This window comes from Papio anubis, chromosome 12 (genome assembly GCF_008728515.1).
Source record: "Papio anubis isolate 15944 chromosome 12, Panubis1.0, whole genome shotgun sequence".
In the NCBI taxonomy this organism is placed as follows: Eukaryota; Metazoa; Chordata; class Mammalia; order Primates; family Cercopithecidae; genus Papio; species Papio anubis.
In genome coordinates this window covers 66,103,453-66,175,541 of record NC_044987.1, presented here as the reverse complement: position 1 = coordinate 66,175,541, position 72,089 = coordinate 66,103,453, and the positions used below count along the sequence as shown (strand labels likewise).

General features: G+C 38.7%; 1 protein-coding gene and 2 pseudogenes across 2 annotated transcripts; 1 reads left to right on the top strand and 2 right to left on the bottom strand.

Annotated features, from left to right (window-relative positions):
* Positions 1-34,517: 34,517 nt before the first annotated feature.
* LOC103877688 (olfactory receptor 10A2-like) lies at positions 34,518-36,108 on the bottom strand. Its single transcript, XM_021926145.2, is given in 1 exon segment — positions 34,518-36,108. A coding segment is annotated over 1 exon segment (966 nt). The 5' UTR covers positions 35,862-36,108; the 3' UTR covers positions 34,518-34,895.
* Positions 36,109-36,930: 822 nt separating this feature from the next.
* On the top strand, positions 36,931-38,952 carry LOC103877689 (annotated as a pseudogene).
* Positions 38,953-41,345: 2,393 nt separating this feature from the next.
* On the bottom strand, positions 41,346-42,899 carry LOC101000452 (annotated as a pseudogene). Its single transcript, XR_637498.4, has one exon. The product of XR_637498.4 is annotated as a putative elongation factor 1-alpha-like 3 (transcript).
* Positions 42,900-72,089: the final 29,190 nt, after the last annotated feature.

The window sequence follows — 72,089 nt, the reverse complement described above, 5'->3', positions numbered from 1 at the left end:
TTCTGCAGCCTCCGCTGCTGATACTCAGGCAAACAGGGTCTGGAATGGACCTCAAGCAATCTCCAACAGACCTACTGCTGAGGGTCCTGACTGTTAGAAGGAAAACTAACAAACAGACAGGACACCCACACCAAAATCCCATCAGTACATCACCATCATCAAAGACCAAAGGCAGATAAAACCACAAAGATGGGGAAAACGCAGGGCAGAAAGACTGGAAATTCAAAAAATCAGAGCGCATCTCCCCCTCAAAAGGAACACAGTTCATCACCAGCAACAGATTAAAGTTGGACAGAGAATGACTTTGATGAACTGAGAGAAGAACTCTCAATAAATTCGGTATTCATGGAACGTATCTCAAAATAATCAGAGCTATTTATGACAAACCCACAGCCAATATCATACTGAATGGGCAAAACCTGGAAGCATTCTCTTTGAAAACTGGCACAAGACAGGGATGCCCTCTCTTGCCACTACTATTCAACATAGTGTTGGAAGTTCTCTCTAGGGCAGTCAGGCAAGAGAAAGAAATAAAGGGTATTCAGTTAGGAAAAGAGGAAATCAAATTGTCCCTGTTTGCAGATAACATGATTGTATATTTAGAAAACCCCATCGTCTCAGCCCAAAATCCCCTTAAGCTGATAAGCAACTTCAGCAAGTCTCAGGATACAAAATCAATGTGCAAAAATCACAAGCATTCTTATACACCAGTAACAGACAAACGGAGAACCAAATCATGAATGAACTTCCATTGACAATTGTTTCAAAGAGAATAGAATACCTAGGAATCCAACTTACAAGGGATGTAAAGGACCTCTTCAAAGAGAACTACAAACCACTACTCAGTGAAATAAAAGAGGACACAAACAAATGGAAGAACATACCATGCTCATGGATAGGAAGAATCAATATCGTGAAAATGGCCATACTGCCCAAGGTAATTTATAGATTCAATGCCATCCCCATCAAGCTACCAATGACTTTCTTCACAGAATTGGAAAAAACTGCTTTAAAGTTCATATGGAACCAAAAAAGACCCCGCATTGCCAAGACAATCCTAAGTTAAAAGAACAAAGCTGTAGGCATCAAGCTACCTGACTTCAAACTATACTACAAGGCTACAGTAATGAAAACAGCATGGTACTGGTACCAAAACAGAGATATAGACCAATGGAACAGAACAGAGTCCTCAGAAGTAATACCACACATCTACAGCCATCTGATCTTTGACAAACCTCAGAAAAACAAGAAATGGGGAAAGGATTCTCTATTTAATAAATGGTGCTGGGAAAATTGGCTAGCCATAAATAGAAAGCTGAAACTGGATCCTTTCCTTACTCCTTATACGAAAATTAATTCAAGATGGATTAGAGACTTAAATGTCAGACCTAATGCCATGAAAACCCTAGAAGAAAACCTAGGTAATACCATTCAGGACATAGGCATGGGCAAGGACTTCATGACTAAAACACCAAAAGCAACGGCAACAAAAGCCAAAATTGACAAATGGGATCTAATTAAACTAAAGAGCTTCTGCACAGCAAAAGAAACTACCATCAGAGTGAACAGGCAACCTACAGAATGGGAGAAAATTTTTGCCATCTACTCATCTGACAAAGGGCTAATATCCAGAACCTACAAAGAACTCAAACAAATTTACAAGAAAAAACAAACAACCCCATCAAAAAGTGGGCAAAGGATATGAACAGACATTTCTCAAAATGCCAACAGACACATGAAAAAATGCTCATCATCACTGGCCATCAGATAAATGCAAATCCAAACCACAATGAGATACCATCACCAGTTAGAATGGCAATCATTAAACAGTCAGGAAACAACAGGTGCTGGAGAGGATGTGGAGAAATAGGAACACTTTTACGCTGTTGGTGGGATTGTAAACTAGTTCAACCATTATGGAAAACAGTATGGCGATTCCTCAAGGATCTAGAACTAGAAATACCATATGACCCAGCCATCCCATTACTGGGTATATACCCAAAGGATTATAAATCATGCTGCTATAAAGACACATGCACACGTATGTTTATTGCGGCACTATTCACAATAGCAAAGACTTGGAATCAACCCAAATGTCCATCAGTGACAGACTGGATGAAGAAAATGTGGCATATATACACCATGGAATACTATGCAGCCATAAAAAAGGATGAGTTTGTGTCCTTTGTAGGGACATGGATGCAGCTGGAAACCATCATTCTCAGCAAACTATCGCAAGAACAGAAAACCAAACACCGCATGTTCTCACTCATAGGTGGGAACTGAACAATGAGATCACTTGGATTCGGGAAGGGGAACATCACACACAGGGGCCTATTATGGGGAGGGGGGAGGGGGGAGGGGTGGCACTGGGAGTTATACCTGATGTAAATGACGAGTTGATGGGTGCTGACAAGTTGATGGGTGCAGCACACCAACATGGCACAAGTATACGTATGTAAACCTGCACGTTGTGCACATGTACCCTAGAACTTAATATATAATAATAAAAAAAAAACCCTTATGGAGGATTAAAATCTGAAGCACTTAGCATGTTGTCTGCTATACTGTACATGCTCCATAAATGTTAACCATTATAATTATTGATATAATGCTAGACCTATCTTCCAAAATCTTCTTATCCAACTCATTGCCAAAATTCACTATAGCCCCTACTATTGAATCTCTAAAATAAAATATTCAATAAACGTTGATTATCAGAAGATAATTCTGTATGCTATTCTCTGTTTTAGATACTGAAGATAATATATTAGCAAATAAAACAAGCAAAAATCTCTGCCCTCATAAAACTCGTCTTATCATAGGGAAGACAGTTTATAAACAAATTATGTTAGGCTAGGCATAGAGGCTCACGCTTGTAATCCCAGTACTTTGGGAGGCCGGGGCTGGCGGATCACCTGAGGTCGGAAGTTCAAGACCAGCCTGACCAACACAGAGAAACCCTGTCTCTACTAAAAATACAAAATTAGCTCCGCGTGGTGGTGCGTGCCTGTAATCCCAGCTACTCAGGAGGCTGAGGCAGGAGAATTGCTGGAACACGGTGCGGGGTGGGGGTTGGGGGTGGGGGCGGAAGTTGCAGTGAGCCGCGGAGATCACACACTGCACTCCAACATGGGCAAGAAGAGTGAAATTCCATCTCAAAAATAAATAAATAAATAAATTATGTTAGTAAAAAGTATAATATATAAGAGCAATGGAAAAGAATAAAGTAGTAGAGAAGGAGATAAACATTTAGGGGTGGAAAGTGTCAGAGAAAGCTTCAATGAGAATATGATATTTGAGTAAAGTTCTGAGCAGGTGCAAGAGGTGAATTTAGATTGGTGAAGGAAAGAGGGCGGTAAAGAGAAAAAAATGAGAAAATGCTATTTTAATTTTTTTGCTGATTCACATTCCTTTAAAACAATTCAACCAGAGAATCATTTCTTTTATGAAAACATCCTTGATACCTCATCTACTTTCATAGTAAGAATGAACATTTATGAAGCATCAAATAAGCACCACACATCGTTCCAAGTATTTTGCATGTATTATCTTATTTGATTCTCACAACACCTGAAGATACAGATAGTATTATTATACCCATTTTACAGTCAAGGAACCTGAGACACAGAGAAGCTGAGTAGTTTTTTCAGCAAGTGTTGGCATCCTGGGTTGTCCGAGTCCAAGTCAGGGATTTGGCTGTCAAGTGATACTTGCACTCACTTTTTGAGAATGGGAATAAATCTGAGCCCACAGGTGAGGACAAGCCAGTATCCAGTACAGGATGGTAGTAAGAACAAATAACACAATTTCTAAAGATGGGCAGAAAATTTCAATATATTAGTAACATTGGAGAATTGGAATACCACTTTCATAGTTCTTATTTTAGAATAATCATTATTATATGTATCTGTCTCATATGGTAGATGACATACTCCTTGAAATAGAAATTGTGTTATTCAATTTTTTACCCCAATGCCTAGGAAGGTAGATGCCCAATAAATTGTTATTGAATGAATTAATAGATAATGAAGAAAATGTGGTAAATAATCAGGGAAACATCTACACAGACACAAAGGTAGGTACAGTGAGCCCCATTCATAAGGAATTTAGACAAAGGCACAAAAGAATATAGTATAGCATCATACAATTAACACAGACTTAAACAATGATAAGAGATATAAATGTACTTGTCTGCTTCCTCCACCTCAAACCTCCTCTTTACAGCTACCCATTTCAGTAAATGGCACCACCCCAAAGTACAAGCCAGGAACTGGGATATAATCCTTCAATTTGTCCCCCAAATTTGATTATTTTTACTCCTAAAAACTAATTCAGTGTCACCTTCTCTACCACCACTGCCTTTAGGTTCTGGATTCATTTTCTGGCCTGGAGTATGGTAGGAACCTGCTTCCGGCTCATTCTCTTCAAACCATCCTTGGCTTGTATGTGATCTGTCAGCAACTCTGGTTAAGTCACTTACCTGCTTCATGTCTTTCAATTACTCCATATGGCCCCTGGGATAAAGTAAATCCTTTAACAAGGTGTTTTCCTATGATCTCTGCTTATTTTTCCAGTTTCAAATCCCCAGTGCAGCTGATTTTTCAGTCACACAAAAATACTTTGTGTTCCTTCACACATCATAGTCTCTCAGCACTCCTGTGTTTGTGCATCCAGCACTCTTCTGTTGGAATCCTTCCCCTGAAACTATGTATAACTTCTTTTTTAGGTTTTGGGTTATTCTTACTTGCTTTACTTCAAATTCTTTACCCTTAGTCTCTATATTTTTAATTGATATGTAATAGTTGGACATATTTTGGGAGTACATGTGATATTTTGATACATGTATACAATGCATAATGATCAAATCAGGATAATTGGGATATCCATCACCTCAAGCATCATTTCTTTGTGTTGAGATGGTCATTATGTTAAGTAAAATAAGCCAGGCACAGAAAGATAAATATCACATGTTCTTACTCATATGTAGGAGTTTTAAAAGTATAACCTTCTGCTCTTGTAAGAATTGGCTAAAACATCACTTTTTGAAGTTTCTTGTCCTCCCTTGGCAGAATCAATACTTTTTTTTTTTTCTGTCTCATAACGCTTTGTGTAAAACTCTTAGAGTATTTTTATAATTGTGTACCTGTGCATCTATTTATATTATCTTAATTGTTAACAACATGAGGACAAATCCATTTGTTCATCCTGTATTTTTTGCACCTAACAAAGTGCTTAACTCCAAGTGCTCCGTATTTAATGCAGCCTAAAGTTTAATTATTTTTATAGCACTTTGATGACACTGTTGGATCTCTAACTGAGCCTACAAAGTCAGAACTCTTATGGATTTTTTTTTTATAGGTGGTATATTACTGGGTTTTGTCTTCCAAGGTATATTTCTTTTGTTTAAATATTTTGCTGTGTTCTGAGAAAATTTTTTTTTTGTAGTTTATTTTATTTTTTTATTTTTTATTATTATTATACTTTAAGTTCTAGGGTACATGTGCATAACGTGCAGGTTTGTTACATATGTATACTTGTGCCATGTTGCTGTGCTGCACCCATCAACTCGTCAGCACCCATCAACTCGTCATTTACATCAGGTATAACTCCCAATGCAATCCCCCCTCCCCATGATAGGCCCCGGTGTGTGATGTTCCCCTTCCCGAGTCCAAGTGATCTCATTGTTCAGTTCCCACCTATGAGTGAGAACATGCGGTGTTTGGTTTTCTGTTCTTGCGATAGTTTGCTGAGAATGATGGTTTCCAGCTGCATCCATGTCCCTACAAAGGACACAAACTCATCCCTTTTTATGGCTGCATAGTATTCCATGGTGTATATGTGCCACATTTTCTTCATCCAGTCTGTCACTGATGGACATTTGGGTTGATTCCAAGTCTTTGCTATTGTGAATAGTGCTGCAATAAATATACGTGTTCATGTGTCTTTATAGCAGCATAATTTATAATCCTTTGGGTATATACCCAGTAATGGGATGGCTGGGTCATATGGTACATCTAGTTCTAGATCCTTGAGGAATCGCCATACTGTTTTCCATAATAGTTGAACTAGTTTACAATCCCACCAACAGTGTAAAAGTGTTCCTATTTCTCCACATCCTCTCCAGCACCTGTTGTTTCCTGACTTTTTAATGATCGCCATTCTAACTGGTGTGAGATGGTATCTCATTGTGGTTTTGATTTGCATTTCTCTGATGGCCAGTGATGATGAGCATTTTTTCATGTGTCTGTTGGCTGTATGAATGTCTTCTTTTGAGAAATGTCTGTTCATATCCTTTGCCCACTTTTTGATGGGGCTGTTTGTTTTTTTCTTGTAAATTTGTTTGAGTTCTCTGAGAAAATATTTTAAAAGGTTTATTCTAATATAATAGCTTTACATCTCTCAGTGTGCCTTGGGTATCCACTCCCCTAAAATATTTAATCAAAATGTTTTCCGGGAGAGGGTCAAGACACTGAGACACATCAATTAAACCATATCCTAAAATTGACACCAATTTTTTATTCTATACTTTCTGGGCAAAGCTATCTATTTTTTCTCTCAGTGACCTTAAATCATTTCAGATACCAGTTGGGTTTTTTAAAAACACAGTTATAAGTGCTGTCATCTGTTAATGTGGCAACAGAGAGCTCATGAAAGAATTAGTCAAATATCTTGGTGAAGCACAGCTAAACCATTTTGGCCCTCATTCCTTAATCTGAGATCTAATGTCAGCTTCCTTGTAAAGCCTTTTGGATCATCCTCATTCCCCATATGGGTATAATTAATTGTTCTCTCCTTGTGTTCATCATAACATTTAAAAGTACTCTTATTATAACAATGGTTTTATATATTAATTATTTTTACATATATGTTCTCTCCTGCAAATTATATACTCCTTGGAGACACAAACAAAATCACATCCATCATTATGTCCATATTACATTGCTTGGTACATATTAAGTAATAATAAATATTTATTGAATTATGAATTAACATTTATTTTAATAATAATAGTGAATTGGCCTACCATATGAGTATTTATCTTAAAAAGTTAATGACGTTCTTTGTCATGAAATTATTAGTGAATCCATCATGTATTTAAGTAATTGTCATTTTTTTAAGTTTTTGTAAAAAATCCTTTTAACAATGTTTTGAATTATTGTCTGTTTTAAATTATAAGAGAAATGGAAATAAATGTAGAATTATAAAACTCTGTACAAATTGAATTCTTATTGTCCTTATTATTATCACTGATATTACTATAGTTTCCAAAAAAAAAACAAAACTCTGAACAAAAATTTTTGGTGAAACAGTGCTGGATAGACAGAAAAAAATCCAATGAAGTGTAACCAAGGCCCATTATAGTTGAAACCAGAGAAAAAAGTGCAAAACAGCATAGTCTGAGAATTTCCTGAAGATATACAACCAGATACTAGTTAGCCACTGGCCAACATGTGACTAAAGGCTGGGAAGAAAAAGGTTCTAAGGCTGAAAATTCAGACATTATCAGAGTATTGCTGCATATTCAGTAAATGAAGCTGAGAGAACCCACATATACCTAATAGTAGGTTTGGTTTTTTATTTGTTTATTTGTTTTTTACTTTTAGAGCAGGGATGTCCTCTCCTTTTTTACAAACCAGGTCTTATAGGGAATTGCAATACTTAAATCCATAAGGAAAAGCAAGGGCAGGGGCAGGGCCTCAGGGCTCTACTGCTTGGGTTTTACTTTCTCTTGTCCCCTGAAATGTCCCCCTCAGGCATCTTAAGGGCCCTAGGGCTGCAAGAAATACAATGTGAAAACCCGATTTAGGACTTTTCAAGTGCCTCCTTCTCATACTTGTAATTCTATATTTTCCTTCATTTGCCTTCATCCCTCTTTAACCTTCTCCTTCATATTTTCTCTTTGGATTTATCCTTCCCTCACTTTCTCTTTCATACCCTTCGACTTCTCTTCTGTTTTTAGTTTTTTAGGTTTTTCCTCTAAGTAGGGAAGGGATGGTAGAGGGGAAGTTCCTGGGAAGATGTGAAGTATTCCTATAACTGCACGCATGTAGCTATAGCTGTCAGGCTGTTATCATGCAGTATAATTCAGGTACTGTTTTACTACTGGTCTTGCAAAGCACGGAACCTTTGATAAGTGTGGTTGTGGCTGCAGCCATCAGAGAGAGATGGGAGAGAACCCTAGCGGGAGGGAAAAGCTAGGCGGAAACTTAGTTGAGGTTGCCTGGTCAGCCGCTTCTCTGTCCAGAATGTTTCCTTTCAGGGATAATATCTTAGAGAGTCTGTGTTTTGTTTCAGTATGGAAGAACTGGATAACATAAGAACTTTGTGAAATTACCACATAAATGATGGTCTGAGACCACATAGTTGCAATGGCAAGGACTTTGGAGCCTTAAGTTCAGAGTTAAAATTCTGGCTGTTTATTTATTCATTTATTTATTTTTAACTGAGATGCTGAGCTGCTGACATGACCTTTTCTGAATTATGTTTTTATCAATTGTAAAATGGTAATTGTAATAAATGTCCTACCTACCTGACAGGGTAGTTGTGAGAGTGAAATGAGAGATAATATATACGTAAACATTTTGAACATTCGAAAGCACAATGCATATCTTACCATTATGTTCTATCCTTTCCTAGATTCACTAATTTGTCAAGTCCTATAAAACTCCAGGTTCTTTGCTTGAGGCCCATGCTCTCTTTTCTTGTCTTTGAGAAATGTATCCAAAAAGACACATTTTTTGTGGTGAGCCTCTATACAAGAGGTTTCAAGTCTGTGCCCCACCCTCTTACCCTTTACTCACCTCCTGCCAGTGACATCTGTCTGTATAAATTCCAGAGAAACCCTGGTCTATATCAGTCACTCTAGAACAGCCTTAGGCTATTTCTGAGTGAGTGACTGCAGGGGAGTCCTAAATTATGGCTTTGTCTGTGTAAGTCGTTGCAGAGAAGCCCTGGGCTGTGTCGGAGGCATCAGTCATTCCAAAGATGCTCTGGGCTGTGCTTATCTCAGTCCACAATGCTAGTGAATTCTGGATTATACCTTTGTCACATTCTCAAAGAAGCTTTGTCCCAGGGTTGTGTCAGTCACTCCAGGCAAATCCTGGGCTGTGGCTGGGTCAGTCCCTCTAAAGAAGCCCTCAGCTGTGCAGCATGTCACTCTAGAGCAGTTCTGCACTGAGTCTGTGCAGTCACTCTAGAGGATTCCAGACTGGGTCTCAGGATTATTTCATTCCCTGCTGTTTACTGCAGGGAAGTGATTCCCCCAGTGCTTTGTTTTCCTAAGGTGAAGTCATAGATTCACTTTCTGACAGGTATGAGTTTTGGGGAGTTCCCAGGAGTGCAAAAATTCTTGAAGATTCTGCAATCTTATAATTAGAGGAAGGTCTTTACAGTAGCTCCAACTTTTTCTGCACTTGTGAGGCTACAAGTATAAAGGGACAAAACTCAGTGGTCTATCTATCCTCCAAGGTTTGTACCCAAGAGAGATTAGAGGAGTGTACCAGTATTCTTTCCATAGTTCCCCTCACTTTTCATTCTTTTGGGCTGGTTCTCAGGAGTATTTCTGATCTGAACTCAGAAGTTTTCAGTCATGAGGAAGATAACCAATTAATCATTGTCTAAACGAAGTAGAGAATATTAATAAAAACCATAAAGAGTTCACTGGGGATGCTGTTGGTTGGGGAGGTTATTAACTCCATGCTAAGATGAAGAAACTCCAAGTAACAGTGTCAACATTCTAACCTTTCTGCAATAGGAATTGAAGTTGAGGAAGTAAGGTAAAGTCAATGCTTTGGGATAAAATTCCCCCCCAGACAATAAGGGCTTCATTCAAAGACCCAAATGGACATTGAATATTTCTTACTGTTTTTGAAAGAGACCTTTGATTGCATGTTTCTTACTGAAAGCAGCAATCTTATCTGCCTTGTTACTGTTTGCTTAGTATCTAGCATGGTATCTGCACTTATGTGCTTGAATTTTTCCACAAGGCATATTTAATGTACTGACCTTCTGTCTCACTCCTATCTATATAACTTGAGATTTTCTATTTTGATTGATTAGAATGGCATGCTCATCTTATACTTTGTTCTATGGAAATACTCCACATTCCCCCCCCCCTCCAAAAAAAGTGTTAATAGAGAGGTTACTCAGTAGATAAAAATTAATAGCTATTTATTGTTCCCCCGATAACCCTTATCTTCTTCCAGTGTATACTCTAAATCCCTATTGGCTCCCATGCTTACTTGAGATTACAACCAAAGATAATGTGAGAATAGATATGGCCACCTGACTTCTCTCTGCCATTCTTCCTCTCATCCTCTTCCTCTCCCCTGGTCCTGCTCTCTAGCATTTGGAGGAGTAACAATAGTAACACAGGCTGCAATGACCAATGAACAAATGCACAAGATCCACTTTGGGTCTTGCTTCATTCGTCCAACAAATATTTAGTGAGTGCCTAAAAAGTAGCAAGCACTAGAGATTAAATAATAAATTTAATGGACATTGTCCTTGGCCTCATGGAACATACAGTTTAGAGGGGGAAGCAAACATCAAACAACCATGTAAAAATGTGAAATTGCAACTGTAATCAACATGTAACTAGAAGAAAGCTATGTATCTTCAAAAATAGCACCACCATTTCCCCTTTCCCTGGATATAAACTATAAGCATGAGAGACCTGGATAATAATTTAATAAAATTATTATGAGCAGCAACCCCAAAGCCTCAGCCATGTTTTAGGATTGCTAAACAACAAGCCTTTATGAGGTAAATCAGTCATCATGAGCTACTTTCTCAGTCCCAGAAATCTCAAAGGGGAGGACAATAAAAGTAGGAGATGAAGGAAAAGAAATATCACTGCCCTATGTAATGATGTATGGTTCTGAGTCCATTGTGAAAAATAAAGATACCTTGAAAATAATGAGTAAGAAAATATTTATTTTCTACATATGTGTAGACTCTTCTAATAATTAATGCATATCTTTGGGAGATGGGTTTGAATATTTGTGTTTGGTTCCAATTACTCATAGAACAATCACACTGGTGGGTAGATGTTGAACTTGGAGAGGTCACCATACATTGAACTGTGTTCTAGATTTAGGGTGTTAGTGGTCATTATTTTCCATGGTAATCTTTTTATTTGTACAAATTGATGGGGCACATGTGAAACTTTGTTACATATACATGCTGCATGATCAAGTGATCAAGTCAGAATAATTAGGGTCCATCATCCTGGAACAATACATTTCTATTTAACTATAGTCAACAGGGTCATTTTTAAATGTTCTGATTAAATTCTTTTGTTTTTTTCTTGATTCATACACTCAGATGATGACAAGCACTTCTAAAACGAGGACTATAGTGGACACTGTTGTAGTTCCTTCTTAATACTTCTGAATCACTTTTACTGGCTCTGTGCCTCCTTTCTCAGCTTCTTCAAGCTTTACTTTAAAAAAATTATCAAGGTAATGAACATATCCATCACCTCCAAATGTTTCCTTGAGGGGGGTAGCACGCAGGGGGTGGGACAGCGGTAAGAACACTTAGCATAGCCTTTACTTGATTTCTTTCTAACAGCTTACACCTGCAACCTTCAAAAGAATGTCCTTGGGCATTAGGAACCCTCTCCAGGACACAGAGGTGCCTGAGAGTTTTACTTGTCTCTTTTGCTAACCCCACAGTCCACCAGTAGCCAATGGATGGCTGGAGTGGAACAAAAGCCTACTTCCTATGTCCTAATGTGAACAAACTCTGAGATTTATGTATGTCCTGAAATTCCTTGCTGGATCAGGTTGAGTTTGGGATTTCAATTGAAATTGCACCTTTGTTTAGCCTCTTCTCCATTTCTACTCAACTTTCCCCATTCAATTAATGGTTTTGCTTTAACAAGTCAGCTTTACTTGAGTCCTTGCTCCATATCTGATTCTAGGAAAAACTGGCCTGTGATGAAAGTCTTTGGTCCTAAGACAAGTCTAATTCCCATTGGTTGAGGGTAGATATTCCTAAAATGTGGAAAGGGATTCATAACATGGAGATATGAAGGAAAAAGCTTCAGGCTTGACTTTCTGTGTAAAGAATATTCATTTACTTTATACCTCTTTTATGGATCTCTTCCAGGCTTTCAGAACACCTATGCTCTACTACAGGAACTGATCAAGAATCAGCCCTCCTCTCTTGAGCAATGTATTTCCCCACATCTACTTTTAAGAATCCTATCAATTCTTCCCCCAAAATTATTTTAAATTAGTTCCTACTCATATCATTCCACTCCAGGTCACCATCATTTCTCAGTTGGACCACCCACTCATTTATTCTTCTTTCATACACAACTGAAAAATCAGAGAGTGATTTCATTGTAATGTGAAAGTTTTTCTTGGGCAAGACAAATCTTCAACAATGAGGTAAATGTCTTTAGGCTTTGGCATCAGGAACCCTTATGTCTATTTTATAGAAAAAATTTAAAATGTGCCTGAATCTTAGGCCTCATCCCCAGAGAGAAGTATCCCTTGCTTTATGCAGCTTTTGGCTCCTGGCAAGTGGCATTGATTCCCATGACCACAAAAGAACTACCCCCTACCCCAGTTCAAACTGTCTCAGCATCAAACGTGACTGTTCTAATCAAAGCATTGTTGGTATTTTCATTCTACTGTTGTTGTATATTTTAAATATCTACTGTGGCAACCTCCAGCCTCAATGACCTGCCTGCCTGGGCAGTCTAAGTTGTCTCTCTGGGGACCAAATGTTGTTTCGATTAATGCCTTGTCCTTAAAGTTGCATGTATTTTGAGTCTAGTCCTAACCCTAGCCCTAATTCCCCATAATATTTTTAATGCAAATGTTTGCATAACATAAGCTTTTCAGGAATGCCTACATCATATTAAAAGGGAAGCACTTGGCCCGGCATCATGGCCCATGCCTGTAATCCGAGACCTTGGGAGGCCGAGGTAGGCAGATCACTTGAGGCCAGGAACTCCAACATGGCAAAACTCCATCTCTACTAAAAAATACAAAAAAAAAAAAAAAAAAAAGTTGGGCATGGCTTGACACACCTGTAATCCCAGCTACTCAAGAGGCTAAGGCATAAGAATTGCTTGAACCCAGAAGGCGGAGGTTGTAGTGAGCCGAGATTGTGCCATTGCACTCCAGCAGCCTGAGTAACAGAGCAGACCTGTCTCAAAAAACAAACAAACAAAAACAACAAAGAAAGAAAAAGAAAGAAAGAAAAGAAAAGAAAAGAGAAACACTTGTGTCGCATGCAATGGCTCACACTTGTAATCCCAGCACTTTGAGAGGTTCAGGAAGAAGGATTGCTTGAACTCAGAAGTTTGATACCAGATAGGGTAGCATAGTAAGACCTCGTCTCTACTAAAAAAAAAGAAAAAAAAAAAAAATTAAATAGCCAGGCATGGTGATGTACAACTATAGTCCCAGCCACTAGGGAGACTGAGGCTTGAGCCCAGGTGTTTGAGGCTACAGTAAGCCATAATTCTGCTACTGCACTCTAGCCTGGGTGACAGAGAGAGAGACCCTGTCTCAAAAACAAAACAAAACAAAACACCAGAAACACTTGAACTCTTATTTTTTTTTTTTAACATTGTATTATCTTTTTTTTTTTTTTTTAATTTATTTATTATTATACTTTAAGTTGTAGGGTACATGTGCATAACGTGCAGGTTTGTTACATATGTATACTTGTGCCATGTTGGTCTGCTGTTGAACTCTTATTTTTGAAGAGTTACAGAAAAGTTGGAGGAAGACAAACATGTAAAAATAAGTACATGTACATTTTGTACACGTAGTATATACAAAATTTAACCTATTTATTAATAAACTTGAAATGGGTACATATAGAAAAAAGTGATTTATGCTTCTTGAGGAATCAATTTTAAAAAATATATGCTATATAAAAAGACTGACGGGCTATATGCAAAATGTAAAAGTGACCTATTTCAAGTGGTAAAAGAAGGGGATTAATTTTCTTATTTTTATTTTTCTGGATATCCAAATTTTCTACAGTGAGGTATATTTGCTCTGCATTAGCAATAAAAACACATAAATGAAAATGATGATCATAATAATGATGAAGCTGGCAATATTCCCTGAGTATGTAATATATTTATGCCTTGTGCTTTATAGTAATTCTCTTAATTTTTTTCTCACAACTCTAGGATTTAAGTGCCATTATCCTCTCCATGTTAGAGATGAATAAACAAATTTCAAACTGATATGTAATTTTATGTAACCATAATATTATAATAAAATAAAATATAATATAACATTCAATGTAAGTCATTCATTGTAAAATGAACATATATGTTCATTTATATATAATATATTAAATACATATTAAATATATATTTAATATTTAATATTAATATTAATTAATATAAATATAATATATTTAATATTAAATATATAATATATAATATATAATATAATATATAATATATATTTTATATATAAGAAATTTTGTAATTATATGGAAAATAAATGGCAGAGCCTGAACTTAAAACATGAGAAAAATTTATAATTAAAAAATTGGGGTTTTCAACAAGCCATGTGAAATGAACTTAAGCTACACCCGAAATGTTATCTTTGGTCTCCCACATCCATCTCTCTTTCTTCTGCTTCACTGTTGAGCTTCTTACTATTTACTGAACCGAGTTCTTTTTGCTTGCCTCTGCCTTTGCATGTGACATCATGTCTGCCTGCACACATCCCCTCCTCTGTCTGACTCCTTCAAATCCTCAAAACTCAGCTCTGTCTGTCATGTGATACTTCCAGATAGGATTAGTAATCTTCTGTATTTTCCTCTATCCTTTAAAAATATTTTTAATTATTAAGCTATTTCTACCACCAATATATATCTCACTCTTTAAACTTCTCCATAGTGTAAACTGTCTTAGTCGTCTTTATAAGAAGAAGCCCAGTGTTTTTACAGAGTAAGCTATTTATACATGTTTTTGGACAACTGATTGTACAAAGGATTACACAAGTTCTACAAAGTTCATTCTTCTTAGAGTTTTTGTTCACCATTAGAATTTTTATTTGTCTCAATGACTTTTTTTTTTGTCAGAACTGCACTTTTACTGGAAGCTTCATTTCTTTTTCTTCTTTTTTTTTTTTTTTTGAAACGGAGTCTCGCTCTGTCGCCCAGGCTGGAGTGCAGTGGCCAGATCTCAGCTCACTGCAAGCTCCACCTCCCGGGTTCACGCCATTTTCCTGCCTCAGCCTCCCGAGTGGCTGAGACTACAGGCGCCCGCCACCTCACCCGGCTATTTTTTTGTATTTTTTAGTAGAGACGGGGTTTCACCGTGTTAGCCAGGATGGTCTGGATCTCCTGACCTCGTGATCCGCCGTCTGGGCGTCCCAAAGTGCTGGGATTACAGGCTTGAGCCACCGCGCCCGGCCTAGAAGGTTCATTTCATGACAGATGTGTTGTATGTGGTGCTGGCAGAGAAGATTGGGGAGAAGGAGGGGCAGAAATACCTGCTGGGATTCCCACAGAACTTCTGAAAACTACTGGGGAAGAAAAGCTGGTGCCCTGTCTCCAGTGCGGGAGAGGCATTGCAGAAGTTGGCAGCCCATGGCCAGCCCACAGGGTTCTTTCCAGTTCCTCTAGAACGGGGTACCCAATCTTTTGGCTTCCCTGGGCCACACTGGAAAAAAAAACTTGTCTTGGCCACACATAAAATGCACTAACACTAATGATAGCTTATGAGCAAAAAGAATGCAAAAAAATCTTATAATGTTTTAAGAAAGTTTACGAATTTGTGTTGGGCCACATTCAAAGCCATCCTGGGCCGCATGTGGCCCATGGGCCACAGGTTGGACAAACTTGCTCTAGAGCTTCCCTAGGAACATCCCTTTGCTAATCACCTGACTGTCCCAGGACCTGGAACCCACTCTTCTAGGCCTTTCCTGACTGTAGAATTGTTGTAAAGTAGTAGTTTGCCCTGATGTTCTCTGTCTCATAAATGTTCCACAGAGGCAAGTCTTTTTAGTGTTAATTAGATGAAAATCAAGACCTGAAGGTGGTATATGTCCTGTGAAGGTTGTAGAGCCTGGAAGCTTCCTGACTCAGAAAACTTTAGAGGACAGAATTGGAAAAAGCCTGTCAGTCTTTTTGTGAATCCAGATCTCACTTATCTTATGAGATTGAATGGGGAAACTGATGCCCAAGGAGAGAGGAACTGATGAGATCTCCCAGTGTGGACAGAAGAATATAATTAGGTATCCACCAAACTATGATCATATTTTGTGCAGCTGAGTAACTGAACTTGGAGAGTGGCCTCTGGTAGATTCAGTCCTTGGGGGAAAAAAAAAAAAAAAAAAAACACGCCTTACCTGTGTCCAACAGGAACATCTGCCTTGTTCAGCTCTGGCTGACATCCATGCTTCATGCATGTCCTTCATGCATGTAATAATAACAGCTCTATTTCTGTTTTGGCAAAGCCAAAAGAAGAACCAGGGAAGTCTTATTCCCTGTCCTGGCTGAGCTATTAATGGCTGGAGCTGTAGCCAGCTCACTGCTGCCTTGTGTGTCAGAAGCAAGTAAGTGCACTATGAAGTTTGGCCAAGCTCTCGGTCCTGGTTTTGAGAGAGTTGTTCCCACCTGTGCCTCTTTTGGCCTTGCTACTAGTCGAAGGGATGACACCTGTATTTTCCCCCAGGTGTTTCTAGGCTCTTCCTTCCTTTTCTCAGGGAACCTGGTCTTGTTTGAATCTATCATCCTTTGAGAATATAATGAATTTCAGATGCCAATAGGATAAAATTCAAGAAAGAAAAACCAAACTCCAGGCTAGGGGAAGCAGCATTGTATAGAGAAGCGCTACAAGAGTTTGAAGTCAGAGCAACCTAAATTTGATCTCAGCACTGGAACTCTCTGGCTTGTAATGCTTAGCAATTTTGTTAAACTCGCTGAGCTTTGGTTTCCACATTTCTTTTTTTTTTTTTTTTTTTTTTTTGAGACGGAGTCTCGCTCTGTCGCCCAGGCTGGAGTGCAGTGGCCGGATCTCAGCTCACTGCAAGCTCCTCCTCTCGGGTTCACGCCATTCTCCGGCCTCAGCCTCCCGAGTAGCTGGGACTACAGGCGCCCGCCACCTCGCCCGGCTAGTTTTTTGTATTTCTTAATAGAGACGGGGTTTCACCGTGTTAGCCAGGATGGTCTCGATCTCCTGACCTCGTGATCCACCCGTCTCGGCCTCCCAAAGTGCTGGGATTACAGGCTTGAGCCACCGCGCCCGGCCTCCACATTTCTTAAAGATAACAAATGTTCTTATTTTACAGAGTTAGTGTTATGATGAAATTAAACGACTTATATTAGTTAAACCTATCGCATGCTGAATAATTGTTCATTAAGTATCTACTAAATGTCAAATATTCTCCTAAGCATTAGGTTATGGAAGTAAAATGAAAAACAAAAACAAATTTGGTTCCTATACTCATAAAACTTACATTTTAATGGGGAAATGTAAGCTACAATTAGGTAAACTACAAGATAACAAGAACATATGACTAATATAGCTGTTATTGAATCCAGAAGGAAGAAATAGGAAACTGTACGGAAAGTGGGACACAGACATGTAGACTTTAGCATAAGAATTTTCGCTGTTGTTAGTTGGTCCTAGGCTGGTCATTGTTAAGGAAAATGTAGGAGACATCATCCCCAGTCTCTTGGGTGTTCAGGTGAATTGAATCTACCTAATTTTGAAATAGCTAGTGAACAGTACAAGATAGAGATAAAATGATATTAAACTGATCCAGGGTTTTAAAAGCCAGTCATTTTGGAGAAAGGAAAAAAAATTTTTTTTTTTTTTTTGAAGCGGGGTCTTGCTCTGTCACCAGGCTAGAGTGCAGTGGCATGATCTCAGCTCACTGCAACCTCTGACTCCCTGGTTCAAGCAATTCCCCTGCCTCAGCCTCCCAAGTAGCTGGAATTACAGGCACACACCACCACACCCAGCTTATTTTTGTATTTTTAGTAGAGATGGGGTTTCACCATGTTGGCCAGGATGGTCTCAATCTCCTGACCTTGTGATCCACCCGCCTCAGTCTCCTAAAGTGCTGAGATTAGAGGCATGAGCCACCACGCCTGGCCGAAATTATTTTTTAAATGTAGCACCATTGTTTAAAAAACTTTTAAGTTCAGGGATATATGTCATGGGAGGTTTTTGTACAGATTATTTTGTCACCCAAGTACTAGGCCTAGTATTCATTAGTTATTTTTTTCCTGATTCTCTCCCTCCTTCCACCCTCCACCCTCAAGTAGGCCCCAGTGTCTGTTGTTCCCTCTTTGTATCCATATGTTCTCATCATTTAGGTCCCACTTGTAAATGAGAATAAATGGTATATGGTTTTCTGTTCCTGCTTTAGTTTTCTAAGGATAATAGTCTCCAGCTCCATCCATGTTCTTGAAAAGGATATTATCTAGTTCTTTTTTGATGACTGCATAATATCCCATGGTATATATGTAACACATTTTCTTTATCCAATCTGCCATTGGTGGGCATTTAAGTTGATTCAATGTCTTTACTATTGTGAATAGTGTTGCAATGAACATAGGCATGCATGTATCTTTATGGTAGAGTGATTTGTACTCCTTCGGGTATATACCCAGTAATGGGATTGCTAGGTCAAATGGTAGTTCTGTTTTTAGCTCTTTGAGGAATTGCCACTCTGCTTTCCACAATAGTTGAACTAATTTACACTCCTATTAACACTGTTTAAGCATGCCCTTTTCTCCATAATCTTGCTAGCATCTGTTAATTTTTGACTTTTTAATAATAGCCATTCTGACTGGTGTAAGATGGTATCTCATTGTGGTTTTGATTTGCATTTCTCTAATGATATTGAGCTTTTTCTCATGTGCTTTTGGGCCACATGTATGTCTTCTTTTGAAAGGTGTCTGTTCATATTCTTTGCCCACTTTTTAATGGAGTTCTTTGGTTTTTACTTGTAAATTTGTTTACATTCCTTATAGCTGCTGGATATTAGACCTTTATCAGATGCATAATTTGCAAATATTTCCTTCCATTCTATAGGATGTCAGTTAATCTGTTGATACTTTTGCTAATGCAGCACATTTTACTTGAAAAATAATGTAAAAAAAAATCTCGATTTCATTAATAGGAGACTGATTCGAAACTTGCGGATTTTCCATAGACTACAATGGAACACAATGTAACTGGGGATATACATTAATATTTATGTAAAAACTTAAGATGGATACCTAATACTCAGATATTTCTTTCTAATAAAATCTTCCATTAAAAGGAACTCGTATTCCCTGGAGAAATGGTTGATTCTAGGACTGAGGCAGGAAGTGTGCAAGATGATCCTGGAGACTCTTGTAATGCAGAAAGTAAGAAAGTGATGAAAAAAAATCCCACATTATTGGGTATGTCAAAGGAACACAGAAACTAAATGAAGAGCTCCCAGTAGCCAAAGCTGTAATATTTGAACAACAAATAAGGTAGTATTGGATTATAAACCAAAATATAAAATAAATGTTTGAGTATATATGATGTAAATAAATGATTGAATAAGTAAATAAATGAGGAAGGCTCAAAAAGTCTGTCTAGAAGAATTCAACATAATTTATTTAGTTACTTTGCCCATGAGGAGGTGGAACGTTACTCCCTAGCTTTTGAGTGTGGGCTTATCATGGTGACCTCTTTACAAAGAGTACAGTATGAAAAGGGGAGAAAAGAGTAATTGATATGGTTTGGCTGTGTCCCCACCCAAATCTCATCTTGAATTCCCACATGTTGTGGAAGGAACCCAACAGGAAGTAATTGAATCATGGGAGCAAGTTCTTCCCCATGCTGTTCTTGTGATAGTGAATTGCTCTCATGAGATCTGATGGTTTTAGAAGGAGGAATTCCCCTGCACAAGCTCTCTCTTTGCCTGCTGCTATCCATGTAAGACGTGACTTGCTGTTTCTTGCCTTCTGCCTGATTGTGAGACTTCTCCAGCCACGTGGAATTATAAGTCCAATTAAACCTCTTTCTTTTGTATATTGCCCAGTCTCAGGAATGTCTTTATCAGCAGTGTGAACATGAATACAGTAAATTTGCACCAGTAGAGCTCAGTGTTGCTGAAAAGATACCTGAAAATGTGGAAGTGACTTGGAACTGGGTAACAGGCAGAGGTTGAAACAGTTTGGAGGGCTCAGAAGAAGACAGGAAAATGTGTGAAACTTTGGAACTTCCTAGAGACTTGTTGAATGACTTTGACAAAAATGCTGATAGTGACATGAACAATAAAGTCCAGGTTGAGGTGGTCTCAGATGGAGATGAGGAACTTGTTGGGAACTGGAGCAAAGGTGACTCTTGTTATGTTTAGCAAAGAGATTGGTGGCATTTTGCCCCTGGCCTAGAGATTTGTGGAACTTTGAACTTGAGAGAGAAGATTTAGGGTATCTGGCAGAAGAAATTTCTAAGCAGCAAAGCATTCAGATGTGACTTGGGTGCTATTAAAAGCACTCAGTTTTATAAGGGAAGCAGAGTATCCCTGCAAAATTTTGAAAGTTACAACTGCAAAGTTCAGAAAATTTGCAGCCTGACAATGTGAGATTGAAGGGGGCCAGCCTCTCCACACCTGTGGGTATTTCTCGTCAGGTGAGACAAGAGACTGAGAAAAGAAATAAGACAGAGAGACAAAGTATAGAGAAAGAAAAGTGGGCCCAGGGGACTGGCGCTCAGCATACGGAGGACCTGCACTGGCACCGGTCTCTGAGTTCCCTTAGTATTTATTAATTATTATTTTCACAATCTCAACAAGAGGAATGTGGCAGGAGAGCAGGTTGATAGCGGGGAGAAAGTCAGCAAGAAAACATGTGAGCAAAGGAATCTGTGTCACAAATAAGTTCAAGGGAAGCTATTATGCCTGGATGTGCACGTAGGCCAGATTTATGCTTTTCTCCACCCAAACATCTCAGTGGAGTAAAGAGTAACAGAACAGCATTGCTGCCAACATGTCTCACCTCCTGCCACAGGGCAGCTTTTCTCCTATCTCAGAACTGAACAAATGTACAATCGGGTTTTATACCAAGACGTTCAGTTCCCAGGGGCAGGCAGGAGACAGTGGCCTTCCTCTGTCTGAACTGCAAGAGGCCTTCCTCTTTTACTAATTCTCCTCAGTACAGACCTTTCACAGGTGTCGGGCTGGCAGATGGTCAGGTCTTTCCCATCCCACAAGGCCATATTTCAGACTATCATATGGGGAGAAACCTTGGACAATACCTGGCTTTCCAGGGCAGAGGTCCCTGCGGCTTTCCGCAGTGCATTGTGCCCCTGGTTTATCGAGACTGGAGAATGGCGATGACTTTTACCAAGCATACTGCCTGTAAACATTTTGTTAAAAAGACACATCTTGCACAGCCCTAGATCCCTTAAACCTTGATTCCATACAACACATGTTTCTGTGAGCTCAAGGTTGGGGCAAATTATAGATTAACAGCATCTCAAGGCAAAGCAATTGTTCAGAGTATAGGTCAAAATGGAGTTTCTTATGTCTTCCCTTTCTACATAGACACAGTAACAGTCTGATCTCTCATTCTTTTCCCTATAGTGATAGAAAAGAAAAACCCATTTTCTGAGGAGAAATTCAAGCTGGCTGCAGAAATTTGCGTAAGTAACTAACAGCCAGTGTTAATCCAGAAGACAACGGGGAGAATGTCTCCAGGGCATGTAAGAGGGCTTATGGCAACCCCTCCCACGACAGGCCTAGAAAAAAATGTTTTCATGGGCTAGGTCTGGGTCCCGTGCTGTGTGCAGCCTAGGAACTTGGTGCCCTGCATCCCAGCCACGGCTGAAAGGGGCCAACCTAGAGCTCGAGTCATGGTTTCAGAGGGTGCAGGCTCCAAGCCTTGGCAGCTTCCACATGGTGTTGAGCCTGCGAGTGCACAGAAATCAAGAATTGAGGTTTGGGAACCTCCACCTAGATTTCAGAAAATGTATGGAAATGCCTGGATGCCCAGGCAGAAGGTTCTCTGAGAAGATCCACTGGCTAGACTAATGGCAGTGGAAGTGAAAATGGGTATTTAACCAAGGTTTGAGTAAAAAGATGTTGCCAAGGAGGAATTAATAGGATTAGGAGACTGGTTGAACACTTCTTTGATAGTGCAAAATTATAATATAGTAAAGCCTTTTCCATGGCACTTTTTGTCTGTATCTGTGTATTTACGTTGTCTCACTTAAGGAGCCATGAGCTCTTAGAGGACGCAACTTGTTCATTGTTGTACCTTCAGGATTCAGTATGAATATTCACTGATTAAATGAAAGAATATGTCAATTAAAAGTGAGGTAAAAGCAATAAATATGTAATAAGACATTTTTCTTTCACGATTTAGAGAATGGGAGAAAATTTTGTCCTGGGAGCTTGTTGTTTGACATGTGCCTTGACACTTAGGCAGAAATGTCTCAGAGACAATTCTCACTTTTCAGTGAGAATGGAACAGGCCAAGGCTAGAGAAACAATTTGGGGACTATGCATTTCTTCAGTCATTTATTGAGTACTTACTATATGCCAGACATTGGACTAGGTGTCAGAGATACAAACAAGAATGATGAACTGCTCTTACTGTATCCTCTATGCTTATAAAGAGACAATTTCAATGTCTTCAATGCTTAAAAATTATATATACAAGACATCACATGTGTACAAAGGAGAACAAACTCAGATTTGCCTAGAGGAATCAGGGAGAGATTCATAGGAGAGAAAACACTAGAGTTGAATCTTAAATAATATGTAGGGATTAACTTGGTATGGTGAGTATGGGATGAGAGGCAAGAATAGCAGGCAGAGGAATTGAGTAAAGATATAAAGATTTAATAATAATATCTACCTTCTGTTGATGACATATTCTTTCCCAAGTAGCTTGATTTAGAGAATAAAGAGCTTGAATTAGAGAATAAAAAGTAACTATTCATTTCTTTCAGTTACTCCAAAGAAATAGTTTACAATATGGTGATATGACATCCATTTATGTCTATTGGCCTCAAAGGTTCTTTTTCTCTCTCTTATGACTCTCCTGAAGCCTCTTGGCTGCCCATATTACATTCCTTTACTTCCAAATATCTTTCTAGACTCTTAGATTCTTTCTTTATATTTTAGAGCTTAAATATGTTATCTTAAAGTTGATATTTTGGAATCAGATAGACCTAGATTCAAACCCAAACTTTGACACCCATTACTTGTTACTTTGCCATATTCTATACTTCTTGTTAATACCTGTGAGGAGTAAATAACACTTTGTTGACAAATATGTAGCTCATATTTAACATGTTACTTCCTTTCTTTACTCTGTTCACTGGGAAAAGGAGGGAACCTAATAATTTACTTGTGTTATGAATAGTAGCAAATACCTATTGGGAAATTTACATAACTGATATACTACTTTAAATGTAAAAAATAACAAAGAATAGACAAAAGTCATAAAGTTCCACAGGTGTTAGTTGTTGGCTAATATCATTTGATTAACCGACCTGGTACCTCTGCTGTCACAGAGGTGCCAGGCTGTGGCACCTCTGTGCCACATGAATGGCTGGCCTCTTAACATCTTCACAGTAGGTTTCATTATTCTCATTTCATCTTTGCATTAAATCCACAGGATATTATCACTCAATTCACAGAAGAGGAAATAGAAGGAGAGAAACATAGAGTGATTTTCGTATCTGGTAAGTAGCAGACACACAATTTGAACTCAGGATTTTTAGACTCTAAATTTTTGAGAGAACCAAAAAAGCACATTTAGAGAAATTAAAAATGCATGGTATAAGGGCAAAGAAAATAGTTCAGCATGATAAACTATTTTTATCATACCCCATTCAAATGTATGGATGGGGTATGATAAGAACTGAAATTTGAAAGAGAAATTAGAACTGGACTATAAGGTTTGTATGACGTGCTAAGTACAGTGGTTTCATTCTGATTATGAGGGTGATTCATAAGGAATTTAAACATGATTAAGACAGATTACCACATGTGTGTTTAGAAAGAACTCTGGGGAGACTAAGGGCTGAATGGGAATGAGGTGTATGTGTAAATCTGCAACATGACTGGAGGCAGGGAATACAAATAGGAGGCTGTAGCACTGATCCTAGTGGGAGATAGAAGTCAATGCCCAAGTTTCATCTCCAGAGGGGTGATGTGTTGGAATCCTGTGAATGAACGGGATGTCTAGGAGACAGTAAACAAGCAGTATAGAATTAACTCCCAGGATAAATACAATTTAAAAAGACTTGGAAAATAACCCAAATACTCTGCACTTAGTCATGTACGGGGAATAGCAAGAAAATCCATGGTTGTGGAAGGCAAGGTGACAAAAGGTTTCAAAAGCAATATTCCATTTCCATAAGAATCCAAGAGAACTTGAAGAGCATTTGATTTCCTCAAGGATCTCTGTAGACCAACAGCTGTTACAAGCCTGGGATCACTTGACTCTGTGTCACTTCCTCCCACCAAGGCCCTGGTCCCTCAAGATGTTCTCCAGAATCATAGTCTCTGAGAGCTGGAAGTGACCCTGGAGACCTCAGAGTAAAAGCCTCAGAGTCTCTACTAAGTTCTTTCTCCCTCTAACACAGCTACACTTAGGCTCTGTAATCACTGACTTCTGTCTTCAGTCTCTCCTACCCCTGGGGATGCTGACTAGCCAGTCTATTAATGAGCAGTCACAGGCTGTGACCTCATTAAAAAGTAGCTAATGAGGCACTCTGTTGTTCAGGGAACACAGTCTACTGAGGTTCCCAGTGGCCTATCTTGGGGCCTAGAGGGAACGCTTAGGTGAATAGAAAGGATCATATATGGGAGGGAGGGCTAATGACTCAGGCTGCAGAACCATAGCTTCAAACAAACTCATCTTGGCAAGCAGCCACCTTTGCAGCTCAAGTCCTGCTGGCCTGCAGGTAGACAGGAGTAGATGTGGTCCAGAACAGCAGTGATTTTCCTCTGAGCTGTTAGCATGTCTGCTCTGCTGCCCTATTTTGATAAGGACTTCAATTTCTGAAGATTAAGAGGATTTCCTTGCACTGAGTTTTGGTCTCATATCTCTTAACTGCTCATTTACAGAAGTCTCTGGTCTCTGTCTTACAGCCTGTGTCCCCTTATGGCCCATTTGCCATACCACAGGCAAAGTAATTTTTCCAAAATACATATCTGATTATTTTTTCATGCTGAAAACGCTTAAATTGAGTTACAGAGTTCACAAGATAGCATTCAAACACTTCAGCATAGAGAACTTTCAAGATTTGATGCTTACTTACCTCATCAAACTAATCCTCCTGTTCCCAGGTCAAACTGAAGGCCGGGCTGCTATTTCTTGTGGCCCAATAACAAGATGCAGATGAACTGGGGAGGAAGAGAGTTTTTATTTCTGAAACCGGTTACAAGGAGAAAGCCTGGAAATTATTGCCCAACCAACTGAAAATTTTCCAGAGCTTATATACTGTCTAAGCCATATATCTACATGTAAGCGTGCATTAATCTAAAGACATTAATGATTAACTTCTTTTAATCTGTAACTAAGGCCTGAGTCCTAAAGACCTTCTTCTGGAGCTGAAATAAATTTACTGAATCTAAATGGGTCCAGGTGCTGGGGTGATTACACTTATCTTGTCTCCTGCTAAATCCCAGAGGTTTGGGAGTTCCTTCAGACCCCTTAATAAACTTGTTTATGGGCCAGGCATGGTGGCTCACACCTGTAATCCCAGCACTTTGAGAGGCCGAGGCGGGCAGATCATGAGGTCAGGAGATTGAGACCATCCTCACTAATACGGTGAAATCCCATCTGTAATTAAAAAAAAAAAAAAAATACAAAAAATTAGCCAAGCGTGGTGGCACATGCCTGTAGTCCCAGCTACTGGCAAGACTGAGGCAGGAGAATCACTTGAACCCAGGAGGTGGAGCTTGCAATGAGCCAAGATCGGGCCACAGCACTCCAGCGTGGGAGACAGAGCGAGACTCTGTATCAAAATAAATAAATAAATAAATAAATAAAAACTTGTTTGTGGAGGCCTGGGGAGTTTCTTCAGACTCACAATAAAACTTGTTTAATCCTAAATGGTCCTGTTAAGAATTCCTTCATTATTTTTTCATTCTTTAAAGCCTCGGCAAAACTCTTGGTGAGCATTTTATTTTTTACGTTCCAGCCTTTGTATAAGGGCACTGGCTTTCAATATTTAACTTAACCACTCAGTCAGTACTGAAACAGTTGTTATGGACGCCTGCATTAGTGAGACCTGGCCTGCCACAATCCCCACTGTCAATTTGCACATGATTCCTATCATGCTTGTATATTTACTTATCACAAGAATCATAGGGAGATGGAGCATCATAATCTTTCTGGCTACTTCCTGCTGAGAGGGGGCCATCATTATGGGGCACCAAATGCAATGCTGGAGTGGAAGAAGTCGATTTGTTCCCGATTGCTGCCTCTAATCCCCGGAAACGCTATGTTTCCTCCTGAAATATAATAGTGTGCAACAGCAACATATATAAATAGGTTGCTTCTATTTTCTTCTGAAGTTTAAGCTGCCTAGTCTTCAGTTCACAGGGCTTTAAGAAAGCACAGCTTAGTTTCAGTGATTTCCAATTAGGAAAAATGGTGAAAATGGAAAAGAAACAGGAAAAAGCTGAAGACATTATTTTGGAGACTTATAGCCAGAAAAATTAGAATTTAATCCAAACTGTACAAAATAATAAAAAATTTAAAAACATCAGGCAGTACTAGAATTTAACAACAGGTGTACTATAGTTTTTGAAACATAATTTTCCTCCAGTTTCCCATTTTTATTGAAAGACAAATCATGGTGGGACTGATTTGTTTTCTTATACTTGGCCTAATTATTTGTACACAGTGCAGCAAGAATAATTATTTTACACATAGACCTTTTAAATTGGCTTTGATGAAAGTGTGTTCCATAAAAAGAATCTGAGATAAGACCTTTTTAAAGCCAAGCCAAGCTATGAATTTGTACAATCAAATATCTATCAGTTAGGTGAATTCCTCTCCTCTTGAGGTTGTAAGATAACTTGGGGCTCCTGGCCTGTCAGAAAGTGACATTCTTTACTTACCACAGACCAGAAACCCTGTACAGGGACTGTGTACACAAAATATGAGGCCAGTTCCAAGGGCTTATTGGCTCCATAAGTCAAGTTTGATTCCTTAAAGGACAGCATACTATTCTAGTCAAAGCCTTGGTAAAATAACCAGTTTCTCCAATTGTGTCCTGTAACAAAAGAAAACATATTCTTATTGCACTTATGGAAATAACTATATTGCCATAAATTAAGAATACTCACAAATAGTTTCCAAATTCTAGAGAAATCAGAGAGAAACAAATATACTCCAAATTTTGTTCATAGGAGTATAATTTACTTAATTGTTAAAAGCTGTTAATAGCTAAAAAGAAAAGCTCCCTTGACTCTGAAAAGCAAAATAAACGATTAGCAACAATTTAAGCAAACAGTCAAAGAGATCACTTCAGTCTCCTATTAGTTCAGTTTATGCAGTTAATTCCTGTCCTGCTTGATGTTAATGAACATTTTAGCTCTTTAAGAGTCCTGAACGTTTTTTCCTCTATTCTGATGTCATAGTCTCCAAATTTATCAGAAACCTGCATTCAAGAGCACCTGTTAAAGCTTTATAGCTGACTATAAAACCACCTTCTAAAGAGGACCAAAACAAGATAACAATTGTTTATGGATGACAAAATGTTTTAAGGTAGCCATAGTTAAAGACACAATTCACAAGGAAATGTGTTACCTCTATGGCACACAATAATTTAACATAATTATAATTATTACTGATAATGTATACTAAGATATATCAGACTTATAGGAGTTTCACTTGATTTTGGAACACATACCAACAACATATTTATAAAAATATAGCACAAAGAAAGCCAAACCCCATTTTCTATTTGGTTATGCTTCCTGTATGATTTTTGGTACCAAATAAACCAAATTTTACTTTTATATTAGTGCATTATTATGTTAACCTCAGTTCTTTTTTTTTCTCAGTATCTATTTCAGTGGTTATACCTTGTCTTCAAGTATCTACTTTGGTAGACTAAACATAGTGGCATTCATGTACCTACATAAAACTGACCATTCTGGTAAAATGGAAACTGAATTCCCTATCATTTGTCCCTGCCATGCCCCGACCACAAGATAATGCTCTTTCTCCATCACTTCTCATCTTAAAAAAGAGGATGCCCATCTATTTTGTTGCCTATGCCAGAAGTATGGTTATAGTCCTTGAAACCTTCTTCTTCATCAATTACCACCTACAATATATCTTACCAAGTCTTGTCAATCTCATATTTCAAATATATTCTGAATCTGAACTCTCACCTTTATTGCTACTATCCAAAAATAAACCACAACTATACCAGTCTCCCTCTTTCTACTCTTGCAACTTACAGTACATGCTCTACCCAGCAGCTACCAGCATTTTAAAAAATCACCCTCTTGAATCAAAATGTTTCAATGGATACCTATTTGATATGGTTAGGCTTTGTGTCCTCGCCTAAATCTCATCTTGAATTGTCATCCCCAGGTGGTTAGAGTTGTGACCTTGTGGGAAGTGATTGGATTATGGGGGCAGTTTCCCCAATGCTGTTCTCAAGGTAGTGAGTAAATGCTCATGAGATCTGATGGTTTCATATATGGTAGCTTTTCCTGCACTGACACATGCTCTCTCTCTCACCTGATGCAATGTAATATGTGCCTGCTTCCCCTTCCACCACGATTGTAAGTAGTCTCTTCTCACACAGCTATAAATAACTTCCCGGGACTGGATAATTTGTTAAGTAAAGAGGTTTAATTGACACAGTTCTGCATGGCTGGGAAGGCCTTCAGAAACTTAAATTGGTGCCAGGAGTGAGGTAATACTATAAAGATACCCAAAAATGTGGAAGCAACTTTGAAACTGGGTAGCAGGCAGAGGTTGGAACAGTTTGGAGGGGTCAGAAGAAGACAGGAAGATATGGGAAAGTTTGGAACGTCCTAGAGTCTTGCAGGACTCAGAAGACAGGAGGATGTGAGAAAGTTTGGAACTTCCCTGAGACTTGTTGAATGGTTTTGACCAAAATGCTGAGAGTAATGTGGACAATGAAGTCCAGGTTGAAATGGTCTCAGATGGAGATGAGGAACTTATTGGGAACTAGAGTAAAGGTGACTCTTGCTATGCTTTAGCAAAGATCCTGGTGGCATTTTGCTCCTACCCTACAGATTTGTGAAACTTTGATCTTGACAGAGATGATTTAGGGTATCTGGCAGAAGAAATTTCTAAGCAGCAAAGTATTCAAGAGATTACAGAGCATAAAAGTTTTAAAAAATTGCAAACTGACTATACAATAGAAAAAAAAAACTCATTTTCTGGGGGAAAATTCAAGCCAGCTGCACAAATTTGCATAAGTAACAAGGAGCTGAATGTTAGTCACCAAGACAATGGGGAAAATGTCTCCAAGGCATGTCAGAGATCTTGGTGGCAGCCCCCCCATCACAGGCCTGGAGGCCTATAAGGAAAAAATGGTTTCCTGGGCTGAGCCCAGGGCTCCCCTGCTCTGTGAAGTCTCAAGATTTGGTGCCCTGCATCCCTGCTGCTTCAGCTCCAGCCATGGCTAAACGGGGCCAAGGTACAACTCAGGCTGTTGCTTCAGAGGGTGCAAGCCCCAAGCCTTGGCAGCTTCCACATGGTGTTGGGCCTGTGAGTGCACAGATGTCAACAATTGAGGTTTGGGAACCTCCACCTAGATTTCAAAGGATGTATGGAAATGCCTGACTGTCCAGGCAGAAGTTTATTGCAGGGGTGAAGCCCTTGTGAAAAGCCTCTAGTAGGGCAGTGCAAAGGGGAAATGTGAGGTTGGAGCCCCAACACAGGGTCCCCACTGGGGCACTGCTAGTGGATCTGTGAAAAAAGACCCACAATCTCCAGACCTCAGAATCGTAGATCCGCCAACAGCTTGCACCATGCACCTAGAAAAGCTGCAGACATTCAACGCTAGCCTGTGAAAGTAGCCAGGATGGGTACTGTACCCTGAAAAGCCACAAGAGTGGAGCTGCCCAAGACTGTGGGAGCCCACTCCTTGCATCTGCATGACCAGGATGTGAGACATGGAGTCAAAGGAGATTATTTTGGAGCTTTAAGATTTAATGGCTGCCCCCACCACCAGACTTCAGACTTGCATGGGGCCTGTAGCCATTTGTTTTGGTCAATTTCTTCCATTTGGAATGGAAGCATTTATAAAATGCCTGTATCCCGTTGTGGGTAACTAACTTGCTTTTGAGTTTACAGGTTCATGGGCAGAAGGGACTTGCCTTGTCTCAGATGAGACTTTGGACTTGGAATTTTGAGTTAATGCTGAAATGAGTTAAGGCTTTGGGGGACTGTTGGGAAGGAATGATTGGTTTTGAAATGTAAGGACATAAGATTTGGGAGGGGTTGGGATGGGATGATACGGTTAGACTTTGTGTCCCCACCCAAATCTCATCTTCAATTGTAATCCCCAGGTGTTGAGGGAGAGACCTGGTGGGAGGTGACTGGATCATAGGGGCGGTTTTCCCAATGCTATTCTCGTGATAGTGAGGGAGTTCTCATAAGACATAATGGTTTTATAAATGGCAGTTTCTCCTGGGCTTTTCTTTCTCTATTTCTCTCTCTCTTCCCTGCCACCATGTAAGATATGTCTGCTTCCTCTTCCACCATGATTGTAAGTTTCCTGAGGCCTCTCTAGCCATGTGGAACTGTGAGTCAATTAAACCTTTTTCCTCTGTAAATTACCCAGTCTCAGGAAGTTCTTTATAGCAGTGTGAAAATGGACTAATACACTATTGCATGCAGTTTAAACTCCAAAATCTTTAACATGCTGAAAAGGAATTCCTCTATGACCTGACCTCTGTCTACCTATCAAGCCATTTTTCACCTTTCTTTCCCATATTTACAACATTTCAGCAAATATCAGTGTTCTTGTACTTTTGAAATGTACCAAGTTCTTCCTCACCTGGGACTTCTGTGATCTTTTTCAGTCTAGAATGCAATTTTCCTACCTCTTAACCTAGTTGCAAAAATTAGCTTACATATTATCATCTAAGGAACCCCTAAAATATTATTTTGTTATTATTTATTTGTTATTCCTTTTTCTTTCCCTCTGGGACAATTTTCACAACTTTTAATTTTATAAATATAAGACCATTTATTTAAATACTACCCAGTACATCTAGAACTTGCTTAAAGCCAAATGCAAGAATAAATACTTTACCTTTTTAAATTATCTATGAAATTTACAGCAACCCAATTGGATAAATTGCAATTGTATTGACATCTTTTGAAGACTCCTGCGAAGTTGATAATTTTCTATTATCTTTTCATGGTAATAAGTACAGTATTGTAAACTTTCTGAAAACTTTAAACCATTAAATTTTAAGTTTCTTAGTGTTATCTAGAATTCCTAAGCATATTCTTATGAATATTATAACTATATGTAAGAGTATATTGATGTTTCAAGTAAATAGGAGAAATAACATATTTTTCAATAAATTATGTTAGGACAATAAGGCCGGCTATTGGAAAAAAACCAAATACACAAACAAAAAAACCAAACATACTTCCTACCAGATAAATTCCACATTGCAAAAGATTTAAATATTAAACAATGAAAGTAAAGAAGTATTAATAGAAGTAATAAAAGAATATTTTTGTAGACCCAAGTTTGACACCTAAGCCCAAGGAATAAAATATTACCAAAAGCAAAGTTAAGAGAGAAATAACAACGTGTTAGGCTATTCTTGGGTTTCTTTAAAGAAATAGATGAGACACGGTAATTTACAAAGAAAAGGAGTTTAATTGGCTGATGGTTTTACAGGCTGTACAAGCATGATGATGCTGGCACCTGCTCAGCTTCTGGAGAGACCTCAGGGAGCTTTTACCCATGGTCAAAGGTGAAGCAGGAGCAGGCACATTGCATGACTGGAGCAGACACAAGAGATGGGTGGGGTGGTATCACGCACTTTTAAACAACCAGATCTCATGAGACTTACTCACTATCATGAGGATAGCACAAAGCCCTAAGGAATCTACCCCTGTGACCCAAATACCTCCTACTAGGCCCTACCTCCAACATTGGGGATTATAATTCAACATGTGATTTAGAGGGATTTCAACATGACATTTATCGAAAAATATGAGATTTGAGGGGTTAGGGGAGGAATAATATAGTTGGACAACATACAAACTATGTTATTTCTCCCCTGACCCCTCAAATCTCATGTTTTTCTCACATCACAAAATACAATCATGCCTTCTCAACAGTTCCCCAAAAGTCTCAATTCATTGTAGCATCACTCACATGTCCAAAGTCTCAAGTACAGAGTCTCATTTGGAGCTGATTTCCTTCCAGCCATGAACCTGTAAAATCAAAACAAATTATTTACTTTCAAGATACAATGGTGGTACAGGCAATTGGTAAATATTTCCACTCCAAAGGGCCAAAAGGAAGAGGCTACAGGCCCCATGCAAGTCTGAAACCCAGGGGGGCAGTCATTAAATCTTAAAGCTCCAAAATAATCTCTTTTGATGCCATGTCCCACATCCAGGGCGCATTGTTGTGAGGGGTGGGCTCCCAAGGCTTTAGGCAGTTCTGTTTCTGTGCTTTTCCAGGTACAGGATGCAGGATGCTGGTAGATCTATCCTTCTGGGGTCTGGTGGATGGTGGCCCCCTTCCCACAGCTCCGTTAGGGAATTCCCCAGTGAAGACTCTGTGTGGGGCCTCCAATCCCACATTTTCCTTCAACACTTCCCTAGTAGAGGTTCTCTGTGAGGGTTCTACCCCTGCAGCAGGATTCCTGGGTACCCAGGCTTTCTCGTATATCTTCTGAAATCTAGGTGGAGGTTGCCAAGTTTCTTTCACTCTTGTACTCTGTTTCTGCCAGCTTAACACCAAATGGAAGCCACCAACCCTTTTGGCCTGTGCCCTTTAGAGTGGTAGCCCAAGGGGTACCTTGGCCCCTTTGAGCCCCAGCTGGAACCAGAGCAGCCTGGATGTGGACAGCAGTATCCTGAGGCTGCACAGGGCAATGAGGCCCTGGTTCTGGCCCCCAAAACCATTCTTCCATCCTAGGTCTCTGGGCCTATGATGAGAGTGGTTGTCACAGAGGTATTTGAAATGCTTTCAAGACCTTTTCCCATTGTCTTGGTTAATAGCACTTGGCTTCATTTTTAGTTATGCAAATCTCTCTAGCAAATTGTTGCTCCAAAGTCTGCTTGGATTCTTCTCCTGAAAATGGGCTTTTATTTTCTACCACATGGCCAGGCTGTAAGTTTTCCAAACTTTTATATTCTGCTTCTCCTTGACATAAAATTCCAACTTTAAATCATTTATTTGCTCCCATATCTGACCATAGATTGTTAGATGCAGCCAGATCACATCTGAACACTTTGTTGCTTAGAAATTTCCTCCACCAGATGCCCTAAATTATCACTCTTCAGTTCAAACTTCCACAGATCCCTAGGGCATGAACAGAATGCAGCCAAGATCTTTGCCAAGGCATAACACATGTGACTTTTGCTCCAGTTCCCAATAAGTTTCTCATTTCCATCTGAGACCTCAGCAGCCTGGCCTTCACCATCCATATCACTATTGGCATTTTGGTCACCATCATTTAAATGGTCTCTAAGAAGTTCCAAACTTTCCTTCATCTTTCTGTCTTTTTTGAGCCCCCCAAACTCCCCAACCTCTCCCCATTACCCAGTTCCAAAATTACTTCCATAGTTTCAGGTATCTTTATAGCAATGCCCCACTGCCACTACCAATTTTCTGTGTTAGGCAATTCTTGCATTGCTATAAAGAAATCCCTGAAAGTGGGCAATTTATAAAGAAAAAGTATTTAATTGACTCATGGTTCTGATGGCTGTGAAAGCATAGCACTGGCATCTGCTTGGCTTCTGGGGAGGAATAACTTGAATCTTACTTTGCTTAATTGTAAAATGAATTTACTTTTAGCAATTACCTCATCTAAATCCCTCATTGTTGATCAAATTATTCATTTCTGATGGCAATGATTGTGCTTTATGATATTTTGTATTTTCATGTCAACAATTTATTAAAATTTAAAGGCACTAAGCAAATATAGGAGTCAGCTAAGATCCACTGTAAGCCTTGAAAAAAGCAGCATTATGATTGAGATTGTGTTTGTGAAATTTTGAAATTACTTTAACAAGGATTAAGAACTTGAAAATGAATCTGCAAGAGACAATTGGAAACAGCTCACTCTGCCTGGGAAGAATAGCCTAAGGAAGGAGTCTTTTAAGGCTATTGGGCTTATAAAGGAACATGTATGGGGATTAGTGACCCTCTTTTCTCTATCCATGCTAAATATCCACAAACATAAAAGCCAACACTTCCTTAGGAGCATGCAAAATGAAAGGAAGAGCCAGAATTATGTATTGGAAGTATTATAGGGTTTTCTACTGAATGGTGTCAGAATTGTCCAAACCAAGATGATGGCCAAGATGACATTTGATAATTATCATTGTCTTGACCATTGTGTGTCCCCAAGGTCATATTACAAGTAGTTCCATATTGTCCACAATATATTCACATTTGTGCTCATTAGCAAAGTGAGTATCTCGAATGGTTTAGCCACAGAAGTGTCAAAGTGCCAATTGCACCAATAAGAAAAACAGATTAAGTATATGATGGGTAGGTAAAGGAATCTAGAAGATGATAATGACAGGTTTACATCAACACTGGACTCTCTTCTCTCCACCGAGCTTTCCAATAGCCATTTCAATAGCTGAGTTTCATTCCAATAGATATGTGAAGAGAGGCAGAGAGGTGTCCCAAACATGAAACTAATTGTTATTCAGTAGAATTTAGCCTTACTTCCTAAGGTCTATGGGATACAGTTTCTGAGGGCTAGGGTCTTGCAGACCATCCTGCTGAAGGCATTCTTCACCTCGTTATTTCTCAGGCTGTAGATAATGGGGTTCAACATGGGAGTCACAACAGTGTAGAACAATGATAGCAGCTTTTTGCTTTCAGGAGAATTATTTGATTTAGGCTGAAAATATGTGAGGTTTAATGATAGATAGAAAAGAGAGACAACAAGGAGATGTGAGGATCACGTAGAGAAGGCTTTATGCTTCCCTTTAGCTGATGGGATCTTGAGGATGGCAGCAGCAATGAGAGTGTAGGAACACAAGATCAGCAAGCAGGGGATCATGACCACCAGAATGGTTCCAGTGATGGTGTAGATCTCAAACAGTGCTGTGTCTACACAGACCAGCTTCAGCACAGGTGGGCTGTCACAGAAGAAGTGGTTCACCTTGTTGGTGCCACAGAATGGAAAGCTGAAGAGCCACGTGGTCTGCACAGTAGCTACAGGAAAGCCTGGGAACCAGGAAGCAGCAGCCAGTTTGGCCCGTGTTCTTTCGTTCATGATGACTGGGTAGTGCAAGGGACTTCAGATGTCCACATAGCGGTCATATGCCATGGTAGCCAGGACGAAGCATTCAGCCACCCCAAAGAAGAAAAAGAAATACATCTGAGTGGCACAGCCAAGGAAGGAGATGGTTGTGTCCTGGGCAAGCAGGGTCCCCAGCATTTTGGCCATAATGACTAGGTTGAAGCCAATCTCCAGGAAGGATAAGTGTCTGAGGAAGAAGTACATGGGGCTGTGTAGCATGAGGTCGGCTAGGGTAACCAGAATAATGAGGCTCTTTCCCATCAGAGTGACCAGGTAGATGTTTAGAAATGTCAGAAAGAGCAATGACTGTATTTCAGTAGGCAGGGAAGAGAAGCTCATGGGGATAAATTCACTTATTTCTGTCCGGTTTCCTGTAGCCATAAGTATAGGCATAAATCCCCAACTGTGGTCCTGGAGAGGAATTCTTGATTGGAAGTCAGATTTTCAATCTGTTTTTCAGATTTTCTCTTACTGTCAATGATAGAGGCAAGGTCAGCACCTCAGCTGGAAGAGGAAGGGTCTTGTGTTGGCTAAGAATAAAGACGCAATAAAGAGTGGTCAGAGCCTAAGCACTGAAATGAGCCATAGGTCACCTTTCTCCTCTCTTTTATGTTCCATTTTTTTATCTTGTTAGCATATTTACTAAAACAAATCTGATCTTGTTCACACACACTCGTTTTCTTCTGCACCCTTAATTCTTTTGTAATAGGGTTAAGTGAAAGGGATCCTGAGGCAATGGAGCGAAGTAAGATGAGAAAACAGTAGAAAGTTTCTATTTATACCTGTTATATATTGGCCTTCATCAAAGACATATTGTTTTCATCTTCATCTGCTGTCAAAACTATTACTAATCTTTCTGTATGCATTTAGGGACTCCAGTTCCAAAACAATTGACAGGGTATGCAGTGAAAAATGTATATTGTATCATATTTTATTTTGAAGTTATTTTAAGTAGAAAAAATAGAGGTGAAGGGATGAGTGAGAATAATGTTTACAGGGTGTGGTTGTTTTAATGCACTTCCCCTCTCACTCAATGTAAGAATTGTAGACTACTTCAAATCACATAATACTTATTCTTTCTTGCCACATCAGACTATGGAAAACAATGTTAGCAGTTTCCTCTTTGGTCCAGCATATCTATAATTGACAACTGATTCTTAGTACCTACATAATCCACTGACTCTCAAAATTAAGATCTGAGAGGAGTATTATACTATAACTCTGTGGAAAGTGAGTGTGTCCAAGGAGATTCCCACTACTTCTCTTTCAAGAACAGGAAAATTGGAAAAAACAGATTCCCACAAAAAAAAAAAAAATCTATAAAAAATATAGGAAACATTAGAGTGAAGTTTCAAAGGAAAACATTCATGGATAAAAAGTTATGAAACAAGAGATATGATCTTAAATAATATGAAAGGAAACTCTGTATTTATTCAATTTCTATGACAGCACTGATGATACAATGATTGATTATTCACTGAAGCTTAGAATGTAATAGAGAAAATATTTAAATAATCAATTATAACACATCACAATGAAAGTCAAAATGCAGAAATATATAGTACCTTAAAGGGGCACAGGAACACATAACATAGTCTTTAAAGACTTTCTAGGCAACAGAGATGAAAATAAAGTTGGCTAAAATATAGGAACAGGCACCGCGGGAAGAGGGTGTTGGAGGCCGGCTACATGGAAGATGGGCAGCTTTCCGACATGACTCAGATTCTGACATAAGGGCGGCACCCAGCGACAGGCCGCAGCAAGTGTGGAAAGTGCTAGGCGGGGACAGTGCTTGTGAGGGCCTTCCAGAGCAGGGCAACTGCATGTGCACCAGTATCATGTTACCTAGTTGTTGAAAGTGTGGATTCAAGTGAAGAGAGTTTTTCTAATTCAGACAACGATAGCTGTCTTTGGAAGCGCAAGTGACAGAAATGTTTTAACCCTCCTCCCCAAACCAGAGTCTTTTCAGTTTGGCCAAGAGCAGTCAGAAACCACCTGTTTCTGGAGCAAAGAAGATTAATAATATGTGGGGTGCTGTACTGCAGGAACAGAATTAAGATTCAGTGGCCACTAAAGTTGATATCTTGGGAATGGAGGGCGCTATTGACAGAAGCGGACAGTTCGAGACCTACGATTGTTTGCTTGCTAGGAAACTTAAGAGGGAATCTCAAGAGCATATAAAAGGACTAGACGAGAAACTAGCTGAATATATGCATGGTGGCAAAAAAACAAAAAACAAACAAACAAAAATGGGATCAAAGGAAGAGGAAAAGGGGCTAGGTCATCTCAAAAGGAAATGACCTGTAAAAGACAGGCTAGGGAACAGACTAGAACCAGAAATGAACTATAAAGGTCGATATGAGACCACAAAGGAAGATTCTCAAGAGAAAGTGGCTAATGAAATTTCATTCGGGGTACAGGAACCAAAGAAAGATCTGATGGCTCAAGTAGTGAGGATTATTGGGAACAAAAGGCAATTGAACATCTGATGGAAACTGCTGAAGTGGAACGAAATGTCCTCTTTATAATGAATGGTCGTCAAAGAACAATGGGTGGAGTTTTTCTGAATCTCTTGAAAAACACTCCTAGTATGAGCAAAGAACAAACTAAGGTTGTTTTCTATATTGAAAACCAAAAGGAATATGAAAATTAAAAAGCTGCTAAGAAGAGGAGAACACAATGAAAAAAATGAAATAAGCTATTAAAAGTCTAAATTTTCAAGATAATGATATATCATGAGAAACTTCTGCAAGTGGCATAAATGAGGCCCTGGTCTCTCTTGATGAGTCACAGGAAGGACATGGAGAAGCCAAGCTGGGCGTAGAGGAAGCCATTGAAGTTGATCGTTCTCATAATTTGGCCGTCTTTTAAGTACATGTTCAATAGTTTGAGGAATAAGCCTTTCTAAAATAACATTGTAATAAACAATTTTTACTAAAATTGCAATGTTTTGCACTGATTAACATGAGAATCTGGAGGAAAGATAATTGTTTTCGTGTTTTAAATAAAAACATATGTGGCAAAAGGAATGCAATTGATAGAAACATTTAAATATATCTCATGTTTGACAAAATACTTAAGAGTATGTAGCATAGGATTTAATTTTTCAATCTGTTGCATGTGCTAATAATTGTATTACTAGCTAATAATCAGTTTTGTCCAGGTCATTATAACATATTATTCAAAAGTTTATTTGCCTTTTCTAATTTATCTTTGCAGTAAATTATGCTTTGGCTTTAAAACATTCCATTAAAAGATCAGAATGAGACATATAAATTATTAAACTGTTACAAATGCATTCAAATTTGTTTTTTCTGTGTTCCAAGAACTTAGGCAATTTTAATGATAAAGACTAAAATTAAAAGAGGTTTATACTGATGACTCTTCCCACTTATTTATTTGTCCAGAGGTAAATAAATGTCAGAAGTTTTTCAAAGATCTATTTGTACCTTTTTTTTTTCTTTTTTTTTTTTTGAGATAGAGACTCGGTCTGTTGCCCAGGCTAGAGTGCAGTGGCACAGTCTTGGCTCGCTGCAACTTCTGCCTACCAAGTTTAAGCGATCTCATGCCTCAGCCTCCGAGGTAGCTGGGATCACAGGTGTCCCACCATGCCTGGCTAATTTTTGTGTTTTTAATAGAGACAGGGTTTTGCCATGTTGGCCAGGCTGGTCTAGAACTCCTGGCCTCAGGTGATCCACCCGCCTCGGCCTCCCAAAGTGCTGGGATTATAGTCGTGAGCCACCACAACCGGTCTATTTGTTCTTAAATTTTACATGTTCTTTGACTTATTACTTAACTTGGTCATAAACTAAATGTGATCTACACCTGTGTATTACCACATACATTAAAAAAATTCCCAGGTCAGGTGTGGTGACTCACACCTGTAATCTCAACATTTTGAGAGGCTGAGATGGGAGGATCACTTGAGCCCAGGAGTTCGAGATCAACCTGGGCAACATAGCAAGACCTTGCCTCTAATTAAAAAAAAAAAAAAAAAATCCCAGTGGCAGCCTGCCTAAGACTGTTTTACCTTATGTTAAGGAAATTGTATATTTAAAATGTTACATGTGCATAAAATTTTAAATTACTCATTTTTATTAATGAAAATAAAGGTAGCTTATTTTAGACATTCCAAGAGTTAACTATAGTTTACAAAACATATTAAGCAAAAATATGCTTAATACATTAAGCAAAAATTTTGTATATTAAGCAAAAATGTAAAATTCAGTAATTATAAACTATTCCTTTCCTTACAAACAACATACTTGAAATCTTTCAGTAGTTCCTGAAAATATGGTCATTGAAGTTGGATCTAAGAGGAAAATGGTTATTGGTTGCTTTTTATTTATAAAGAATGCAAAAATAAAATTAGATTTTGGGCAGTCCTTAAAAAAATGTAGGCACAAACAGGGTGCTATGTGTAATTAGGAAAATATTGTAATGAAAGTGAACTGCAATAGCAAAAACAAAATTTTTACTGAGAACAATAAAGCTTGGATTTGACTCTGACTCTGCCTAAAATAGAAAATTTACGTGGAAAGGCTTGAAGTGCTCTCCCATAAGATGTAGAAAATGGAGAAATAGATGAAAATGAGATAAAACTTAAAAAAGCAGAAAACAATGTAACAAATAATTAATGTCCCTGAAAAACTGAGCCAAACAAATGGAGCTGGAATAATAAATAGTAAGAAAGATAATGAAGATGTTATTAAGCAAACAAATCAATTAGATAATAGCAAGAACTCATGAAGCAACAGGCAAAATCAAAGAATGACTAACAACCAGTGTGCCCCCGTGAACAATATGGTTTTCAAGAATATATTAAAAACATTGCAGAATCTATGCAGAAAAAAATTATTTCTTAAAATAATACTTATCACACTGAAATTGGACTGCTCTGTGGCACTAACAAGTGAAAAAAGAAAAAAAATTTATAATTGTGAGGAAAATATTGGAGATTTTAGCAACTGTAATTGCTCAAGCTCTCTTTTTCTCCCTCTCTCTCTGTCACACACACATTCACATAAACACACACACACACAAACCTATACAATTTTGAATAAAACGAAAGGATCAGTGATATTGGTAAACACAGCATATCAATTAGAAACTACTGTTTTATTATAAGACATTCTAGACTTTTGTACTTCAGAATAAATAGAGTGAAGTCATGGGAGATAGGAACATAACAATTTAAACTAATGGGACATATCTAAGCTATCAAAGGAGATGGCCCTCTTCCGGAAAAAAAAAAAAAAAGTAAGTAATAGGAGAAACGTAAACATCTGTAAACTGTACTACCAACAACATAAAACAAAATACTATTGAATAGGTAGTCATAAACCTGTTCAATACGCTGTAAGAAAAATACACCTGGAAATAAAAAAATGTCATAAGGAAATTAAAAGACTGTGAAAACCAGTCTTGGATACTGAAGGAAACTGAATTAAGAGAATGTTTGAGAAATTGAGAAATACTATGAAATGATAAAAATTATAGAATAAATTAAAAATTCCGGAAATAAAAATAGATAAATTTCTAGGAACATAGAATGGCAGATCAAAGTAGAGAAATGATAGACAAAATGCTAGCAAAAAGTAAAAATTATTGAGCTAATAATTTTAAACTTAAAGTAGTTCTTACTATACAAAAAATGTATGGAAATATACTCACTCATATCTTTTTTTTTTCTCATTAAACTTTTTTAATGGGGCTCAAAATTCTGTGACAAATTTTTGGTCAAGTTGTTTCCATTAAAAAGTACTGATTTTAAAATTACTAAGTTACTAATAACTTAAAACTGCCACACGCAAAAAAGAAAACCAGAGAGGTCCACAAAACATTCTCCTTTCCTTCTGAAGGTTTTACGATGCGTTGTTATCATTAACCAGTCTTTTACTACTAAACTTAAATGGCCAATTGAAACAAACAGTTCTGAGACCGTTCTTCCACCACTGATTAAGAGTGAGGTGGCAGGTATTAGGGATAATATTCATTTAGCCTTCTGAGCTTTCTGGACAGACTTGGTGACCTTGCCAGCTCCAGCAGCCTTCTTGTCCACTGCTTTGATGACACCCACCGCAACTGTCTGCCTCATATCACGAACAGCAAAGCGACCCAAAGGTGGATAGTCTGAGAAGCTCTCAACACACATGGGCTTGCCAAGAACCATATCAACAATGGCAGCATCACCAGACTTCAAGAATTTAGGGCCATTTTCCAGTTTTTTACCGAAACGGCCATCATTTTTTCCTTCAGCTCAGCAAACTTGCATGCAATGTGAGCCATGTGGCAATCCAATACAGGGGCATAGCCAGCACTTATTTGGCCTGGATGGTTCAGGATAATCACCTGAGCAGTGAAGCCAGCTGCTTCCATTAGTGGGTCATTTTTGCTGTCACCAGCAACGTTGCCACGACGAACATCTTTGACAGACACATTCTTGACTTTGAAGCCCACATTGTCCCCAGGAAGAGCTTCACTCAAAGCTTCATGGTGCATTTTGACAGATTTTACTTTGGTTGTAACGTTGACTGGAGCAAAGGTGACCACCATACCGGGTTTGAGAACACCAGTCTCCACTTGGCCAACAGGAGCAGTACCAATACCACCAATTTTGTAGACATCCTGGAGAGACAGGTGCGAGGGCTTGTCAGTTGGACGAGTTGGTGGTAGGATACAGTCCAGAGCCTCAAGCAGTGTGGTTCCACTGGCATTGCCATCCTTACAGGTGACCTTCCATCCCTTTAAACAAGGTATGTTAGCACTTGGCTCCAGCATGTTGTCACCATTCCAACCAGAAATTGGCACAAATGCTACTGTGTTGGGGTTGTAGCCAATTTTCTTAATGTAAGCGCTGACTTCCTTAACAATTTCCTCATATCTCTTCTGGCTGTAGGGTGGTTCAGTGGAATCCATTTTGTTAACACCAACAATTAGTTGTTTCACACCCAGTGTGTAAGCCAGAAGAGCATGCTCTCAGGTCTGCCCATTCTTGGAGATACCAGCTTCAAATTCACCAACACCAGCAGCAATAATCAGGACAGCACAGTCAGCCTGAGATGTCCCTGTAATCATGTTTTTGATGAAGTCTCTGTGTCCTGGGGCATCAATGATAGTCACATAATACTTGCTGGTCTCAAATTTCCACAAGGAGATATCAATGGTAATACCACATTCCCGCTCAGCTTTCAGTTTATCTAAGACCCAGGCATACTTGAAGAAGCCCTTTCCCATCTCAGCAGCCTCCTTCTCAAAATTTCCAATGGTTCTTTTGTCGATGCCACCGCATTTGTAAATCAGATGGCCAGTAGTGGTGGACTTGCCCGAATCTACGTGTTCAATGACGACAATGTTGATATGAGTCTTTTCCTTTCCCATTTTGGCTTTTAGGTGTAGTTTTCACGACACCTGTGTTCTGGCGGCAAACTCGTTGCAAAAAAAGATACTCACTCATATCTTAATCATTGTTCTAGTTTCCTTTTAACTTTGAGGGTAGAGAAAGCTTTAAGTTTGCAGATAGAAAAGAAATAAAAAAGAAAACTCAAACCCACAAAACCACACAAGTCACAATCAAAACACTTTTTAGGCTATATACCAAAAAAAAAAAAGATAAAAGAATTCAGAAGAACGATAGATTTCTGCTGAACACATATATGACAAAATATAGTAGATTCAGGTTTGTATGAATTCGAATGAGAATAACTTTATCTTATCACATAAGAAACAATAAAAATGAATTAAATTGCTCTTCAAATCAACTTAGAAAACGAAATAGACACAGAGAGAGAAAACAGAATTAAAAGCAGAAATTAATTTCAAAAAGTTAAAACTGATAAATCTGAGATTTGGCCATTCAAAATATTAAGTAAAAAATTGTTGGAAAATCTAATGAAGAAATAATAGAGAAAACAAAAGTATGTAATTTAGGAATAAAATATGTAAAATAATCTCAGATATGGAATGAAACTTTAAAAATTATAAGCAAATACTACTACATTAATAAATGTCTGATTTTTAAAATGAAATAGCTTTCTAATAGTATGTGAAGTTTAGCCTTGAATAAAACAGGTAAAAATGAGTGGTTTGAAGTAATTTTATCAAAAGATTGTAATGCAAATGCCCATTCACCAGGATAAAATGAATGAGGTAATTTATTCCTTCAGAGAACAGGTAAATCTTGTGATTTATCTTTAGATGAACTGTTTCAGGACAAAGAAAAAGATGCAGTGTTTTCCAATTAATATTATGACAATTACCTATACCTGTTTTCAAAGCAGCAAATATAATACACACACAAATAAGCCAAAAGACCAATCTGACTTATGAATATAAGTGCAAAATTAAGAAATAAAATGCAATCATTTTAAACCCAAAACATATATAGTCACATACATATACAGTATGGCCAAGTAGGATTTATTATAGGAATACAAATATGATTTGTAATTAAGAAATAATCAAATATAATTTATCTCATCAACATTTCAATAAAAAAAGTTAACCTCATTAAATCCTAAAACTGTTTGAAAGTTCAACATTTATCTCTAAAAAAAATCCAACACAGCAAAGTTTTATAACTTTTGAAGAGAAAACTTTCTTAATGAATCCTGAATATTATATAAACAATAGCCAATTCTGAGATTAGTAGTATAATAATAGAGCAATGGTTCTGAGAATTTGGGGACTATGGAACACTTTTACAATCTGACAGCAGTTATGAACTCTTTCTCCTCCCAAATGTACATATGTGTGAAATTTTGCATATAATTTTTGGGGGTTTATAGATATTCTGAAGATCATAGATATTGTTGAAATTCTAATGCCATTATTGGTTTAAAAATTCTGGCCAAAATAATATGATGAGAATAATAAACAAGGCATCAACATTGGAAAAGAAAACAGAAGGACTGGGCATGGTGGCTCACCCCTGTAATCCTAGCACTTTGGGAGGCCGAGGCAGGTGGATTGCCTGAGCTCAGGAGTTCAAAACCAGCCTGGGCAACACGGTGAAATCCATCTCTACTGAAAATACAAAAAAATTAGCCAGGCGTGGCGGCATGAACCTGCAGTCCCAGCTACTCGGGAGGCTGAGGCAGGAGAATTGCTTGAATCCGGGAGGAGGAGGTTGCAGTGAGCCAAGATCATGCCACTGCACAGCCTGGGCGACAGAGCAAGACTCCATCTCCAAGAAAAGAAAAAAAAAGGAATAGACAATTATCATTACTTTCAGAAGGAAAGTTGTTCAATGACAGAAAACTAACTTGTTCAATGAGTTGACTAATCATACAATGTATTTTAAGAATTAATATTTTTCTTGTATGCAAGAAAAAAGCAGTTGCAAAATAAATTTCATGTTATCAATAAAAAAAATTTTGAAATAAACGTATCAGGAAATAATTAGTATCCTATTTAAAATAATCAAAACCCTTATGAAATGTCATAATCTAATCTTGAACAAATTTCGTGTCATATTGTGTTTATGACTAGAGAAATAGTTTTATGAAAATATAAATTTTTGTCAAATTATTAAAACTAATTGCAAAATAAAAAAATTCTACGTTTGTGACCATATGTTAAAATACTTTGGAACATTATTTTATAGTTTATCACATTATTTATAACATGAAAATATTTTATAATATCTCTACACATGCTTTAAGTATACTATATTTGTATTAGACAAGACATGGAAACATAATGAAGGCCAAAAATAGTATATATACAAGAAAAATACAATAAAGAGCTCTGGAGCAATGCAAAAACAAGCCCAGTTAAACTCTCACCATTTATCATAAATAATTACATTCAATATAGATGATGATTTAAATGTTGAAATTAAGCTCTAGTTGAGTGTGAAGAAAATATGTTTATATTTTTTTTACATATGTTTGTGGTCTTTCTAAATTTCTAACAAAATTCCTGAAGAAAAAAGATGATTGATTAGCCCAAGTAAAAATTAAATGATTTTAAACGTAAAAATACAAAATTAAAAAAGAAATAACATTAAAATAAGAAAATGTCTTAAGATATATGGCAAAAGATTCCCACAGATTTTCAAAGAGTAGAAATTTAGGTAGAGGGGGCATAAAAGCCAACATAGATCAGTGGAAATGAGAAACCAGAAATAAATTCACACATACACGGTCAACTGATGTTCAACAAGTGTTCCAAGAACACATAATCGAGAAAAGGGTAATCTTTTTAACAAATGATTTTGGAAAAACTGAATATTCATATGCAAAACCATGAAATTTTCTTTTACCTTTTATTATACCACACACAATAATCAACTCAAAATGAATTAAAAATGTAAATGTAAGAACTGAAACTCCCCAGTGCTTTGGGTGGTCAAGGCGGGCAGATCACCTGAGGCCAGGAGTTCAAGACCAGCCTGGCCAATATGGCAAAACCCTGTCTCTCCTAAATACACAAAAATTAGCCAGGTGTGGTGGCATACGCCTGTAATCCCAGCTATTTGGGAGGCTGAGCCAGGAGAATCGCTTGAACCTGGGAGGCAGAGGTTGTGGTGAGCCGAGATTGCCCCATTGAACTCCAGCCTAGGCAGCAAGAATGAAAAAAAAAAAAAAAAAAAAAAAAGAACTGAAACTACAAAACTCCTGGAAAAAAACATAGAGAAATAGCTTTATGACATTGGGTCTTGTAACAATTTTTTGGATATGGCACCAAAAGCACAAACAATAAAAGCAAAATTAAGCAAGTGGGACATCAAGCTAAAAAGCTTCTATGTAGCAAAGTCAATAGAGTAAAGAGACAACCTACAGAATGTAAGTAAATATTTGCAAAACATGTATCTGATAAGAGGTTAATATTCAAAATACATAATAAACGCCTACAACTCAGTAGCCAAGAAAATAAGTAAGCTGATTTTAAAATGGACAGAAGACTGGAATCGATATTTCTTTAAGAAGACATACAAATGGCCAACAGGCAATGAAAAGATGTTCAACATCAGTAGTCATCAGGGAAATGCCAATCAGAACCAGAGTGAGTTATCACCTCACACCTGTCAGGATGGCTATTATCAAATAAATAAACCCAACAGACAAAAACAAAGAAACAAAACAAAGCAAGTTTTAGCAAAGATGTAGAGACATTTGAACCCTTGTGCACTGTTGGTGGGAATGTAACATGTTGCGGCCACCGCGGAAAAAAACTATGGAGGATCCTCTAGAAATTAAAAATAGACCCAACAATCCTGCTTCTGGGAATATATCCAAGGGAACTGATATCAGGATTTTGAAGTGATATGTGCACTCCCATGCTCACTGCAACATTGTTCACAATAGCCAAGATATGAAAACAACCTAAACATTCACTGACAGATTAGTGAATAAAGAAAATGTGCTATATAACTACAATGGAATATTATTTAGCCTTAAAAGAAGAAATTCTGCTATATGCAACAACAGGGATAAATATGGAGAGGACTATACTAGGTGAAACAAGACAGTCATTGAAGGACAGTGCATGATTCCACTTATATGAGGTATCTAAAATAATCCAACTTACAGAAAATGAATGTAGAGTGGTGCATATTAGGTTCTGGGGAGAAGGTAAAAGTCAGGAGTTGCTTTCCAAGGGTATAAAGTTTCGGTTCGGCAAGATGAATAAGTTCTAGAGATCTGCTGTACAACATGGTACCTATAGTTAACAATACAGTACTGTGTACTCAAAATTTTTTGAAGTGAGTAGATCCATGTTTTAAGTGTTCTTTACACACACACACACACAAGCAAAAGGCACAATGATTTCACATATAAACGTGTTCAATGTTACATCATTATAGTGTCAAAATTGTGTCAATAATCTACAAATGATTGGGTCAATTATGACCCAAGCATTTAAGGAAATGTCATGTAAACATATAAGTCATTTTTAAAGAACATTACCACTATTGAATAATACTCACCATATAATAGTAAATGGAAAAAAGCACAAAAATACATATGATTTACATGTAAAATTCCAAACTCATCAATATGTGCATAGCAATATGCAAATTTTTAGCAATAGTCACTTTGAAGTGGTAGGAAGAGAGATGGGACTATCTCCTTAATTTTGCTTCCTGGGGTTTCAAGCATTCTACAATGAGCTACACATATTATATAGCAGTAATAAAAGCAGTAATAATAAAAATAAAAATTATGACTTCATGTTGGTAGCATTTGCCTAATACATAATAGAATTATGTTATATATGTTACTTTTTCCTTTTTCACATTCTTCTTACGATAATTGTGTGATCTAGACCGTATTATTTTCCTCCCCTTATTGCCACCCAATGAACTGAAGTTTAGATACATTATGTAATTTGTTAAAGAATTTGATAACTTGTTTACATGGGCAGTAAAAGGCAGAGTCTGCATTGAAAACCATAATCAGAAAAAATATAATAAAAGCAACACCTGGATTTTTAGCAAGATATGCAATATGAATACAACATATTCCTTAGGTCTCATTTTTTTGTCCCTTTGTCATTCAGGTACCTTAATCTTCACCAACTGAGGATAAATGTATTTGTTTGTTATTGAACAATTTACTTCTTTTCATTATTCTATACCAGGAGTTGGAAAAGCTTTTCTGTAAAAGGCCAGACATAAAATATTTCATGCTTGTGGACCATGTGATCTCTGTCATAACTATTCAATACCTAGACACACACACACACACACACAAAAATAAATAACATATATGATACTTAACATATATAATATAGGTATACAAATATATAATTAAGTATGTAAACATATACAATACCTAAGCAAATGTGCATGGCAAAGTTTAATAAAACTTTATAGACATCAAAAGTTTTATTAACTTTTGATGCTAGTTAATTCTAGGATGCTATAATTCTAGGATTCTAGGATGCTATAAATTCTAGGATGCTCTACACTATCACTCTTTTGACATTTTTGACAATTTAAAAGGTGTAAAAATCATCTTTAGCTTGTGGGCCATATAAAACAGGGCTGGACAAATTTGGCCCATGAGTTGTAGTTTGCTAATCCCTGCCTATACCTTTGCTCATGACATCACCTGTGGTTGCACACGCCCCCTCCTCCTCCTAGCTGACTTCTTCCTTCACCTTAAAAACTAAAATGTGTCTCCCCTGTGATGCTTCCAGATAGGGTTATTCCAGTGTGCTCTTAAAATTCTTTAGTTATTCAGTTGTATTTCAGTTATCTATTGATATCTGAATTTTTAAATTTAATTTGTAAACTCCTTCAGACCAGAAACTGCTTATTTTATTTATAGGGAGAAGCCCAACGCCTGTCCATGTTAAGCAATTTATGTGTATTTTTGGATGAATGAGTGTAAGAATAAATACATGAATTTCAGGGAGTTCATTATTCCTAAGTTTCCATTGGATTTCATATCCAACTACATCCTACTAAAACGACTTTCAGGACAAGCGCGGTGTCTCAAGCCTGTAATCCCAGCACTTTGGGAGGCTGAGGCGGGTGGATCACTTGAGGTCAGGAGTTCAAGACCAGCCTGGTCAACATGGCGAACCCTGTCTCTACTAAAGATACAAAAATTAGCCAGGCACGGTGGTGGGCACCTGTAAACCCAGTTACTTGGGAGACTGAGACAGGAGAGTTGCTTGAGCCCAGGAGGGGGAGGTTGCAGTGAGCTGAGATCACACTACTGCACTCCAGCCTGGGCGACAGAGAAAGACTCCATCTCACAAACAAACAGACAAACAAACAAACCAAAAACCACTTTCACTAGAAGCTCCATTTTATGACGGCTGTGTTGTGTGTGATGCTGATGGAGAGGATTGTGGAGGAGGAATGGCAGAGATGAAAGGGCTTGCTGAGCTTCCTATAGAACTTCTGGAACCTACTGGGGAAGAAGAGCTGGTGACCTGTCTCTGGTGTGGGAGACACTGAAGAAGTTGATGGCCCATGGCCAGCCCACAGGCTCCTTGACAGTTCCTCTAGAACTTCCCTAGGAGCAGCTATTTGCTAATCATCTGAGCAACTGTCCTGGGAATATAAACCCACTCTCCTAGGGCTTCTATAACCGTAAAACTGCCCTAAAGAAGTAGTGTCTCCTACAGGCGCCCGCCATTACGCCAGGCTAATTTTTTTTGTATTTTTAGTAGAGACAGGGTTTCACCGTGTTAGCCAGGATTCCGGAGGCTGAAGCAGGAGAATGGCGTGAACCCGGGAGGCGGAGCTTGCAGTGAGCCGAGATCACGCCACTGCACTCCAGCCTGGGCAACACAAAGAGACTCGGTCTCAAAAAAAAAAAAAAAAAAAAGTAGTGTCTCCTGATGTCCTCTGCCTCATGAATGTTCTAGTGAGGCAATCAGAGGAAAATCAAGACCTGGAAGGGGTGTATGTCCTATGGAAGCTCCTGCTACTAAAATTTTTCTAACCTAGAAAGCTTTACAGGACAGAGTTAGGAAAAAAATCCTGAGTCATTTATTTTTTCTGCAGCCTTAGATCTCACTTACCTTATAACACAGGCAAACAAAACAGACTTAGAGAGGAGAGGAACTGAGGAGATCTTCCTAGTGTGAGTAGAGGAATAAAATTAAGTATCCCACAAACCCTGCTCAAACCTTGTCCAGTTGAGCAACTGAACCTGGAGTGTGGCCCCTGGTAAATTAGGTCCTTGGCAAAAAGCCTTACCTGTGTCCAACAAGAACATGTGCCTTGTCCAGCTCTTCCTGACATCCATACTTCATGCATGCCCTTCATGCACGTCTTTCATAAATTTAATCAAAGAGCTTTCTCTTTGTTTCAGCAAAGCCAAAAGAGAAATCAGGGAAGTCCTATTCCTTGTTCTGGTTGAGCTATTAATGGCTGAAGCTGTAGCCAGCTCACTGCTGCCTTGTGTGTCAGTGGCATGTCAGAGGTGAGTGAGCACAGTAGGAGGATTGGCCATGCTCCCTGTCCTGGCTTTCAGAAAATTATTCCAGTCGTGCCTTTTTTGTCCTCAGGGCCAGTTGAAGGGCTGCACCTCTATCCCCGCCGCCACCTCCCTGATGTTTCTGGGCTCACTGAAGCTCCTCTTCTTTCCCTTACTCAGTAGCACCTGACCTTTCTTGAATCTATTGTCCTTTGGGGCCCAAAGAAATATTGGATGTTGAAAGGATTAATTCAAAAAGAAAAACCATACTCTAGGGATATAGGGTTGGGCAAAGTAAAGCACAGAAGTTTTGGATTCTTAGTGATCTAAGTGTAAAACCAGCTCTCTAACTCACTGACTTGAGGTATTTAGTGATTTATCAAACTTCATGAGTTTCAGTTTCCATATGGCTTGGACAAAGATCATAAGGCTCATTTTATAGGATTGGTGTGATGAGATGATATATATTAGCAATCATATTAAAATTATTATGTTATAACATATATATATATAAATATCTCACATTAACATTATATTACTATAACCTATCGTATGGCAATAATTTTTCATTTATTTAACAAATATGTATTGAGTAATTGCTATATGCCAGGCATTGCTCTAGACCCTGAGATAGAGAAATGAACAAAACATGTGAAGTCTCTGTGCTCATAAAGCATTATTTGAATGGTGGAATTCAGGCATTGAACAAATGAATGATTAAGTACATAAGACTAGTCATTATAAACAAAATTTGAGATGAGAGAAACAGGAAACTGCTGACAGAAAGGACTCGATCAAGTAGAGTTCCTTTAGTATAAAATTTGGGGTTTTTTTGGCTAATCTTAGGCTGGTCATGGTTAAGAAAAATGTGTAAGATGTAATTTCTTGTCCAAATGTTGATCAAATGAATTGAGGCTTTAAGATTTTGAAATGATTAGTGAGCAGCACAAGATAGAAATAGTGATTCAGGCTTTCAGAATCACAATTTTAGAGAGAGGAAAAATTATGATTTTTTTATTGGACTATAATTTTTAACAGCAAAAGAATGGGAAAATTACCTTAATTCCATCAATAGGAATTGATTAAAAATTGTATATTTTCCATTGGAATATAGTGAATTATACATATATCATATTAATATGGGATAAAGTCACATGGAATAAACTCCCAGATAATTTTTTATGTGAGGGAAAAGCAAGGTGAGTGACATTATATTCAGTGACATTATACTCACATCACACAAATTAAATACATCTTATAAAAATAAATATTACACTTAGACATATAAAATATACACAGTTGACCCTTGAACAACATGGGTTTGCACTTCATGGGCTCAGTATATGTGGATCTTTTTCCATGGGATGCCATGTGGAGGGTTGATTTTTGTATTCACAGGTCCCGCAGGGCACACAGTGGGACCTGAGTATGTGTGTGTTCCATGAAAGGACCTTATATGCAGAACAACCCCCAAATGCAGAAGGAGCTGAGAAACCAAAGAACAAAGCAGACAAATCCAATTTGTTGGTAAAAGGTAATTTACTGGGGAACTTAAAAATGGAAGTGCGGTCTTGGGAAGCAACCAGATAGGTAGATGTTTGTACGTGTTGCCCCCGGCCCCAGGATGTATATTCCATAAGAAAAGGGTATATATGCTCCATACAGACAATTAAAGGCAACACTACAGAACAGGCAAAAATGTTGTGTGCATCATAGCCTATAATTTGTGCAGTAACATCAAGGTTGCTTTGATCTAAAAGTAGGATTTATAGTAAGTAGATGTTCTTACACTAAGAGCAGTAAATAAAGTAGGAATAAGGAAGCAGTCACAGGAATGCAGCTAATCAGAAGTCAACATGGTGGATTAGCATCTGAGATAGAGTCACTTTTGTCTCCATACTCCACCTCTCTAATTCAGCTCTTACAATTTCATGCACCCACCTCTACCATAGTGGTCCCTGAGCCTCTGACACGGGTGAGGGATGCAGTCATTTTGATGGTGTGGGTGACATATTACTTCAATTTGTTTTCTGTTTGTAAGCAGAGGCTGTGGCAACAATACAAATGACAACAGGTGATGATATTTATGCCAAGACACACAATTAATAATGCCTTTTACCACCATGTTCCTCAGGGTCTAAAACAAGAGGCATAAAGCCGAGAAGCAACAGAAACAGAAGAGTACAGGTGGAAATACAAGTGTTTAGTAGGTGCTTGGCAGGGCAGCTCTTCTGTCTCTGTTGTTTAAGACAAGGGCAAGCCAACAATTATGGGCTGGAGGTACATACCAAGCATGTTACCCTAGGGGTGAAGGTGCTTGTATTATCTGTAAAGTTACAGGAGTGGCAAAGAACCATGTGAAATGGCTGACCAGACTGCCCTTTAAATAGGTCTGTGTTCCAGTGTCTTGGTGTGTGGAGTGTCTTAGCTCAGACTCTAGTAGAATCAACGGAGACCACTTTAGTCAACTGGGGAATTCCTCACCTTCTGGCAAGAAATATACTATTTAACCTGGGGGATGTTCCCGGTCCAGCCCCTATTTGGAGGTTAAATACTCTATATAACCTGGGAGATGCATCCCCTCCTCTGGCTTGAGATCTTGGGGAGTGCTAAATAACATTTGCCATTGTTCTCTATCAGCTCCAGTAGAAATGTATCTGGTTGGGCCTTTTTTATAACTCTGATAAATGGACCCTCCTCTATGGTGATCCTGAGTCATTGGTATAACGCCAAACTCATATTCATTTCAACTGAATTAAGACAGCTAATGGCTTGAGGCAAAACCTTTGCCCACCCTTGCCAGGTATTGGATTGTGAGAGTGCTCACAGTTGTGTCTTCAAAATGTCATTTTTCCTTTCAATCAACTCTGCTGTTTGGGGATTATGTGGCAAGTGAATTATCTAGTCTATAGCTTTTTCACGTGCCCAGTCTTGGACATCATGTCCTGTGAAATGTGTGCCTCAGTCACTATCAATGGAACAAAGATATCCGCACATGACAGTGAGTTGTTCCAAGGCCTTGATAATGACTATTTTGTTTGCCCTTTTATAAGGGAAGGCCTGCAACAATCCCATGGCAATATCTACACATGCTAGTGCATACTTTTGTCCAAAGCTTACTGACAGGGGTCCAATGTAGTCTAATTGCCAGTCTCTCACAGGGGCAGCTGTCTTATGTATTTGTCTAGGATTACGTGGGATATGGTGGGAGTGGGATATGGCAGGGCACAGGTGGAAGCACTGCTGCTACTGCTGCCACTAAATCTGCATAGTGAGGAAGCAATCCTTCTCTTTTTGCTATTTCCCAGCCCACTACTGCTCTGCAATGCCCACTGTGTTTATGCATTCAATCAGCTAGCTCAGATGATTGCAAGGCAGCCAGTGTTCTAATTTTGGCTGGGATATCTGCCTTCATGGTGATGGGAGGTGAATCCGACTGGTATGGTGAAACATGACACACAATTAGGCTTACAAGGGGTTCTTGTAGCCTTTCCACCTTGCACCTCCCCGGAAGGGTTTTTTGAGCACATTTGAATCATCTTGGACCATTGGGCAAACCAAGTTGTAAGACCATTAGACATTGCCCAACTGTCTGTACAGATAACTGTAGGCCATGGCTCATGGTACAAATCAACCATATAGCTCAGAGTTCTGCCCATTGTCTGCTTTGCTGAACTCGCATCTCAAACCAGATAGCATCTGTCTCTGGTTGTACAGCGACTTCTGTTCATACACAAGTGTTACCTCAGCTGTACCCATCTGAGTACCAAATGTTTTCAGGAAAGGGGGCCATGCCTTTGGCTACCATTAGAGGTGTCTGCTGTGGGGGTTTCACAAGAAGGGAAGCACTGGCCTCATAGTATACTGGCCCTAAGATAGCGTATAATTCATTCCCCAAGGGACTTGTAGAGAAGCCACTACAGGTTACAGGTATGCATGCCACTTTTGTAAAGTGGAGGCTTGAGCAGTAGCTGATACATACCTAGCAAACAACACTTCTATTCAGCCTTTAGTAGGGAGAACTCTTCTTACTGTTACCAGCAAAGCAACAGTTATGGGTTCAACTTGTCATAAAGCTTTGTCTACCCCCAGGACTGGTTGTTTCATCAGGGAATAGTAGGTTTTGGCATCCTTTCATTGTTGTGACCAGAATCCAACTGGTCCCTCAGGAATTATGGTCACATCCAAAGACATTGGTATCCCAGGAACGGGGGACGCTAAGCCTTGTGCCTGAGACACTAGTATTTTAGCTTTCTCAAGTGTGTTCTCTTCTTCTTTATCTTAGCACAAACTAGATTCCTTCTTTACTAGTTGGCATAGGGGACACAAACATTGGGTTAAAAGTGAAGTAAATATCCCAAAAGACCTAGGAAATTTGTAACTGTTTAACTGTCTTAGATGTGGAAAACTGTTGTATTTTGTCAATGACTATGCCTGGGATAAGATGTGTCTTACCCAACCAAGTGACCCTGGGAACTTTACAGCCAGCCATGGGCCTTGTATCTTTTGCGGGTTGATGACCTATCCTATCCATTGGAGAACGGTACACAGTGCATCCAGGTGTTACTGTCGCAATGACAGGTCTTCAGGGATTAGCATAGTCATCAATATAATGCCTGTGAGTCAGGGGTAAAGGGATGCTAAAGAAGGCAGTAGCCAAATCTAATACACCATAAGTGCTATATTGTGCATTATTTGTTCTATCATTTGAGTTCTATTATGCACAATATGGAAAACAACCCCCAAATGTGCAGAAAGAGCTGAGAAACCAAAGAAGAAGGGAGACAAATCCAGAGTCACTAAAGGGTGGGTTATTGGGGAACTTATGGTTGGAAGTATGGTCTTGGGCAGCAGCAAAACAAGTAGATCTGTGCACCTGTTAACCCTCAGGCCAAGGGCTTATACACCATAGGGAAAGGGTGGATGTCCTCTGTGCAAGACAATTAAAGCCAATCTTCTGGAACAGAAAAGAATGCTATATTCATCATAGCCTATAACTTGTATGATAATAACACAAAGGCAGAATTTGTAGTAAGTACAAGTTCTTACAATAAGGATGGAAAATAAAATAGGAATCAGGAAGTATTCATGAAACTTGGGCTAATCCAAAGTCAACATGGCAGATTAGTATCCAAGATGGAGTTACTTTTGTCTCCACAGCACAGATATCAGTACATGTAGAGAGGTTCCTAGAACCAATGCCCAAGATATAGAGAGTTGACTGTAAATAGAACATTTCTGGAAGGATAGACAAAAAATGTTAATATTATTGACTTTGGGACAGGGATGTGGGGAACCAGAAAGGTCAACATTGAGAGGGAACTATTTTAATTATATGTTATTTCATACTTAATTAATTTTATCATGTAGGTTTATTAAAGTTTTTGGAAAAAGCGAGATACCTGAAACAAAACAACACTTTCATTCTGATTATTTCCCCAATAATTTCTTGCCTCATGACTCAAATAAAGATATTAAAATTAATCCATGTCTCAATACCCATTGTGAAAAGGAAAGAGATAAAGTGTAGGAAACATGCCAAACCCTGGTGAATGTCATATATGATAAAGCTGTAGCATGATAGCACGATACTATTTGACCTTGAACTTGAAGGTTGCCATCAAGGAAGAGAAGGGGCATTCCAGCTGACTATATGATGACTATCACTGACACTATTACTGCCATCAGCACTGTTTCTTTAATCACACTCAATGTTTGTCAAATTGACTTCTTTCTTTTCCTCCAATACACCAAACTCTCCTGTCTCAGGACCTTTATGTAAGCTAATACATTTGTTTTTTAATGTCTTTCCTCCTAATTTTCACCTTGTTAACTCCTATTCAGTTTTCTCATACCACTTTGTCATTTTCTGTTGTCATTTCCCAAAAAAATCACTTTCCTAACTCTTTTGTATTCGGATTCCCATTTATTCTTTCTCAGAGAATTTTGTTCTTTATCTTCATAGCAATAATAGCAATATATAATTATATATTTATTTGTAAATTCTTTATTTAATTTTCATAGGGTGACAGTGTCTCTAAGGACAAGGACTCAGTTTTGGTCACCACTGTAAATCCAGTACTTATTAGTATATGTAAAGGAGGATTCGGAAGTGAGCATGGAATTTGAGAACAGTGAGGTGGCTTTTATGATAACAATTTAGAAATAAGGGCTTGGCTAGGCTCATGGCAGTAGCAATGAAAATGGGAATTGAACCAAAGTTTCAGTAAGAATTTTTCCAACAAAGAATTAACAGGATTAGGAGACTTGGCCAGGTGCAGTGGCTCACGCCTGTAATCCCAGCACTTTGGGAGGCCAAGGCGGGCCAATCACCTGAGGTCAGGAGTTCGAGATCACCCTGGCCAACATGTTGAAACCCTGCCTCTACTAAAAATATAAAAATTAGCCAGGCATGGTGGTGTGTGCCTACAATCCTAGCTACTTGGGAGGCTGAGGCAGGACAATTGCTTGAACCTGGGAGGCAGAGATTGCACTGAGCCAAGATCACGCCCCTGCACTCCAGCCTGGGTGACAGAGCGAGACTCCATCTCAAAAAAAAAAAAAGATCAGGAGACTTGTTGAACACTTCTATGATAGTATATATCAGAGTAAGATTAAAACATAGTAAAACCCTTCGCATGGCACTTTTTGTTCCATAGCTGTTGATTTACTTGTCTGTCTGAAGGAGCAGGAGGTCCTAGAGGGCAGTACCTAGCTCATTGTTATACTCTTGGGTTTTAGTATATATTAATAAATATTCATTGATTAAATGAAAAAATATGCCAATGAAAGATGAGAATAAGAAAAAGGAATAAGTAATAAGGGCAGTAGCAGTGACAATGCAAATAGGAATTAACCATAGAGGCTGAGTAAAAAAAACATTTCCAAGGAATTATTTGGAGACTGGTTGAATACTTCTATGATAGCAATGATCAAGCTGTGGCATTATCACATAGTGAAGTACATCGAATGATGTTTCATTTTACGATTGTCTGTTTACTTCTCTGTCTTATCTACGGGGCCAGCACCAACTAGAGAGCAGCAGCTCAATCACAGTTGTGTCTTCAGGACCCAGTATATCAAATGTTCTCTGATGGAATGTAAAATTAAATCAGTGAAAAATTCAGTCAAAAAGAAAGGTAAACAATAAGAGAAAAACTGTCCAAATTTGGTCACTGGAACAATGAATTTGTTCATACTCTATTCTAGATAAACCTGGGATTCAGAATGTCATCATACAGGCATGCCACACAGAGTTAGAGTTGTCTTCTGGTCTGTATATGACCCTCAGTTAACCATCTCAGGACACTTCTGACAAACCATGATCCTAGATCCCTGTTTAACAAGGTGTGGACTTTTGTGTTGACTCTCAATTGCATCATTGATGCTTTGATTGACTATACTCAAAGTACTCTCACGTAGTGGGTAATGTAAGTTGTTTACAACTTTGGGACATAAAGGATGTTAATCCCTTCTGGGTGAGTTACTCATCTCAGTGTATGCAAACAAACCAGCACAAACAACATATGCTTATTAGCAGAGGGGTAAACATCTTTCGGCATACATTTTGGGTAACATTTCTGGGAGCTTTTGGGGTTAAAATTTGGGGGACTCTTGAGAAAAACACATTTGCAAACCAAAGAAATTTGTATGGGAAATTGCTTACCAATCTCGATTGTATTAGCCATGTTTACTGTCACTGTTAGTAGGGAGAGGGAGGCATCCTTCATAAGGGTTTATTTCATACATTATAGTTTGGGAGCATTGTGCTACACAGATACCTTGCTGCCTAAGCAGAAATGTCTTAGAGGCAGTTGGAAACACAAAATTCACAGCTGGGTGAGAGGCTACTGCTAGAGGTAGTGATTTAGGAATTATTCATTAAAATATTTATTGAGTGTTCATGAGTGCTAGCCCAGGAATATGAACATAAATGGAGAAGTTGTGCTTACATTCATGTGATATATATATAAAGTACAATTACGTTGTTTTCAGTCCATTAACAATAGATGTTACAAAGTCAAATTAACTCAACTTTGTCTAAAGAAGATCAGAGAGTTTCTAGAAGAAGATGTAAGGAGAAAGAAGGAATTTTTGACAGAAAAATTTTATAAAGACGTAAGGACTTAATAAGAATTTCTACCACTTATTGAACATTTACAATGTGCCAAGTTTTTCTTTTAGAAAATAACAGTCACTTTATAAGTACTTTTAATGTTTCCAAAGAAATAGCTCAACATACAATAGATCAGATAATCTCCATTTAAATTGGTCCCAACATTCTTTTTTTGTTGTGTTTTGTTTCTTCTTATCGCTCTGCTAAAGGCTTTTTTTTTTTTTTTAATAACCATGTTAAACTTCATTCTATTTTCTTTTATATCTAGTGTCTGTCTCTAAATTTTTAGAGAAGGCATATGCAATATTTTAAAAGTAAAGGCTATTTCAAATTTAGACCTGCATTAAAATCCTTGCTCTGACACTTAAATAATTGCAACTGTTGAACAAGTTACTCTTTTGAAGCAGGCATGCTATTTTATAAATTGTGGTAATGTCTGTAAGAATTAATCAAGACTTTATTTTAAAATATTAACTCATATTTGCTTGTCAATAAATGCTAGTTACTTAATTTACCCTGCCTCCTGGGAGGAGATAGTGCTTACATAGATTTCTTCTGTCACAATTATAGTAAACATCCTTGAGAATTCTGCATAACCAAACTCCCATACTGAATTGCAGGGAATACAAAAGTACAGAAAGGATCATATAGGGCCAGGCATTGTGGCTCACGCCTGTAATCCCAGCACTTTGGGAGGCCAAAGTGGGCGGATCACGAGGTCAGGAGTTTGAAACCAGCCTGGCCAATCTGGTGAAACCCCATCTCTACTAAAAAATACAAAAATTAGCCAGACGTGGTGGTGCACGCTTGTAGTCCCAGCTACTTGGGAGACTGAGGCAAAAGGATTGCTGGAGCCCAGGAGGCGGAGGTTGCAATGAGCCGAGATCATGCTACTGTACTCCAGCCTGGGTGACAGAGCAAGATTCTGTCTCAAAAAAAAAAAAAAAAAAAGAAAGGTTCATATAGATCCACAAGTAGAAGTGGTTGGTTTATATTATAATCATTTTATGGTATAGTATTATTTATAAAATATTATTATACATATATCAAATAACTATATTATAGCCCACTTACAAATTAAAAAATGTAAAGACAGAAATTCAGAGTAATATATATCAACTTTTTTTAAAATTACACTTTAAGTTCTAGGGTATATGTGCACAATGTGCAGATTTGTTACATATGTATACATGTGCCATGTTGGTGTGCTGCACCCATTAACTCATCATTTACATTAGGTATATCTCCTAATGCTATCCCTCCCCCCTACCCACTTCCCACAATAGGACCCAGTGTGTGATGCTACCCTTCCTGTGTCCAAGTGATCTCATTGTTCAGTTCCCACCTATGAGTGAGAACATGCGGTATTTGGTTTTCTGTTCTTGCGATAGTTTGCTGAGAATGATGGTTTCCAGCTGCATCCATGTCCCTACAAAGGACACGAACTCATCCTTTTTTATGGCTGCATAGTATTCCATGGTGTATATGTGCCACATTTTCTTAATCCAGTCTGTCACTGATGGATATTTGGGTTGATTCCAAGTCTTTGCTATTGTGAATACTGCCGCAATAAACATACATGTGCCTGTGTCTTTATAGCAGCATGACTTATAATCCTTTGGGTATATACCCAGTAATGGGATGGCTGGGACAAATCGTATTTCTAGTTCTAGATCCTTGAGGAATCGCCACACTGTTTTCCACAATGGTTGAACTAGTTTACAGTCCCACCAACAGTGTAAAAGTGTTCCTATTTCTCCACATCCTCTCCAGCACCTGTTGTTTCCTGACTTTTTAATGATTGCCATTCTAACTGGTGTGAGATGGTATCTCATTGTGGTTTTGATTTGCATTTCTCTGATGGTGAGTGATGATGAGCATTTTTTCATGTGTCTGTTGGCTGTATGAATGTCTTCTTTTGAGAAGTGTCTGTTCGTATGCTTTGCCCACTTTTTGATGGGGTTGTTTGTTTTTTTCTTGTAAATTTGTTTGAGTTCTTTGTAGGTTCTGGATATTAGCCCTTTGTCAGATGAGTAGATTGCAAAATTTTTCTCCCATTCTGTAGGTTGCCTGTTCACTCTGATGGGAGTTTCTTTTGCTGTGCAGAAGCTCTTTAGTTTAATGAGATCCCATTTGTCAATTTTGGCTTTTGTTGCTGTTGCTTTTGGTGTTTTAGATATGAAGTTCTTGCCCATGCCTATGTCCTGAATGATATTACCTAGGTTTTCTTCTAGGGTTTTTATGGTTTTAGGTCTAACATTTAAGTCTCTAATCCATCTTGAATTAATTTTCGTATAAGGAGTAAGGAAAGGATCCAGTTTCAGCTTTCTACTTATGGCTAGCCAATTTTCCCAGCACCATTTAGTAAATAGGGAATCCTTTCCCCATTTCTTGTTTTTGTCAGGTTTGTCAAAGATCAGATGGCTATAGATGTGTGGTATTATTTCCGAGGACTCTGTTCTGTTCCATTGGTCTACATCTCTGTTTTGGTACCAGTACCATGCTGTTTTGGTTACTGTAGCCTTGTAGTATAGTTTGAAGTCAGGTCACATGATGCCTCCAGCTTTGTTCTTTTGGCTTAGGATTGTCTTGGCAATGCAGGCTCTTTTTTGGTTCCATATGAACTTTAAAGCAGTTTTTTCCAATTCTTTGAAGAAAGTCATTGGTAGCTTAATGGGGATGGCATTGAATCTATAAATTACCTTGGGCACTATGGCCATTTTCACGATATTGATTCTTCCTACCCATGAGCATGGTATGTTCTTCCATTTGTTTGTGTCCTCTTTTATTTCACTGAGCAGTGGTTTGTAGTTCTCCTTGAAGAGGTCCTTTACATCCCTTGTAAGTTGGATTCATAGGTATTTTATTCTCTTTGAAACTATTGTGTGAATGGAAGTTCATTCATGATTTGGCTTTCTGTCTGTTACTGGTGTATAAGAATGCTTGTGATTTTTGCACATTCATTTTGTATCCTGAGACTTTACTGAAGCTACTTATCAGCTTAAGGAGATTTTGGGCTGAGACAATGGGGTTTTCTAAATAGACAATCATGTCATCTGCAAACGGGGACAATTTGACTTCTTCTTTTCCTAACTGAATACTCTTTATTTCTTTCTCTTGCCTGATTGCCCTAGCCAGAACTTCCTGCTTGTAGGTAGTAGATATAAGATTCGAACTTAGACCTTTCAGACTCTAAATTGTTGAGGGGAATAGAACAGAATATGGTTTTGTTTGTTTTACTGCTTTTTGTTTGTTTTGTTTTTTGAGACAGGGTCTTTCTCTCACCCAGGCTGGAGCGTAGTGACACAATCATAGCTCACTGCAGCTTTGACAGCTTTGAACTCTAGTTTCAACTCCTAAACTCAAGGAATCCTCCTGCCTCAGCCTCCCAAGTGGCTAGGACTATAGCATACACCACCATTCCTGGTGAATTAAAAAAAAAATCTTTCTTTTTTTTTTTTTTTTTTTTTTTTTTTGGTACAGATTGAGTGTCACTATGTTGCCCAGGCTGGTCTCAAACTCATAGCCTCAAGCAATCCTTCCACCAATGCCTCCTGAAGTGCTGAGATTACAGCTGTGAGCCACTGCACCCAGCCTAAAAAGACTGTTTAAAGAAACTAAAAATGCATTGTATAAGGGGAAAGAAAAAAGTTCAGTATGACTATAATTGAATGAATAACTGAATGGTAAGAATTGAAGTTGGAAAGATAAGCTAGAACTTGACTATAAGGGTTCATGTATGACATACTAAAAGCATTAGTTTTATTCTGATCATGAGAGTGAATCAAGAGTTTTTAAGCATGATAATGACAATCATTATATGTGTGTTTAGACAAAACTCTGGGAAAGATAAAGAGTATGAACTGGAATGAGTTGTATGTGTAAGTCTGCAGCAGGCTGGGTGTCAGGAAGACCAATTAGTATAACCGTGAAACCGAGCAATCTGGTTCAACTTTTACATAACAAAGGATTGAGTCATTTTTCGGTTGCCATAAACCCTAGGTTGCAAGTTAGGTAATTTGAGCATGCCCAGATGAAAGAAGTACACAACCGTGCGTGGAACCCAATGGCTTAGTCAGGAAACAGGGACCAAATTAAGCAGACAACACATGGCATAATGCATGATCCAATCAGATTGAACCCTGGCATCACCCTATGGCATAATCCAGTCAGATCATGCCTCCCAGCATTACCTCATTCATACCTCATTACTCTGCCTATGAAACCTGCCCTAGTCCCCAGCTCAGGGAGACAGATTTGAGCATTTCCTTCTGTTTCCTTGCCAGTTGACTTGCAAAAAAAAGCTGTTTTTCTCAAAAGCTAGTGACATGGTATTGGCTTCTATGTTCTTTGGGCAGAGAGCCCTTTGTGAATGGAAGTAGTAACATTAGGAGGCTCCAACACTAATCCTGGTGGGAGACATAAGAAATGAGTCAATGCCAAAGTTTCATCTCCGCAGGAGTGATGTGTTGGAACCCCGTGAATGGACAGGATGTCTAGGGGACAGTACACAGGGAGGAGAGAAGAGAGCCAATGGATTAACTCCAAGGACAAATACAATTTTAAAAGACTTGGAAAATAACACAAAGAATCTGTACTTGGACACATGGGGGGATACCATTATAATCTATGGTTATAGAAGGCAAGATTATAAAAAGTTTCAAGAGCTAAATTCCACTTACAAAAGCATCCGAGAGAACTTGAAGAGCATTTGATTTCTTCAAGAATATCTTTAGACCAATAGCTAGCTGTTCTTAGCCTTGGATCACTTGACTCTGTTGTCACTTCCTCCCACCAAAGACCTGGTCCCTCTGGATGTCGTTTTCCAGAATCATAGTCTCAGAGCTGGAAGGGACCCTGGAGACATCAGAGTACAAGCCTAAGAGTCTCTGCTAAGTTCTTTCTCCCTCTAACACAGCTATGCCTTGGCTGATCTCTGTTATCACTGACTTCTGTCTTCAGTCTCCTTTACCCCTAGGGATGCTGACTAACCAGTCTATTAATGAGCAGTCACAGGCTGTGACCTCATTAAAAAGTAGCTGATGAGGCACTTTGTTGTTCAGGAAGCACAGTCTACTGAGGTTCCCAGTGGCCTATCTTGGGCGTGGAGGGAAAGCTTAGGTGAATAGAAGGAATCAGATCTGGGGCAGAGGGCTAATGATTGAGGCTGCAGAGCTATAGCTTCAAATAAACTCATCTTGGCAAGCATCTACCTTTGAAGCTCAAGTCCCTGCAGGCCTGCAGGTAGACAGGAGTAGATGTGGTTCAGAGCAGCGGCGATTTCCCTCTGAGCTGTCAGCTCTGCTTAATGCCTGCTCTCCTGACCCATTTTGATGGAGAGTTTTAACATTTGAAATCAAGAGGTGGTTTTGTGTTGCTCTGAGTCTGTGAGTTATGAACAATTGTATAAGCCTTTCGATTGGTCTCTGTCTCACAGGCTGTGTCTTCCTACAATTCATTCTATATATAGAAGGGCATTGTATGCTGAGGAGTGTGTGTGTGTGTGTGTGTGTGTATATTTGAGACAGGGTGTTGCTCTGTCTCCCAGGCTGGAGTACACCATCTTGCACTCCAGATGCATCAGTGGCATCATCTTGGCTCACTGCAGCCTGGACCACCAGGGCTCAAGTGATCCTCCCACCTCAGCCTCCTGAGTAACTAGGACCATAGGCACATGACATCACACCCGGTTAATTTTTGTACTGTTTTGTAGAGACAGGATTTCATCATGTTGCCCAAGCTAGACTCTAATTCTTGAGTTCAAGGGATCCTCCTGCCTCCTGCTCAATCCCAAAGTGCTAGGACTACAGGCGTGAGCCACTGCACCCAATCCCTTCAATAACTTTTTTCCTTTCTACCCTTCCACCCTCATCTCCCACGTTATCAATTTCATCATTATTATTACTCTTATCACCATGACCATCATGGATATCATCATAATTAATATTTGCATAGTGTTCAAATGTTCCTCAGTATATTTAAACCTCACAATAATGCCATGAAATAGGTGCTGTGGCTAATCCTCATTTATTAGAATAACACTGAGGCAGATACGTCATGTAGCTTGACCTATATCTTACAGCTACTCAGAGAAACAGGATTACATCCTAGGCATTTGGTTTCAGAGTGTATGCTCTTACATATGATGTTGTACCTCATGAAGATTTAGGCTTCTGTACTTTTTGCACTCACTAGTGGCTTGTCATGGAATGCTGATCTCACAGGCAGCCTCAAATCATGGCTGTCATTCCTTCTTACATTTCTTAATTTGCTACTTCTGATCATTTGACAGTAGCACCTGGGATGCTAATGTTGACATGTCCATCTCCCCACTGAACTGAGACTTCTTGCACATCAAGTATTTAGTTGGGTTCAGTAACTTATAGTGGTATTACTGAATATTTTAATATATATTATACTTGTTTAAATATACTATATCCTCTTTGGGAAACTGGAAACTGCTCTTGCCTTTTCTGTTGCTGTCATGTCCCTGCTCATCCTCTATTTTTTCCTATCTCAATAAACTTCTACCAAACTGGTTGCTTATGCCAGAAATATGGGTGTAGTCTTTGACACCAGTCTAACACTAAACTACCAGAAGCTCTCACCTAGACTACTACCATAATGACCTACACTAATCTCTTTATACTCTTGCCACCTGTAATAAATTATCTACCCAGAAGACATATTTATCTTTAAAAATACCACTCTTTGCTCAAAATGTTTCATAACAGTCCATTCCATTAGACTAAAATCTAAAATCTATATGATGGTCCAAAAAATTCTCATTTATCTGACCTCTTTTACCTGTATAACTAATTTTACCTGTACAACTAATTTTACCTGTTTCATTCATATTTACAAAATTTCAAATACATATTTTGTCTGTTTTGGAATCAGGGTAATATAAGCCTCACAGAGTGAATTTGGGAGTGTTCTCTCTTTGATTTTTTGAAACAGTTTATGAAAAACTGGTGTTAATTCGTCTTAAAAACATGATAGAATTCACTAGTGAAGCCATCTAACCCTGGGCTTTTGTTTGTGGGAGGATTTTTTATTATTAATTCTACCACTTTAGTTGTTATAGGTCTGTTGAAATTTTATCTCTTTTTAGTCAGTTTGGTTTTGCGTCTTTTAGGAATTTTTGCATTTTATCTAGGTTCCCTAGTTTGTTGACATGCGGTTGTTTACAGCGTCCCTTATAATCCTTTTTGTTTTGGTAAAGTTGGTTGTAATGTCTCCCGCCCCTTTCATTTCTGATTTTAGTAATTTGAATCTTTTTTTCTTTTTGGCTTGATCAGTCTAGCTAACAGGTGGTCAATTTTGTGAGTGTTTTCCAAGAATCAACTTTTCTCTATTATTTTTTATTCTATATTTAATTAATTTTTGCTGTGATTTTAAAAATCATTATATAAGCATTTATTATTTTATTCCTTCTGCTCACTCTGTTATCAGTTTGCTGTTTTATTTCTAATTTCTTCAGATGGAATGTTAGGATATTTATTTGAAATATTTCCTTTTAATTTTTAAAATGTTGTTGTAAATTGACCTTTCATAGTTGTGTATATTTCTGGGGTACAAAATGATGTCATAATTTATTACAATATAGAATAATTAAATCGAACTAATTAGCATATCCATCACCTCAAATACTTATCATTTTTTGTGATTAGAACATTTAAAATGTGCTCTCTTAGCAACTGTGAAATGTACAATACACCATTTTAACCATATTCATCACACTGCAATAGATCTCAAAAATACCTCTTATTTCTCCTGAGACCTTGTACGCTTTGATCATCATCTCCTCATTCTCCCCTCCTCAGCCTCTGTATCCACCATTCTACTCACTGCCTCTAGGAATTTGATTGTTTTAGATTCCACATATAAGTGAGACCGTGTAGTATTTGCCTTTATGTACATGGATTATTTCATTTAACATAATGCTCTCTAATTCCATCTATATTGTCACAAATGACAGAATTTCTTTCTTTTTAAAGGCTGAGTAGTATTTCATTTTGTATAGACAATCATGCATTGTCTAATAATGGGAAACATTCTAAGAAATGCGTTGTTAGGCAATTTTGTTGTTGTGTGAACATCATAGAGTATACTTATAAGCCTAGATGGTATAGCCTACTACACACCCAGGCTATGGTATAACCTATTACTTCTAGGTTACAAACCTGTACCAGCATACTATTGTACTGAATAGTGTAGGCAATTGTAACACAATGGTAAGTATTTATTTATCTAACTGTATCTAAATACAGAAAAGGTGCAGAAAAAATTCAACATTATAATCTCATAGGACCACTGCTATATATGTGCTCCACATTGACTGAAATATTGTTACACAGCACATGAGTGTATACAAAATTTTCTTTATCCATACATCTGTTGATAGACACTTCAGTTGATTTCATAACTTGGCTACTGTGAAAAGGGCTGCCATAAACATGGGAGTACAGTCACTTCTTAACAAACTGATTTCAAATCTATTGGCTAAATACCCAGAAGTAGATCATATGGTAAGTCTATTCTTAGTTTTTTGAGAAACCTCCATAAAATTTTTCATAATGGCTGTACTAATTTACATTCCCAGTGATAGTATACAATAATTCCCTTTTCTCCCACATTTTCACCAACACTTGTCATCTTTTTTTTTTTATAGTAATGATTTTTACGGGTGTGAGATGATATGTCCTTATGGTTTTAATGTATATCTCTCTCACTATTAGCAATGTTGTACATTTTTCATATGTATGCTGGCCATTTGTATGTCTGCTTATGAGAACTGTCTATTCAGGCACTTCACCCGTTTTAAAATTTGAGTTCCTTCTTATTTTCGATATTAGCCCCAATCAGATGTGTAACTTGCAAACATTTTCTCCTAATCATATGATGTCTTTTCACACTGTCAATTGTTTTCTTTGCTGTGTAGGAGCTTTTTAGTTTAATGTTATACCACTTATCTAGTTTTACTTTGGTTGCCTGTGTTATTTTTGAAGTCAAATCTAAAATACCATTATCCAGACCAATGTTGTGTAGCTCTCCCCCTATGTTTTCTTCTCCAATTTCTGGTGTTACATTTAAGTCTTTAATTCATTTTGAGTTGATTTTTATAGATAGTGTGAGATAAATATCCAATTTCACTCTTCTGCATGCAGATTATTTATCCCAACATCATTTACTAAGGAGATTATCCTTTTCCCATTGTGTATTCTTGCCACCTTTGTCAAGAATCAATTGACTCTACCTGCATGAGTTTATTTCTGGGCTCTCAATCTGTTCTATTAATCAATGTGTCTATTTTTATGCCAGTGCCATGCTGTTTTAAATACTTAGCTTTGTAGTATAGTTTGAAATCAGTGGAATGCCTCTAGCTTTTTATTTTGCTCATGATTGCTTTGACTATTTGAGATTTTATGTGATTCTATGTAAATTTTAGGATTTTTTTTTATTATTATTATACTTTAAGTTCTAGGGTACATGTGCATAACATGCAGGTTTGTTACATATGTATACTTGTGCCATGTTGGTGTGCTGCACCCATCAACTCATCAGCACCCATCAACTCGTCATTTACATCAGGTATAACTCCCAATGCAATCCCTCCCCCTCCCCATGATGGCCCTGGTGTGTGATGTTCCCCTTCCCAAGTCCAAGTGATCTCATTGTTCAGTTCCCACCTATGAGTGAGAACATGCGGTGTTTGGTTTTCTGTTCTTGTGATAGTTTGCTGAGAATGATGGTTTCCAGCTGCATCCATGTCCCTACAAAGGACACAAACTCATCCTTTTCTATGGCTGCATAGTATTCCATGGTATATATGTGCCACATTTTCTTAATCCAGTCTGTCACTGATGGACATTTGGGTTGGTTCCAAGTCTTTGCTATTGTGAATAGTGCCGCAATAAACATACGTGTGCATGTGTCTTTATAGCAGCATGACTTATAATCCTTTGGGTATATACCCCGTAATGGGATGGCTGGGTCATATGGTATTTCTAGTTCTAGATCCTGGAGGAATTGCCATACTGTTTTCCATAATGGTTGAACTAGTTTACAATCCCACCAACAGTGTAAAAGTGTTCCTATTTCTCCACATCCTCTCCAGCACCTGTTGTTTCCTGACTTTTTAATGATTGCCATTCTAACTGGTGTGAGATGGTATCTCATTGTGGTTTTGATTTGCATTTCTCTGATGGCCAGTGATGATGAGCATTTTTTCATGTGTCTGTTGGCTGTATGAATGTCTTCTTTTGAGAAATGTCTGTTCATATCCTTTGCCCACTTTTTGATGGGGTTGTTTGTTTTTTTCTTGTAAATTTGTTTGAGTTCTTTGTAGGTTCTGGATATTAGCCCTTTGTCAGATGAGTAGATTGCAAAAATTTTCTCCCATTCTGTTTTATTTCTCTGAAAAGTGACATTGGAATTTTGACTAGGATTGCTGCTTTTGCTCATGGTGGAAGCAAAGGGGAGCCTGCATGTGCAGAACTAAGATGACATGAGAGGAAGAAAGAGAGAGAAGTGGGAGGCATCAGGCTCTTCTTAACAATCAGCTAATACAGTGAGAACTCACTCACCTCTGAGGCAGAACATTAATTAATCATGAGGAATCCACCACCATGAGCCAAACATCTTTTATTAGGCCTCACCTACAACATTGGGATTAAATTTCACCATAAGGTTTGGGGGACAAACTACCAAACCATAGTAACCTCCTTGGTAAAGTTTGTTCCTAAGTAGTTTATATTTTCATGTAGCTATTGGTTCTTGATTTGTTTTGGGGATACTTCATTGTTAGTGTATAGAAATGCTATTAAATTTTTTCTCATGCTAATTTTGTATCCTGTTACTTTACTGTATTTATTAGTTCTAACGGTTTTTTTGGTGAGTAATTTAGGGTTTTCTATATATAAGATCATGTCATTAGCAAACAGTATCAATTTCACTTGCTCTTTTCTTATTTGGATGCCCTTTTTTTACTTGACTGATTGCTCTAGCAAGGGCTTCCAATGCTATGTTGAATAGTAAGGGTAAGAGAGGGCATCCTTATCTTGTTCCACATTTTAGAGGAAAGGCTTACAATTTTTCACCATTTAGCACAATGTTATTTGTGGGTTTGTTGTACATGTATTGTCACAGGATCCTTGGGATATTGCTTTGTCAGCCAGAAACCTCTATGACTGGCAGCGCCTTCTGCGTGAGTGTTGCTCATGTCTGCTGGGCTCATTCTGCCCACTCACCTGGCTGGCTGTGCTCAGCTCATACTACCAGCCTGGATCCCACACCTGTCCAGGGCAAGCCAGGTGTGGAGTGGCGAGGGGTGTGTGGGCAAGTGAGCATGGGGTCCGGCCACTGCGCACAGCCAGGCACGCTGGTGGTTGTGGCAGGGCAGGCAGCTCCAGGCACTAGCACAGGTGCTGGCTCCATGTGAGGCTGTGGCTGTACCAGATGTACTGCATACAGCTGCTTCTGCAGGCACCTGCATCTGGACAAGGGGAACACAGTGGAGCCCAGAAGCGTGGAGATGCCAGGAACTGCAGAGTCCCAAAGAGAGTCACAGCCCTGGCTCTGGAGCCTTTAAATCCAGGCTCCCTGAAGGCCTGCAGCTCTTTTCTCCTCATTGCCTGCAATGTCGTGACCTTGGGTGGAGCATGTTTCAGCAGCACTGTTTGTGTTACAGCTCTTTTAGTCCTGCCATTTGGTGGGTTCCAAGTTCTTGTCCTGAGTCCAGGAAGAATGAAGTATGTGGACAATTGGAGGGTGAGCAAGGTGGAGAGGAGCTTTATTGAGCAACAGAATACCTCTCAGGAGACCCAGAGTGGGTAGCTCCTATCCACAGTCAGGTCATTCCAATGTGTGTGCAGCCCTCAGCAGAGGAGACCTGGAGTGGGTAGCTCCTATCTACAGGCAGGTCATACCAATGTCTATGCAGCCCTTAGCAGAGAGGAGACCCAGAGTGAGCAGGTCCTATCCACAGGCAGGTCATCCCAATGAGTCTGGGGATTTTATGGCCTCAGAGGGAGGAAGTGCATGCTGATTGGTCTGTGGCCATGGGTAGGCCCAGAAAAAGTACCACAAGTTCTCACTGTGGTCTGTGGACTCCACCTGAAACTGACAGCCCAGCCCCCATGCTGCAGGCTGTCACTGGCTTAAAGGTGGGACTTCACCAGGGATATGCCCCTTTCCACCCAGAAGTCTGTCTGCCTCCTGCTGCCATCAATAATGTCCACAACACCCAGGCTGTTTGTGCTGAAGGGGCCTGCAGGCCTGTGCCAAGCTGCCCTCAGGCCTGCCTTGGTCCCCCTCCCATGCTCATTGGTGCCCGAAGTTCAGAGGAGGCTGAGGTGACAGGAGGCTGGCATGTGAGCACTGCCCCAATTACGTGAACAATTGGCCAGGTTGCAACAGCACCCAGGCTCAGCCACAGCTTTGCTCTGCCTGTGAGCAGGGAGAGGCCAGGCAGCTGGAGCAGACACTTCCAAGCCTGCAGGGCAGGGGCTTCCTGGGCCCCCAAGAGTGAAGGAATGCCCAGGTCTGCAGCCGCAGTTAGGTGGCTGCAACTGTGACTGGGAGGGTAGGCAGCTCCAGGCGCTAGCACAGGTGCTGTTCTGGTCAACTTGGAAATGGGTGGGGCTCCTGCCTGTTTCTGGCTCCTGCTGGCTCCTTGGAGCCCGCAGCCTTCTGCAATGCCTCCGCTGCTGCATCTGGCATCTTTGCAGCAGCTGCTTCAGACAGGCCACTGCTACCATCAGTATGGCCTTTATTGCATTTAGCTATGTTCCTTCTATACCTAATTTGATAAGAATTTTTATAATGAAAGGGTGTTGAGTATTGTCAAAGGCTTTTTCTGCACCTGATGATCATATTTTGTTCTTCATTCTGTTAATGTAATGTATCACATTTATTGATCTGTGTATGCTAAATTATTCTTACATCTCAAAGATAAATCTCACTTGATCATAGTGGATGATCCTATTAAGGCACTGTTTAATTGAGTTTGCTAGTATTTTGCTGAGGAAGTTTGCATGTATGTTTATCAAGGATAATGGCCTGGAATTTTCACTTGTTGTAGTGTCCTTTTATAGCTTTGGTGTTAAAGTAATGCTGGCCTTATAAAAAGAGTTTGGGAAATCCTTCCTCCTATTTTTTTCTTTTTAAAGAGTTGGGGAAGGATTGGTGTTATGTTCTTTTTTAAAACATTTGGCAGAATTCAGCAGTAATGCCATCAGGTCCTAAAAATTTTTGATGAAAGATTTTTTTATTACTGATTCAATTTCCACTTAAACTCATCTTGGCAAGCAGCCACCTTTGCAGCTCAAGTCCCTGCTGGCCTGCAGGTATATAGGAGTAGATGTGGTCCAGAGCAGCAGTGATTTATCTCTGAGATGTCGTCTCTGCTTAAGGCTTGCTCCGCTGACTCATTTTGATGGAGGGCTTTAAAATTTGAAATCAAGAGGTTGCTGGTTTTACCATGCTGCAGTGTTGTTGGTTTTCAAGGCTACTGTAGAACTGGAGAGGGAGGGGAATAGACCAGTTTAAAATGGTGCAAAGCTTACTGTTTTTTTCAGTTTATTTTATTGAATAAATGCTGCTTGCATAGTTGTAAGCCTG